General features: G+C 51.7%; 3 protein-coding genes across 3 annotated transcripts in view; 1 reads left to right on the plus strand and 2 right to left on the minus strand.

The window, feature by feature from the left end:
• Positions 1–2837: 2837 nt before the first annotated feature.
• Positions 2838–6710, minus strand: LOC137358893 (zinc finger protein 774-like). Its single transcript, XM_068025098.1, has 2 exons — positions 5856–6710; positions 2838–4111 (listed from the first exon to the last, which is right to left on the minus strand). Exon 2 carries the CDS (start codon positions 4099–4101, stop codon positions 3016–3018), a length of 1086 nt encoding a protein of 361 aa, XP_067881199.1. The 5' UTR covers positions 4102–4111; positions 5856–6710; the 3' UTR covers positions 2838–3015.
• A 25007-nt stretch (positions 6711–31717) lies between these two features.
• uxt (ubiquitously-expressed, prefoldin-like chaperone) lies at positions 31718–60424 on the minus strand. The gene is made up of 6 exons (XM_068025100.1): positions 60289–60424; positions 59370–59451; positions 58733–58800; positions 44970–45077; positions 44535–44598; positions 31718–32004 (listed from the first exon to the last, which is right to left on the minus strand). Exons 1-6 carry the CDS (start codon positions 60360–60362, stop codon positions 31942–31944), a joined length of 459 nt encoding a protein of 152 aa, XP_067881201.1. The 5' UTR covers positions 60363–60424; the 3' UTR covers positions 31718–31941.
• Positions 60425–60998: 574 nt separating this feature from the next.
• The window catches only part of LOC137358894 (ER membrane protein complex subunit 3-like), a 44294-nt gene continuing 33203 nt past the window's right edge, over positions 60999–72089 (plus strand). The window contains exons 1-3 of the mRNA XM_068025099.1: positions 60999–61506; positions 70362–70419; positions 70941–71034. Of these exons, the coding sequence (XP_067881200.1) occupies positions 61349–61506; positions 70362–70419; positions 70941–71034 (310 nt within the window). The 5' untranslated portion in view covers positions 60999–61348. The remainder of the gene's footprint in view (positions 61507–70361; positions 70420–70940; positions 71035–72089) is intronic.

A 72089-nucleotide genomic window follows, 5' to 3' on the forward strand; every position in this document is an offset into this window, starting at 1 on the left:
GATTCACTACTCTGACAACCTGTTTCATGATGGATTACTACTGATCATTTAATATAACTGGATACAGTCTGAAAAATAGTCACGTTCAACTAAAATCTAACTACCCAAGCCTACCTACACAAAGGACCCATGTAGTACCTCAGCAATGCCCTCTGCCTCCATGCATATAATCTTTTATGGCCACTGATTGGCCCTATCCTTCCTTTTGCTACCCTATTGCTATTTATATCCCGAGAGAAGACTTTTGGATTCCTTTTTATGTTAGCTGTCCGTCTCTTCTCATACTCTCTCTTTGCTTCTCTTATTTCCTTTTTCACTTCCCCTCTGAACTTTCTATGTTCAGCCTGGTTCTCACTTGTATTATCAATCTGACATCAGTTCAACGGCCCCTTTTTCTTTCCTCATCTTACTCTCTATTACTCTCGTCATCCTAAAAATACCAGGGAATTAAGGGACTTGTGAAAATGAGGAACTGAAAGAAATTAGCATTTATAAAGAGGTAGTAGGTGAAAAATTAACTGAATTGAAAGTTGATAAATCCCCTGGACCAGATGAGCTACATCCCAGTGTTGAAGGAGGTAGTTATAGAGATAGTGGATGCATTGGTGGTAATCTTTCAAAATTCTATAGATTCTGGAAAGTAGAAAATGTAACCCCGCTATTTAAGAAGGGAGGGAGAGAGAAAACGGGGAATTACAGACCTGTTAGTTTGACATCAGTCGTAGGGAAAATGTTAGAATCTATTATAAAGGATGAGATAACTTGGACATTTGGAAAATGAAATGATTGGGCAGAGTCAACACATATTCATGAAAGGGAAATCATATCTGACAAATCTATTGGAGTTTTTTGAGGATGTTACTTGTAGCAGAAATAAAGGAGAACCAGTGGATGTGGTGTATTTGGATTTTCGAAAGGCTTTTGACAAGGTCCCACAGAGGAAGTTAGCAAATGAAATGAAAGCACATGGGATTGGGGGCTAATATATTGGTAATGGATGGAGAATTGGTTCACAGACAGAAAACAGAGAGTAGGAATAAATGGATCATTCTCAGGATGGCAGGCTGTTACTAGTGGGGTACCGCAAGGATCGGAAGTGGGGCTACAGCTGTTCACAATCTATATCAATGATTTGGATGTGGGAACCAAATGATATATTCCCAAATTTGCTGGTGACACAAAACTAGGTGGGAATGTGAGTTGTGAGGATGCTGGGAGGCTTCAAGGGGACTTGAACAGGCTAGGTGAGTGGGCAAGAACATGGCAGATGGAATATAATGTGAATAAGTGTGAAGTTATTCCACTTTGGTAAAAAAAAAACGGAAAGACAGAGTATTTCTTAAATGGTGAGAGGTCGGGAAATGTTGATACCCAGAGAGACCCAGGTGTCCTTGTTCATGAGTCACTAAAAGCTAGCACGCAGGTGTGGCAAGCAATTAGGAAGGCAAATGGTATGTTGGCCTTCATCACAAGAGGATTTGAGTACAGGATTAAAAAGGTCTTGCTGCAATTGTATAGAGCCTTGGTGAGACCGCACCTGGAGTAGTGTGTACAGTTTTGGTCTCCTTATCTAAGGAAGGATATATTGTCATAGAGAGAGTGCAACGGAGGTTCACCAGACTAATCCCTGGGATGGCAGGATTGTCTTATGAGAGGAAATTGGGCCTGCATTCTCTCGAGTTTCGAAGATCTCATTGAAACTTACAAAATCCTTACAGGGCGTGACAGGGTGGATGTGGATGGGATGTTTCCCCTGGCTGGTGAGTCTAGAACAAGGGGACACAGTCTCAGAATAAGGGGTAGGCCGTTAAGACTGAGATGAGGAGGAATTTCTTCACTCAGTGGGTGGTGAATCAGTGGAATTCTCTACCCCAGAGGGCTGTGGAATGCTGAATCATTGAGCATGTTCAAGACTGAAATCGAGAGATATCTGGATACTAATGACATCACGGGATATGGGGATAGTGGGGGAAAATGGAGTTGAGCTAGATGACCAGATGTGAATAGGATAGTGATAGACTTCAAGAGAACATGGGTTTTACAAACAGAGACCGAATACAAAAGCAAAGAGGTTATGATAAACCTTTATAAAAACACTGGTGCGGCCACAAGTGGAGTTTTGCGCACATTTAGGCAGAGGCTGGATGAGTACACAAGGGAGAACGGAATAGAAAGATATGGCGACAGGGTCGGACGACGAGGAGGGTGGGAGGAGTCTCCTGGGAACAGTTGGGTCAGTTCGGATGAAAGGGTCACAGACCTGAAACGTTAACTCTGCTTCTCTCTCCACAGATGCTGCCAGACCGGCTGAGTGTTTCCAAGCACTTTCTGTTCTTATTTCAGATTGCCAGCATCCGCATTAGGCTCTTATTTTCCTGAATGAACCAGCTTTGACTTTAAGGTTATGTCCCCCCCCCCCCCCCCCCCGCCGTCTAGACCCATCCCAGCAGTGGAAAAAGATTCCCCAATTCTGAAAAACCTCAATCAAATTCCACCCCCCGCCACCCCGAACCTTCCACATTCCAGTGAATACATGCCGAGTTTTTTTAGTAATCGCTCTTCGTAGTGTTTTTACGACAATCGGTAGCTTTACTAGCCAGCTTTTTAACCCCCGATTTTATTAATGAATTGAATTTTTAATTCACCCAGCTACCCTGGTGAGATTTAAACCCATATCAACAACAGCACTATTCTACACCTCTAGGATTTCTAGTCCAGTGACATTCCCGCTCCGTTGCTATCCCCGAGTTTCCCGTCCCAGCAGAAATAGGTCCAGCAGCTCTTAAAGAGCCGCCGCAAGATTACAAAGAGCTCTTAACTGGAGTGGACACATGGAGTGTTTGCAACGTAGCAGCTTTATTTGACATCTACACATATATACACACACGCACAAGGGTTGAACTGCAGTCCAGTTATGGGGGGGGGAGAGGGGGGGTGCGCAATAACACCAGCAGAAATAAGCCGGGCCTGCCTCTTCACTCCGACCCCAGAGCCCTGGCTGGGCGAGCCCGCGAATCAGGAGTGCACATTCTGGTGCTTGAGCAGGTAGGAGGAGCAGGTGAAGCCCTTCCCGCAGTGCGAGCACTTGAAGGGCCTCTCGCCATTGTGCACGCGCTGGTGTATCCGCAGATGGTAGGAGCGGGTGAAAGCGCGCCCGCACTGGGGGCAGGCGAAGGGCCGCTCGCCGGTGTGGACGCGCCGGTGGGTCTCCAGCTGGGAGGGGTAGTTGAACTGCTTGCCGCACTCGGAGCAGGTGAATGGGCGCCCGGCGCCGTGGGTGGGCAGGTGCGCCTGCAGCTTGGACATGTACTTGAATCCCCGGCCACAGTGGGTGCAGATGAAGGGCCCCTCGTTGGTGTGGACTCGTCGGTGGGTCAGCAGGTTGGAGGAGCAGGCGAAGCGCTTGGGGCACTCCGGGCACTGAAAGGGCCGCTGGCCAGTGTGCAACCGCCGGTGGACCTCCAAGTAGGACGGGCAGGCGAAGCGCTTGGGGCACTGCGGGCAGGCGTAGGGCCGCTCGCCGGTGTGGCCCCGCTGGTGCTTGAGCAGGTGCGAGGAGCAGGCGAAGGCCTTCCCGCACTGGGGGCAGGTGTAGGGCCGCTCGCCCGTGTGGCCGCGCTGGTGGGTCTTGAGGTGAGAGCGGCTGGCGAAACGCTTGCCGCACTGGGGGCACGGGAAGGGCCGCCCCGGCGCCGGGGAGCGCCCGGCCTCTCCCCGGCCGCAGCGGGCGCAGTCCGCCCGGGCGTCGGGGGGATGGCCCGGGGGCCCCCCGCACAGGGGGCAAGGGGGTGGCCGGGCGCCGCCGCTGTGGACCCGCTGGTGGGTCTGGAGGTTCGAGGACTGGCTGAACGCCTTGCCGCACACCGGGCAGCTGAACGGGCGCTCGCCCGTGTGGCTGCGCCGGTGGATCTCCAGGTAGGACGGCCGGGCGAAGCCCTTCCCGCAGTCGTCGCACCGGTATGCCCGCTCCCCGCCGCGGGCTGGGCCCCTCCCGCCGCCCAGCACGGCCCCGCGGTCATCAGAGTCCGACGACGCCGCCAGCGTCCCCGCCAAATCTCCTCGCGGCTCCCCCTCCGAGCCTCCCGTCTGCGGATGCTCCATTTATGTTACCCTGAGGGAAGGAGTTGGCAAAAGTCAGGATCAGAGAAATCCAGAACAAATTCCGCACGGTGAGATATTCTGTCTCCCAAGCTCCAAAACCCTCCCTCGTCCGACACATCCCACCTTCTCCTTCTCAAAATTATTCCCAATTATTATCCCACGACCGTTTGCCCGGAATCACTTTCGAAAAGGTGTCAAGAGCCTTGGAGAGAGGGGGCGGAGGGAGATTTACCAGAACAGTCCCAGGGATGAGGGACTTCAGTTAATGTGGAGAGACCGGGAGAAGCTGGGATTGCTCTCCTTAGAGCAGAGAAGGTTAAGGGGAGATTTAATCGGGGCGTTCAACATCAGGAAGGGATTCGATGAAGTAAAGAAGGTGAAACTGTGGCAGGAAGATCGGTAACCAGACGGATTTAAGATAATCGGTAAAAGAACCAGAGTGGGGAGACGTGGAGAATGTTATTCGACGCGGTGTTGTGATGTGGGACGCGCTGCCTGAAAGGGCGGTGGAAGCAGATTCAATAGGAACTTTCAGAAGGGGAATCGGAGAAATACTTTAAAAAGAGTTTTCACGAAACTGCTGAAGAAAGACTTGCATTCGTACAGCGCCTTTCATGAGCAGTTACACAGTTAACGAAGCACTTTTTTTTTACAAAAACGCAGTCGCTGTTGTACCGTGGCCAATTTGTACACAGTAAGATCCCACCAACAGCAGTGCGGCAAATCACCCGTCGGTTGAGGGGTAAATTTTGCAGGACCGCCGCCACCTGAGAAACACAGACAGACAGGACCTCTGCACAGTGCTGCAGGGGAGTGTTTGCCGAGGTTTTTTTTTTTAAATATTTAAGCTCAGGAGTGGGATTCGAACCCAGAACCTTCTGGGTCTCAAAGCCAAGTGCTTACCAACTGAGCCACAAGCACTTGGCAGCTGATCAAAGCGAGACAACACGAATTTGCAAAGGATCGGTCACGCCGAACAAACTTGGTGGAATTTTTTTTTGAAGGGCTATGGATGTTCTGTATATGGACTTCCAAAAGGCAATTGATAAAGTAGGCGGAAGGGTAAAATTCAAAGGCTAACGGAATGCTGGGCTTTATATCTCGAGGATGTTCTAATGTTCTAAATGGGAGATCGATCAATTTTTATTATCCAATGATAGTCAGGGATATGGGGGCACAGGGTGGGGGGGGGGGGGGTACATGGAGTTAGATCGCAGATCAGCCATGATCTTCACTGAAAGGCGTTTCGAGGGGCTGACTAGCCTCCTCCTGTTCCTCAGGCAAAATTTTCAGAGCTTCGGGGAAAGAGCGGTGACTAATTGGACAGCCCTACCAAAGAGCTAGCATCAGTACGATGGGCCAAATGGCCACTTTTTGTCCCGCACCCGTCTGTGGGTTCTCGGGCCAGCCGCCGGTCCCTGCCTTAATGAGCACGGTGGAGCCTAGAGTGAGGGAGGGGGGGGGGAAATGTGGTGAGGCTGCACGACTACCGGGGGCATCGCGATTCCAGTCCCGTCCTCGTCCAAAGCCAACGCGCGCGCCTGCTTATCATCCCCGGGATCACGGAATGAATACGGAGAGAAGGACCCCCCCCCCCCACTTATACCCTCACCCAAACCCGCGCACCCACCCCCGCCCCCCCCCGCCCCCTCGAGCCAACTCCCGCCGCCTCCTCGACGAAGCGGGGTTATCGACAGCAACCTGCCCCCTCACCCCCGAAAAAAGGTCTACCCGCATCCAGTCTGTTAACCCACCTTAGTCAGTATGCGGGGGTCAGTTGACCCACATCGGCAGCGCACCCGCTCCGGTTAGCGATCCTGGGGACACTTTTCAGTCAGTTAATCCACTCCAATCAGTTAATCGGTTCGGGCGGTGACTCACTTTGCATAAGATGTTCGATAAAATAGAAACGAGAAGACGGGGAGTCAAACCGGCTCCTCAAACCGCAGTCCGGAGGCCACTTCACTGAGTACTTAAAGGGACCAGCATCGACAGGAGGAAATTATCTGCAGCCCCGGGAGGGCTGCAGCTGCCCCTTTAAGAGCCCAGCAACCCTGAAACCGTGGGTGAGGGAGGTGTGCGGGTGGTGGGGCCTTGTACAAATCCCACTCCAGCCCAAAGAGAAAGGGGCAGGTTACACTCACAGCTTTGCTGCAAGACTCCAGATCGTCTTGGCTTGCAACTGGGACCTGCAGGTCAAAAATCAGGAGCGAGGGCGGAGGGAAACTGGATTCGAGCTGGAGTGAAGCTGGATTAGGGCTGGAGTGAAGCCCAGTTAGAGCTGGACTGAAGCTAGATTAGAGTGGAGTGAAGCCGAAGTGAAGCTGGATTAGAGCTGGAGTGAAGCCAGAGTGAAGCTGGATTAGAGCTGGAGTGAAGCCAGAGTGAAGCTGGATTTGCGCTGGAGTGAAGCCAGAGTGAAGCTGAATTAGGGTTGCAGTGAAGCTACACTACTGCTGTTTCTGAACTGAATGCTGCTCTCCCGGAGCTCACTCCTGGATTAGAGCTGGATTTGCTGCTCTCCCGGAGCTCACTCCTGGATTAGAGCTGGATCTTGCTGCTCTCCCGGAGCTCACTCCTGGATTAGAGCTGGATCTTGCTGCTCTCCTGGAGCTGACTCCTGGATTAGAGCTGGATCTTGCTGCTCTCCCGGAGCTCACTCCTGGATTAGAGCTGGATCTTGCTGCTCTCCTGGAGCTCACTCCTGGATTAGAGCTGGATTTGCTGCTCTCCCGGAGCTCACTCCTGGATTAGAGCTGGATCTTGCTGCTCTCCCAGACACTCCTGGATTAGAGCTGGATCTTGCTGCTCTCCCGGAGCTCACTCCTGGATTAGAGCTGGATCTTGCTGCTCTCCCGGAGCTCACTCCTGGATTAGAGCTGGATCTTGCTGCTCTCCCGGAACTCACTCCTGGATTAGAGCTGGATCTTGCTACTCTCCTGGATCTGACACCTGGATTAGAGCTGGATCTTGCTGCTCTCCCGGAGCTCACTCCTGGATTAGAGCTGGATCTTGCTGCTCTCCTGGATCTGACACCTGGATTAGAGCTGGATCATGCTGCTTTCCTGGAGCTCACTCCTGGATTAGAGCTGGATCTTGCTGCTCTCCTGGAGCTCACTCCTGGATTAGAGCTGGATCTTGCTGCTCTCCCGGAACTCACTCCTGGATTAGAGCTGGATCTTGCTGCTCTCCCGGAGCTCACTCCTGGATTAGAGCTGGATCTTGCTGCTTTCCTGGAGCTCACTCCTGGATTAGAGCTGGATCTTGCTGCTCTCCCGGAACTCACTCCTGAATTAGAGCTGGATCTTGTTGCTCTCCCGGAACTCACTCCTGGATTAGAGCTGGATCTTGCTGCTCTCCCCGGAGCTCACTCCTGGATTAGAGCTGGATCTTGCTGCTCTCCCCGGAGCTCACTCCTGGATTAGAGCTGGATCTTGCTGCTCTCCCCGGAGCTCACTCCTGGATTAGAGCTGGATCTTGCTGCTCTCCCGGAGCTCACTCCTAGATTAGAGCTGGATCTTGCTGCTCTCCTGAAGCTCACTCCTGGATTAGAGCTGGATCTTGCTGCTCTCCTGGAACTGACTCCTGGATTAGAGCTGGATCTTGCTGCTCTCCTGGAACTCACTCCTGGATTAGAGCTGGATCTTGCTGCTCTCCTGGAGCTCACTCCTGGATTAGAGCTGGTTCTTGCTGCTCTCCCGGAGCTCACTCCTGGATTAGAGCTGGATCTTGCTGCTCTCCCGGAGCTCACTCCTGGATTAGAGCTGGATCTTGCTGCTCTCCCGGAGCTCACTCCTGGATTAGAGCTGGATCTTGCTGCTCTCCCGGAGCTCACTCCTGGATTAGAGCTGGATCTTGCTGCTCTCCCGGAGCTCACTCCTGGATTAGAGCTGGATCTTGCTGCTCTCCCGGAGCTCACTCCTGGATTAGTGCTGGATCTTGCTGCTCTCCCGGAGCTCACTCGTGGATTAGAGCTGGATCTTGCTGCTCTCCCGGAACTCACTCCTGGATTAGAGCTGGATCTTGCTGCTCTCGCGGAGCTCACTCCTGGATTAGAGCTGGATCTTGCTGCTCTCCTGGAGCTCACTCCTGGATTAGAGCTGGATCTTGCTGCTCTCCCGGAACTCACTCCTGGATTAGAGCTGGATCTTGCTGCTCTCCTGGAGCTCACTCCTGGATTAGAGCTGGATCTTGCTGCTCTCCCGGAACTCACTCCTGGATTACAGCTGGATCTTGCTGCTCTCCCGGAGCTCACTCCTGGATTAGAGCTGGATCTTGCTGCTCTCCTTGAGTTCACTCCTGGATTAGAGCTGGATCTTGCTGCTCTCCTGGAGCTCACTCCTGGATTAGAGCTGGATCTTGCTGCTCTCCTGGATCTGACACCTGGATTAGAGCTGGATCTTGCTGCTCTCCTGGAACTGACTCCTGGATTAGAGCTGGATCTTGCTGCTCTCCTGGATCTGACACCTGGATTAGAGCTGGATCTTGCTGCTCTCCTGGATCTGACACCTGGATTAGAGCTGGATCTTGCTGCTCTCCTGGAACTGTCTCCTGGATTAGAGCTGGATCTTGCTGCTCTCCTGGAGCTCACTCCTGGATTAGAGCTGGATCTTGCTGCTCTCCTGGAGCTCACTCCTGGATTAGAGCTGGATCTTGCTGCTCTCCTGGATCTGACACCTGGATTAGAGCTGGATCTTGCTGCTCTCCTGGAGCTCACTCCTGGATTAGAGCTGGATCTTGCTGCTCTCCTGGATCTGACACCTGGATTAGAGCTGGATCTTGCTGCTCTCCTGGAGCTCACTCCTGGATTAGAGCTGGATCTTGCTGCTCTCCTGGATCTGACACCTGGATTAGAGCTGGATCTTGCTGCTCTCCTGGATCTGACACCTGGATTAGAGCTGGATCTTGCTGCTCTCCTGGAGCTCACTCCTGGATTAGAGCTGGATCTTGCTGCTCTCCTGGATCTGACACCTGGATTAGAGCTGGATCTTGCTGCTCTCCTGGATCTGACACCTGGATTAGAGCTGGATCTTGCTGCTCTCCTGGAGCTCACTCCTGGATTAGAGCTGGATCTTGCTGCTCTCCTGGATCTGACACCTGGATTAGAGCTGGATCTTGCTGCTCTCCTGGATCTGACACCTGGATTAGAGCTGGATCTTGCTGCTCTCCTGGAACTGACTCCTGGATTAGAGCTGGATCTTGCTGCTCTCCTGGAGCTGACTCCTGGATTAGAGCTGGATCTTGCTGCTCTCCTGGATCTGACACCTGGATTAGAGCTGGATCTTGCTGCTCTCCTGGATCTGACACCTGGATTAGAGCTGGATCTTGCTGCTCTCCTGGATCTGACACCTGGATTAGAGCTGGATCTTGCTGCTCTCCTGGAGCTCACTCCTGGATTAGAGCTGGATCTTGCTGCTCTCCTGGAGCTCACTCCTGGATTAGAGCTGGATCTTGCTGCTCTCCTGGATCTGACACCTGGATTAGAGCTGGATCTTGCTGCTCTCCTGGAGCTCACTGCATGCTGATCCAGGCTGCTGCAGCCTCTCCCACCCTGACTCCAGGTTTCTTCCCAGACAAAGAGAGGCAGCTGGAGGCCCCGCCCCCTCCCCGGCTGCCGCGCTGCCATTGGCTGGAGGACCGGGTCCGCCGAGGCGGCTCCGGCGCTCCCATTGGGCGGCGCTGCCGTCGATCACCGCCGGCGCTGCCAACCCGGGCGGGGACGTCATTCGCGCCCCGGGTGTCCGGCGGGCGGGGACGGGGGCCGGAGGCGGCAGCTGACCGGCGGCTACTTCAAACACAGGGAGGCAACGCTTCTCCCGATTGGTTAAAGGAACCGGAGTCACGTGTTTGGGGGCGTGGCTGCTGACCAGTTGACCATTCTCCTGTTGTTGGGGTCAAAGGGCATCTAACAGAGTGGCTGCTGACCACTTGACCACTGTCCTGGCTGGAAGGGGGGGTCAAAGGGCATCTGACAGAGGTCCAAGGAGGGAATTCCTGAGGTTGGGAGCAAGAGAGACCGAGGGGTGGGCGGGAGGTCAGAATTGGAGGGACGCCGATCGCTCGGAGGGCAGTGTGTGGGACGGGGGAAGGCTGGAGGAAGTTTTGGGGATGGGCAGGGTGAGGGATGGGGGCCACGGGGGAATTTGAAAACACGTGTGGAGAATTTTAAAAGCTGCAATCGAAGCAGAGCAGAGAGCAAGGCAGAGGGAGTGAGGGGTGAATGGGCCTTGGAGCGAGATAGAATAAAGGGAATGCGGTCACAATCCTCATCTACAGACTCAGGTTCACAATCCCCATGTACAGTCCCAGGGTTACAATCCCCATGTACTGTCTCAGGATTACAATCCCCATGTACAGTCCCAGGGTCACAATCCCCATGTACAGCAGCAGGATTACAATCCCCATGTACAGTCTCAGGGTGACAATTCCCATGTACAGTCCCAGGGTCATAATCCCCATGTACAGCAGCAGGATTACAATCCCCATGTACAGTCTCAGGGTGACAATTCCCATGTACAGTCCCAGGGTCATAAACCCCATATACAGTCTCAAGGTCACAATCCCCATGTACAGTTCCAGGGTTACAATCCCCATGAACAGTCTCAGCGTTACAATGCCTATGTGCAGTCTCAGGGTTACAATCCCCATGTACAGTCCCAGGGTTACAATTCCCATGTACAGTCTCAGAATTACAATCCCCATGTACAGTCCCAGGTTTACAATCCCCATGAACAGTCTCAGCGTTACAATGCCTATGTGCAGTCTCAGGGTTACAATCCCCATGTACAGTCCCAGGTTTACAATCCCCATGAACAGTCTCAGCGTTACAATCCCCATGTACAGTTCCAGGGTTACAATCCCCATGTACAGTTCCAGGGTTACAATCCCCATGTACAGTTCCAGGGTCACAATACTCATGTAAAGCCCAAGGATTACAATCCCCATGTACAGTTCCAGGGTCACAATACTCATCTACAGACTCAGACTTACAATTCCGATGTACAGTCCCAGGGTTACAAACCTCATCTGCAGACTCAGACTTACAATTCCGATGTACAGTCCCAGGGTTACAAACCCCATGTGCAGTCTCAGGATTATAATCCCCATGTACAGTCCCAGGGTCACAATCCTCATCTACAGACTCAGGATTACAATCCCCATGTAGAGTCCCAGGGTCACAATCTCCATGTACAGCCGCAGGATTACAATCCCCATGTGCAGTCCCAGGGTCACAATCCCCATGTACAGTCCCAGGGTCACAATCCTCATCTACAGACTCAGGATTACAATCCCCATGCAGAGTCCCAGGGTCACAATCTCCATGTACAGCCGCAGGATTACAATCCCCATGTGCAGTCCCAGGGTCACAAACCCCATGTACAGTCTCAGGATTATAATCCCCATGTACAGTCCCAGGGTCACAATCCTCATCTACAGACTCAGGATTACAATCCCCATGTAGAGTCCCAGGGTCACAATCTCCATGTACAGCCGCAGGATTACAATCCCCATGTGAAGTCCCAGGGTCACAATCCCCATGTCGAGTCCCAGGGTCACAATCCCCATGTACAGTCCCAGGGTTACAATCCTTTTGTACAGTCTCAGGGTAACAATTTACATGTACAATCCCAGGATCACAATCACCATGTACAGTCCCAGGGTCACAATCACCATGTACAGTCCCAGGGTCACAATCCCCATGTACAGTACCAGGGTCACAATCCCCATGTACAGTACCAGGGTCACAATCCTCATCTACACACTCAGGTTTACAATCCCCATGTGCAGCCCCAGGATTACAATCCCCATGTACAGTCGCAGGGTCACAATCCCCATGTCCAGTCCCAGGGTCACAATCCTCATCTTCAGAGTCGGGATTACAATCCCCATGTACATTCCCATGGTTACAATCTCCATGTACAGTCTCAGGGTTACAATCCCCATGTACAATCCCAGGGTTACAATCTTCATCTACAGTCTCATGGTTACAATCCCCATGTACAGTCTCAGGGTCACAAACCCCATGTACAGCCCCAGGATTACAATCCCCATGTACAGTCTCAGGGTTACAATCCCCATATACAGTCTCAGGATTACAATCGCCATGTACAGCCCCAGGGTTACAATACCCATGTACAGTCTCAGGATTACAATCCCCATGCAGAGTCCCAGGGTCACAATCCCCACGTACAGCCCTAGGATTACATTCCCATGTACAGTCCCAGGGTTACAATCCCCATGTAGAGTCCCAGGGTCACAATCCCCATGTACAGCCCTAGGATTACAATCCCCACGTACAGTCTCAGGATTACAATCCCCATGTACAGTCCCAGGGTCACAATCCTCATCTACAGACGCAGGTTTACAATCCCCATGTACAGTCCCAGGATTACATTCCCCATGTACAGTCCCAGGGTTACATTCCCCATGTACAGCCCCAGGGTTACAATCCCCATGTACAGCCCCAGGATTAAAATCCCCATGTACAGCCCCAGGGTTACAATACCCATGTACAGTCCCAGGGTCACAATCCTCATCTGCAGACTCAGGTTTACAATCCCGATGTCCAGTCCCAGGGTCACAATCCCCATGTACAGTCTCAGGATTACAATCGCCATGTACAGCCCCAGGGTTACAATACCCATGTACAGTCCCAGGGTCACAATCCTCATCTGCAGACTCAGGTTTACAATCCCGATGTCCAGTCCCAGGGTCACAATCCCCATGTACAGCCCCAGGATTACAATCCCCATGTAGAGTCCCAGGGTCACAATCCCCATGTTCAGTCCCAGGGTCACAATCCTCATCTACAGACTCAGGTTCACAATCTCCATGTTCAGTCCTGGGGTCACAATCCCCATGTACCGTCCCAGGGTTATAATTCCCATGTACAGTCTCAGGATTACAATCCCCATGTTCAGTCCCAGGGTCACAATCCTCATCTACGGACTCAGGTTCACAATCTCCATGTTCAGTCCTGGGGTCACAATCCCCATGTACCGTCCCAGGGTTATAATTCCCATGTACAGTCTCAGGATTACAATCCCCATGTACAGTCCCAGGGTCACAATCCCCATGTACAGTCCCAGGGTTACAATTCCCATGTACAGTCTCAGGGTTGCAATACCCATGTCCAGTCACAAGATTACAATCCCCATGTCCGGTCCCAGGGTTACAATCCCCATATACAGTCTCAGGATTACAAACCCCATGTACAGTCCCAGGGATACAATCCCCATGTACAGTCTCAGGGTCACAATCCCAATGTACAGTCTCAGGATTACAAACCCCATGTACAGTCCGCAGGTCTGGCAGCATCTGTGGAAAGAGAAGCAGAGTTAACGTTTCGGGTCAGTGACCCTTCTTCGGAACTGACAAATATTAGAAAAGTCACAGATTATAAACAAGTGAGGTGGGGGTTGGGCAAGAGATAACAAAGGTGCAGATTGGACCAGGCCACATAGCTGACCAAAAGGTCACGGAGCAAAGGCAAACAATATGTTCATGGTGTGTTGAAAGACAAAGCATTAGTACAGATTAGGTGTGAATATACTGAATATTGAACATCAGCAAGTGCAAACCTGAAGAAAAACAACCTGAAAAAAACAGTGGGTAAGCAAACTGAACAAACTCCCCCTCCCCCAACTCTTTTTCCGGTACATTGATGACTGTATCGGTGCCGTTTCCTGCTCCCGCCCCGAACTAGAAAACTTTATCAACTTTGCTTCCAATTTCCACCCCTCTCTCACCTTTACATGGTCCATCTCTGACACTTCCCTTCCCTTCCTCGACTTCTCTGTCTCCATCTCTGGGGATAGGTTGTCTACCAATATCCATTATAAGCCCACTGACTCCCACAGCTACCTCGACTACACTTCTTCACACCCTACCTCCTGTAAGGACTCCATTCCATTCTCCCAGTTTCTCCGTCTCCGACGCATCTGCTCTGATGATGCTACCTTCCATGACGGTGCTTCTGATATGACCTCCTTTTTCCTCAACCGAGGATTTCCCCCCACTGTGGTTGACAGGGCCCTCAACCGTGTCCGACCCATTCCCCGCACCTCTACCCTCAACCCTTCCCCTCCCTCCCAGAACCATGACAGGGTTCCCCTTGTCCTCACTTTTCATCCCACCAGCCTCCATATCCAAAGGATCATCCTCCGCCATTTTCGCCACCTCCAGCGTGATGCCACTACCAGTCGCATCTTCCCCTCCCTTCCCGTCAGCATTCCGAAGGGATCGTTCCCTCCGCGACACCCTGGTCCACTCCTCCATTACCCCCACCACCTCGTCCCCGTCCCAGGGCACCTTCCCTTGCAATCGCAGGAGGTGTAAATACCTGCCCATTTACCTCCTCTCTCCTCACTATCCCAGGCCCCAAACACTCCTTTCAGATGAAGCAGCGATTTACTTGTACTTCTTTCAATGTAGTATACTGTATTCGCTGCTCACAGTGTGGTCTCCTCTACATTGGGGAGACCAAGCGCAGACTGGGTGACCGCTTTGCGGAACATCTCCGCTCAGTCCGCAAGCAGGACCCTGAGCTTCCGGTTGCTTGCCATTTCAACACTCCCCCCTGCTCTCATGCTCACATCTCTGTCCTGGGATTGCTGCAGTGTTCCAGTGAACATCAACGCAAGCTCGAGGAACAGCATCTCATCTACCGATTAGGCACACTACAGCCTGCCGGACTGAACATTGAGTTCAATAATTTCAGAGCATGACAGCCCCCCACTTTACTTTCATTTTTAGTCATTTTTAGTTATTTTTTCTTCCTTTTGTTTGCATTCCTTTTTACATTTTTTACAATCTTTTTTTGCATTTATTTCATTTCATCTTAGTTTGTTCAGTTTGCTTACCCACTGGTTTTTTCAGGTTGTTTTTCTTCAGGTTTGCACTTGCTGCTGTTCAATATTCAGTGTATTCACACCTAATCTGTACTAATGCTTTGTCTTTCAACACACCATTAACATATTGTTTGCCTTTGCTCCGTGACCTTTTGGTCAGCTATGTGGCCTGGTCCAATCTGCACCTTCTCCTTTGTTATCTCTTGCCCAACCCCCACCTCACTTGTTTATAATCTGTGACTTTTCTAATATTTGTCAGTTCCGAAGAAGGGTCACTGACCCGAAACGTTAACTCTGCTTCTCTTTCCACAGATGCTGCCAGACCTGCTGAGTGAATCCAGCATTTCTTGTTTTTGTTTCAGTTTTCCAGCATCCGCAGTATTTTGCTTTTATTTTACCCATGTACAGTCCCATGGTTACAATCCCCATGTACAGTCTCAGGTTCACAATTCCCATGTACAGTCTCAGGGTTACAATCCCCATGTACAGTCGCGGGATTACAATCCCCATGTACTGTCTCAGGGTCACAATCCTCATCTACAGAGTCAGAATTACAATACCCATGTACAATCCCAGGGTCACAATCCCCATGTACAGTCTCAGGATTACAATCCCCATGTACAGTCCCAGGGTTACAATCCCGATGTACAGTCTCAGGGTTACAATCCCGATGTACAGTCTCAGGGTTACAATCTCCATGTACAGTCCCAGGGTTATTATTCCCATGTGTAGTCGCAGGGTTACAATCCCCATGTACAGTCTCAGGATTATAATCCACATGTACAAACCCAGGGCGACAATCCCCATATACAGTCTCAGGGTCATACTCCCCATGTACAGACTCAGTGTCACAATCTCCATGTACAGTCTCAGGGTCACAATCCCCCTGCACAATCCCAGGGTCACAATCCCCATGTACAGTCTTAGGGTTACAATCCCCATCTACAGTCGCGGGATTACAATCTCCATGTACAGTCTCAGGGTTACAAACCCCATGTACAGTCCCAGGATTACAATCCCCGTGCGCAGTCTCGGGGTCACAATCCCTATGTATAGTCTCAGGATTACAATCCCCATGCACAATCCCAGGGCGACAATCCCCATATACAGTCTCAGGGTCATACTCCCCATGTACAGACTCAGTGTCACAATCTCCATGTACAGTCTCAGGGTCACAATCTACATGTACAGTCTCAGGGTTACAATCCCCATGTACAGTCCCAGGATTACAATCCACATGTACAGTCTCGGGGTCACAATCCCCATGTACGGTCTCAGGGTCACAATCCCCATGTACAGAGTCAGGATTACAATCCCCATGTACAGTCCCAGGGTTACAGTCCCCATGTACAGAGTCAGGATTACAATCCCCATTTACAGTCCCAGGGTCACAATCCACATGTACAGTCCCAGGATTACAATCCCCATGTACAGTCCCAGGGTCACAATCCACATGTACAGTCCCAGGATTACAATCCCCATGTACAAACCCAGGGTCACAATCCCCATGTACAGTCTCAGGATTACAATCCCCATGTACAGAGTCAGGATTACAATCCCCATTTACAGTCCCAGGGTCACAATCCACATGTACAGTCCCAGGGTCACAATCCCCATGTACAAACCCAGGGTCACAATCCACATGTACAGTCTCAGTGTCACAATCTCCATGTACAGTCTCAGGGTCACAATCTACATGTACAGTCTCAGGGTTACAATCCCCATCTACAGTCACGGGATTACAATCTCCATGTCCAGTTTCAGGGTTACAAACCCCATGTACAGTCCCAGGATTACAATCCACATGTCCAGTCTCGGGGTCACAATCCCCATGTACAGTCCCAGGATTACAATCCCCATGTACAGTCTCGGGGTCACAATCCCCATGTACAGTCCCAGGATTACAATCCCCATGTACAGTCTCGGGGTCACAATCCCCATGTACAGTCACAGGATTACAATCTCCATGTACAATCCCAGGGTCACAATCCTCATCTACAGACTCAGGTTTACAATCCCCATGTACAATGTCAGGGTCACAATCCCCATCTACAGACTCAGGTTTACAATCCCCATGTACAGTCTCGGGGTCACAATCCCCATGTACAGTCGCGGGATTACAGTCCCCATGTACAATCCCAGGGTCACAATCTCCATGTACGGTCTCAGGGTCACAATCCCCATGTACAGAGTCAGGATTACAATCCCCATTTACAGTCCCAGGGTCACAATCCACATGTACAGTCCCAGGATTACAATCCCCATGTACAGTCCCAGGGTCACAATCCACATGTACAGTCCCAGGATTACAATCCCCATGTACAAACCCAGGGTCACAATCCCCATGTACAGTCTCAGGATTACAATCCCCATGTACAGAGTCAGGATTACAATCCCCATTTACAGTCCCAGGGTCACAATCCACATGTACAGTCCCAGGGTCACAATCCCCATGTACAAACCCAGGGTCACAATCCACATGTACAGTCTCAGGATTACAATCCCCATGTACAGTCCCAGGGTTACAGTCCCCATGTACAGTCTCAGGATTACAATCCCCATTTGCAGTCCCAGGGTCACAATCCTCATCAACAGACTCAGGTTTACAATCCCCATGTACAATCCCAGGGTTACAATCCCCATGTACAGTCTCTGGGTCACAATCCCCATGTACAAACCCAGGGCGACAATCCCCATGTACAGACTCAGTGTGACAATCTCCATGTGCAGTCTCAGGGTCACAATCCCCATGTACAGTCTCAGGATTATAATCCCCATGTACAAACCCAGGGTCACAATCCCCATGTACAGTCTCAGGATTACAATCCCCACGTACAGTCCCAGGGTTACAGTCCCCATGTACAGTCCCAGGATTACAATCCCCATGTACAGTCCCAGGGTCACAATCCTCATCTGCAGACTCAGGTTTACAATCCCCATGTACATTCCCAGGGTTACAGTCCCCATGTACAGTCACAGGATTACAATCCCCATGTACAGTCCCAGGGTCACAATCCCCATGTACAGTCTCAGGATTACAATCCCCGTTTGCAGTCCCAGGGTCACAATCCTCATCTACAGACTCAGGTTTACAATCCCCATTTGCAGTCCCGGGATTACAATCCCCATGTACAGTCTCCGGTTCACAATCTTCATGTACAGTCACAGGATTAAAATCTCCATGTACAATCCCAGGGTCACAATCCTCATCTACAGACTCAGGTTTACAATCCCCATGTGCAATGTCAGGGTCACAATCCCCATGTACAGTCGCGGGATTACAGTCCCCATGTACAATCCCAGGGTCACAATCTCCATGTACGGTCTCAGGGTCACAATCCCCATGTACAGAGTCAGGATTACAATCCCCATGTACAGTCCCAGGGTTACAGTCCCCATGTACAGAGTCAGGATTACAATCCCCATTTACAGTCCCAGGGTCACAATCCACATGTACAGTCCCAGGATTACAATCCCCATGTACAGTCCCAGGGTCACAATCCACATGTACAGTCCCAGGATTACAATCCCCATGTACAAACCCAGGGTCACAATCCCCATGTACAGTCTCAGGATTACTATCCACATGTACAGTCCCAGGGTCACAATCCCCATGTACAAACCCAGGGTCACAATCCACATGTACAGTCTCAGGATTACAATCCCCATGTACAGTCCCAGGGTTACAGTCCCCATGTACAGTCTCAGGATTACAATCCCCATTTGCAGTCCCAGGGTCACAATCCTCATCTGCAGACTCAGGTTTACAATCCCCATGTACAATCCCAGGGTTACAATCCCCATGTACAGTCTCTGGGTCACAATCCCCATGTACAAACCCAGGGCGACAATCCCCATGTGCAGTCTCAGGGTCAGACTCCCCATGTACAGACTCAGTGTGACAATCTCCATGTGCAGTCTCAGGGTCACAATCTAAATGTACAGTCTCAGGATTATAATCCCCATGTACAAACCCAGGGTCACAATCCCCATGTACAGTCTCAGGATTACAATCCCCATGTACAGTCCCAGGGTTACAGTCCCCATGTACAGTCCCAGGATTACAATCCCCATGTACAGTCCCAGGGTCACAATCCTCATCTACAGACTCAGGATTACAATCCCCATGTACAGTCCCAGGGTTACAGTCCCCATGTACAGTCCCAGGATTACAATCCCCATGTACAGTCCCAGGGTCACAATCCCCATGTACAGTCTCAGGATTACAATCCCCGTTTGCAGTCCCAGGGTCACAATCCTCATCTACAGACTCAGGTTTACAATCCCCATTTGCAGTCCCAGGATTACAATCCCTATGTCCAGTCCCAGGGTCACAATCCCCATTGCACAGTCCCAGTGTCACAATCCTCATCTACAGACTCAGGATTACAATCCCCATGTACAGTCCCAGGGTCACAATCCCCATGTACAGCCCCAGGATTACAATCCCCATGTACAGTCCCAGGGTTATAATCCCCATGTACCGTTCCAGGGTTCCAATCCCCATGTACAGTTCCAGGGTTCCAATCCCCATGACAGACCCAGGGTCACAATCCTCATCTACAGTCTCAGGGTCCCAATCTCCATGTACACTCCGAGGTTTACAATCTCGTTGTGCACTCCCAGGGTTACAATCTCCACCTACACTCCCATGGTCACAATCCCCATGTACACTCCCATGGTCACAATGCCCATGTACACTCCCAGGGTCAGAATCTAAATTTACGTTCATGGGGTTAGTATCTGCCTGTTTTAGAGACCTTTAAAAGTAACGGGATCTGAGAGTGGGGTTGGAAATCACTGTGTGATGTGATCGGAAAGCATGTGATTGATTGGTGAGTTTTTCTCTTTTTCCATCTCTAAACTTGCCAGGAAACATTTTAATCGGGGTAAGTAAAACAGGAAGGGAATTAATGAGTCTGAACACAAAGCAGGTCTCGAGGCAATCATTAAAATTTATAGTTTAAACAAGGTACTCAGTAGATTCTAAAAGAGGGAATAGATATATTTTATTTCACTGACAGGCAGCTAGGAACTGTCGCTTGCAATTCCTGCACCATCTGGGAACCTCCCGACACTTCATGTGTCACGGGGGACCACTTGTGCAGGAAGTGACTCCAGCTACTTCCGCTCGAGCTCAGGATGCCCGAGCTTGAGGGGCAGCTGGAGTCACTGCGGAGCATCAGGGAGCAGGAGAGTTTCCTGGATCGTGCGTTCCAGGAGGTGTTCACCCCACAGGCAGTAGGAGTTCAGGATAGTAGTTGGGGCCGTCATCTGGAAGAGCAGAATGAGGCAGGAAGTGCAGGAGTCTTGGGGTTGCGTGCCGCTCTCAAAACAGTACTCAGCTTTGGAGACTGGGAATGATGACTCCTTGAAGGAGTGTCACCCAGAACACGGCACCCATGGGCAACAGACTGCACAACAGGGAACAGCAAAGAGGAGAAATGCAGCCGGGATAGGAGATTCCACAGTTAGGGGGACAGACATGCATTTCTGTAACTGACATTGCAAATCCCGCATGGTATGTTGTCTCCCCGGTACCAGGGTAAAGGACATCACAGAGAGGGTGCAGAATATTCTGCAGGGGGAAGGGAGTGAGCCAGAAGTTGTGGCACACGTTGGTACCAACGACATAGAGATAGCAGGTATTGAGGTCCTAGGGTCAGATTTTCATGAGCGAGGGAGTAAGTTAAAAAGTAGGACCTCAAAGGTAATAATCTCTGGATTACTCCCAGTGCCGAGCGCTAGCGAGAGTAGAAATGGGAAGATAGGGAGGATCAATGTGTGGTTTGAGGCATGGAGCAGGAGGCAGACCTTCAGGTTCCTGGGACATTGGGACCAGTTCTGGGGCGGGAGGCACCTATTCAAAAGTGGCGGGTTGCACCTCAACAGGACTGGGAGCAATGTCCTCGCAGGGAGGTTCACTGGTGTGGCCGGGGAGGGTTTAAACTAAATTGGCAGAGGGGATGGGAACCAGCAGATAGAAGTAGAAAAGAGGAATAAGGTACCTAAAGGAGTGAGTGTGTTGGATGGTACGAGAGAAGGGAGTAACACCGTATTAGATAGGAGCAGACCGAGAAGGACTAGGAGGAATACAAAGTCAGGTTTGCAATGCATGTATGTAAACACAGAAAGAGCAGTGAATGAGACTGGTCAGCGACAAACACAGTGTACGGGAATACGATGTGGTAGCAATAAGGGAAATGTGTCTTAAAAATGGTGAGGACTGGACACTTAATATTCAAGGATACAAAGTGTTCAGAAAAGATAGAGAAGGGAATAAAGGGAGGTGGGGTGGCAGTACTGATTAGAGAAGACATTGTCGTGTTGGAAAGAGGAAATGTCCTTGAGGGGGCAAAGACAGAATCCATTTGATTAGAGTTGAGAAGTGAAAAGGGGATGATCACACTAGGGGTATTCTCTAGACTTCCAGAGAGACGGAGGAGCAAATCTGCAGGGAAATCACAGAGATGTGCAAGAAATATGGAGTGGTGATATTGGGGAACTTTAATTACCCGAATATCGGTTGGAATGAAGTCTGAGTAAAGGGAAAGGAGGGGGAGGAATTTCCGGATTGTGTTCAGGAGAACTTCCTTAACCAGCATGTTCTCAGTCCAACTGGGCAGGAGGCATTACTGGATCTGGTGCTGGGGAATGAGGTGGACCAAGAGTCTGTGGGGGGTGCATTTGGGTAAGAGTGATCATAACGTTTAGATTAGTGATGGAGAAGAGCAAGGAACAATCTAAAGTAGAACTTCTAAATTGGAAGAGGGTTAACCTCAATGGGATGAGAAGGGATCCAGCCAGGGTAAAATGGAACCAAAGACTGACAGGAAAAATTGTCATGGAGCAATGGGTTACCTTTAAGGAAGAGAGGCTTCAGGCGCAGGCTAGGTATATTCCAACAAGGGTGAAAGATAGGGGAATCAAAAACAGGGCTCCTTGGATAGCGAGGGAGATGGAGATTATGATGAAACAAGAAAAAGAGGATGTGTGATGCATGTCAGGTGAATTCTTCAAGTGAGAACCAGGTCAAATATAGTAAGTTGAGAGGGGAAATAGTAGGCGAGTAGTAAGAGGTGGAGTGGAGCAGATTAGGGACAAGGAGGGCGATATATGCTTAGAGGCACAGGGCAAGGCTAGAATACTTAATTAGTACTTTGTATCAGTGTTCAATAAGGAAGAGGATGCTGACAAAATATCGGTAGAAGCAGAGATGGTAGAGGTAATGGATGGGGTAAAAATTGATAGTCAGGATGTACTGGAAAGGCGGGCTCTGCTTAGAGTAGATAATTCACCTGGTCCAGATGGCTTGCATCCCAGATTAAGAAAGGAAGTGGGGATGGAGATAGTGCATAATCTTCCAATCTTCCCTGGATACGGGGGAGGTGCCAGAGGATTGGAGAATGACAAATGTGACCCCCTTATTCAAGAAAGGATGTAAGGACAGTCCGAGCAAGGACAGGCCAGTTAGTTTATCAGTGGTGGGTAAGGTTTTAGAAACAATAATCAGGGGAAATATTCAACAGGCACTTGGAGAAGTTAGAGTTAATTAAGGAGAGCCAGCATGGATTTGTAAAAGGCTGATCATGCTCGACTTATCCAATGCAATTTTTTGATGAAGTAACAGAGAAGGTGGATGAAGGAAATGCGGTGGATGTTGTCTATCTGGATCTTAAGAAAGCATTTGACAAAGTACCACAAGGTTGTGGTTGTTGGAGGTCAATCATCACTCAACTCCAGGACATCACTGCAGGAGTTCCTCAGGATAGTGTCCTCGGCCCGACCATCTTCAGCTGCTTCATCAATGACCTCCCTTCAGTCATAAGGTCAGAAGTGGGGATGTTCGCTGATGATTGCACAATGTTCAGCACCATTCCCCTTGACATTCAATGGCATTACGATCGCTGAATCCCTCACTGTCAACATCCATTGACCAGAAACTGAACTGGAGTAGCCATATAAATACTGTGGCTACAAGAGCAGGTCAGAGACTGGGAATCCTGCGGCGAGTAACTCACCTCCTGACTCCACAAAGCCTGTCCACCATCTACAAGGCACAAGTCAGGAGTGTGATGGAATACTCTCCACTTGCCTGGATGGGTGCAGCTCCAACAACACTCAAGAAGCTCGACACCATCCAGGACAAAGCAGCCTGCTTGATTGGCACCCCATCCACAATCACTCCCTCCGCCACCGACGCACAGTGGCGGCAGTGTGTACCATCTACAAGATGCACTGCAGGAACGCACCAAGGCTCCTTGGACAGCACCTTCCAAACCAACTAGAAGGACAAGGGCAGCAGATGCATGGGAGAACCACCACCTGCAAGCTCCCCTCCAAACCACACACCATCCTGACTTGGAACTATATCGGCCGTTCCTTCACTGTCACTGGGTCAAAATCCTGGAACTCCCTTCCAAACAGCACGGTGGGTGTACCTACCCCACATGGACTGCAGCGGTTCAAGTGGGCAGCTCACCACCACCTCAGATTGGAGGGTAGTAGACAGTGGTGGTCTCCACGGGTTAGTGCTGGGAACACTGCTATATATATATATATATATATATATATATATATATATAGAATAACTGGATATTGGAATACAGTGTAAATTTTTAAAAATTTAACAATGATACCAAACTTGGAGATGTGGCAAACAGTGAGGATGATACAATGCCTGCAACAGGAAATAGATAGGCGAGCTGAATGGGCAGACAGGAGGCAGATTCCATTTAATACAGACAAGTATGAATGATGCATCTCGGCAGAAAGGCTAGGGAGAGGAAATATAGAGTTAATGACGCAGTTCTAAAGAGTGTGCAAGGAGTAGAGGGACCTGGGGGTGCATGTGCATCGATCTTTGAAGGTGGCGGGACATATTGAGAGAGTGGTTAGTAAAGCATATGGGATCTTGGGCTTCATAAATAGAGGCATTGAGTACAAAAGCAGGGAAGTTATGCTGAACATTTATAAAGCTCTGGTTAGGCTCCAGCTGGAGTATTGTGTCCAGTTCTGGTCACCACAGTTTAGGAAGGATGTGAGGGTCCTTGAGAGGGAGCAGAGGAGATTTACCGGAATGGTTCCTGGAATGAGGGATTTTAGTTACAAGGTTAGGTTGGAGAAGCTGGGGTTGTTCTCCTCAAAACAAAGAAGATTGAGGGGAGATTTAATAGAGATGTACAAGATTATGAAAAGGTAGACGAGGAAAAAGTGCTCCCATTAGCTGATGGTACAAGGACTAGGGGACACAGACTGAAGGTTTCGAGCAAGAGATGCTGGGGGAAATGAGGAAGAATTTTTTTACGCAGCAAGTGGTAATGACCTGGAACTCACTGCCCACGAAGGTGGTGGAAACAGAGATGATCAATGATTTCAAAAGGAAATTGGATGGACACTTGATGGAAATGTACTTGCAGGGCTACGGGGATAGAGCAGGGGAGTGGCACTGACTACAGAGAGCTGGCATGGACTCAATGGGCTGAATGGTGCCTTCTGTGCCATAAATGACTCTATGATTCAGCAGAAGTGGACTGGAAACAGCTACTTGAAGGCAAACCAGTGGGAGGCATTCAAGGGGGAGATAGAGAGGGTTCAGAACAAATATGTTCCCACGTAGAAATAAATGTGGGGATTCCCAAATCTAGACCACTTGGATGTCAAAGAGTGTTGCTACGAGAAAGGTGTCTAAGGGTCTGTTGCTGTCTTCACCTGCTCTTGTTGTAACAGGGTTTAATTTTTAAACACACTGTGTTTTGAGCTCCCCATTTGTGAATCCCTGTTCACAGCTTTCCAATTATAAGGAAATGAGCACAAACAGGCTTTCTTCGGTTTATAGGAGAAAAGTGAAATTAATGAAACCTTAAACTCTAATACCGTTAACACCTACGGAGATACGAGGCACCCACACTAGCATGCACACATGATACACACGTGCAAATAGGGACTGAAAAGGGAAGAAAAATAAAACAGAGAGGTTTGAGGCAATCTCTAAAAAGGGGAAGGGGGGGGGTCCTTGTTACTGTTTGTGTTTCTAGCTCGTCGTAGAGTCCTTGATTGTCGACAGCTCTTACTTTTCACTGGGGCCCAGTATTCTTCTTAAACCTTGTTCACTGTCAGAGACTTTTCCCTCTTGGGGTTCATGTGTCTTCAATGGTTTCCGAAGCTGGTGAGAACGAGATGAGAGCAGACAGGGGAGAGGTGTTCTCAGTCCAGGAGAAGTGCGCTTTCTGAGTTCTTTCCCTGTTGGAAGTTCAACTTTCAAAAAACTCCGTCAGTCAGCCAGTCATGTGACTAAAACTGGTCTGACCACTTCTTCTGTGTATTGGGGAAGCAACGACTGGCTCCCCATTGTTCCAACACTGTCTGTTACTATGCAAATGTTTTTCTAGTCAGGGGCTTGCAATTTTATGTGGCAAAATAATGTATGCCTCAGCCTGGTAGCATACAGAGTAGGATAAGGCAACAAAAAAAAAACAGCTTATGTCAGATACCAGATGCTCGATGCTGTAGAAAGCCGACCGGAGTATAGAAAGAGCAGGGCTGAAATTAGGAAAGCAAAGAGAGGGCATGAAAAAATATTGGCAAGTAAAATCAAGGAAAAGGCAAAGATGTTTTTCTAAATTTATAAAGAGCAAGAGTAAGGCAAGACTAGGACCTATTAGAAACTAAAAAGATAACGTGTGTGTGGAGGTGGAATTCGTGAACATGGCTCAGAATGAATACTTTGCAAATGCCTTCACAAAAGGCGAGGGGCAGTGCAGATGTTGCAGTTAAGGAGGACGAGTGTGAAATATTACAGGAATTAGTATCATGGGAGAGGAAGTATTAAAGGGTTTAGCATCTTTGGAAGTGGATAAATCGCCAGGCCTGCAGGGAATGTATTCCAGGCTGCTGAGAAGGGAAGAAACAGCAGAGGCTCTGACTATCATTTTCCAATCCTCTCTGGCGAACACTGTACCGTTATTTAAAAAGAGAGGAGGGGGATAGCCCACAGTCTTAACTTCAGGGGCGGGCAAATTATTGGAAAAAAGTTCTACAAGAACAGTTGAAATCATTATTTAGGAAGGCACGGATTAATCAACGAGAGTCAGTTGAGGGATGGCCCTGTCTAACTAACTTGATAGAATTTTTCGAGGAGGTAACAGGAAGGGCCGTTGACGGTAGCGCATTTGATGTCATCAACGTGGATTTTTCGCAAGGTTTTTGATAAGGTCCCACGAGGCAGGCTGGTCAGAAAAGTAAATGCCCATAGGATCCAGAATTGGCGCAGAGGCAGGAAGCAAAGCTTAATGGTCGACGGCTGTTTATGTGACTGGAAGGTTGTTTCCGGTGCGGGGGGGGGGGGGGGGGGGGGGGGGGGGCGGGGGGTGGTTCCGCAGGGCTCGGTAATGGATCCCTTGCTGTTTGTGGTAAACGTCAATGTTGTAGACTGCAGGACTCATTGGACTGGTCAAGTGGGCAGACCTGTGGCAAATGCAGTTCAGTCTGGAGAAGTAATGTATTTGGGGAGGGCAAACAAGGCACAATAAACGGTAGGATACTGAGAAGTGTAGAGGAACAGAGGGGCCCTAGAGTGCATGTCCACAGGTCCCCGAAGGTGGCAGGGCAGGTCAATACAGTGGTTAAGAGGGCTTAATTGCCAAAGCCTAGAGTATGACAGCAGAGAGTTAGGCTGCTTTGAACTCTAGTTAGTCCATTGTTAGGGTACTGCATCACCACCTTACAACCTATTGCCACCTATTTCCCTTTGTAGAGTGGTCAATAACCAAGGGGCATAGATTAAAGTAATTGGTGGAAGGAGTAGAGGTGAGTTGAGGAGAAACTTTTGCACATAGAGTAGTAGTAGGGGTCCAGAATTCACTGCCTGAAAGCCAGTATATTGTGGTGTGAATATTTATGGAAGAGCGAGTTCAACAGATCCAGGCAAATGGGAAAGTTGTGAAGAGAAGCAAACAGAAAGTAAGAGCTACAAAAGGGGATATGAAAAGTAACTGGCAAGGGATATCAAAAATCAACACAAAACATTTGACAAGTACATTAGGACAAAGAAGCAACGTGGGTCCTTTGGAAACTGATAATGGTGATGCTGTTAATGAAGATAAGGAATTAGCAAACACGCTGAGTAATTTGTGTCAGTATTTAGAGCAGAGGAAGAGGTCAGGGTGTCAGATATGTCAAAGAAACAGATATCGGATCAGGAACAGGGACTCAACAAAATTAATGCGAGCAAGTGAAAAGCGAAGGAGGAATTAATGGCGCTAAAGAGGGCCAGATGTTTTCCATTGCAGGGTTTTAAAGGAAGTAGAAAGCAATGAGGTTGCCCAAACTATAATCTTCCAAGGTTCACTCAATTCAGGAGCTGTTCCTTTAGGTTGGAAAATTGCGCAGGTCACAACTCTATTTAAGACAGGCGAGGGAAACCAGGAAATTATAGACCAGTTAGCCCCTCACATCTGTCGTCAGGAAAATGACTAGAGTCTAAGCAAAAGGTGAGAGTAAACCTTGAGAATTTCCAGCTGATTGGAGAGAGCCAGCATGCATTTGTAAAGGGTAGGCCATGCCGTTTTTTTTTAAATCATGGAGTGTTTGCAGCTGAGGAACATTTAGCTATCATGTCCATGCTGGTCCTCTGCAACAGCAATTTAGCCAACTCCACGACCCTTGCCCTGCAATTTCCCCCCCCCCGCCCCCCACCGTTTTGAAAGCCTATATGAATCTGCCTCCAACACAATCTCGGGCAGTGTTTTCTAGCTCCTAACTACTTGCGGTGCAAAAAAGTTTTTCCCTGCGTTGCTGGTTCTTTATCACCCCCCCCCCCCCCACCCCCCTCCGCCAATCACCTTAAATTGGTGTCCTCTGGTTCTCGATCCTTACACCAATGGGAACAGTTTCTCTCCATCTACTCTGTCCGGACACCTCGTGGTTTCGAACACCGCTATCAAATCTCCTCTCGGCACTTCTTTTCCCCCAGGCGAACAGCCCTGGCTTCTCCAACCTAATGGCGTAACTGAAGTCCCTCATCCCGGGAACCAATTCTCCTTTGGTCATTAAGACGGGTCAAGGAAAGCAGGGGTCCCGACACCGACCCCCTGCGGGGAATCCCACCACATACCTTCCTCCAGTCCGAAAAAAAAACAACGGTTCACCACTACTATCTGTTTCCTGTCACTCAGCCAACTTCGTACCCATGCTGCAACCGTCCCTTTTATCCCATGGGCTCCAACTTTGCTGACAAGCCTGTCATGTGGCACTTTATGCAACACCTTTTGGAAGTCCATGTTAAGTCCAAGAAATTTGAAGTCCTCCTTCTGAAGCTTTGATTTTCTTGCATGAAGTACTTATTACACAGGGATAAAACCTTTTCTCTCATGTACCACTGATTTCATGAAAGTCCAAAAAACGTTTTCAGCCATTGCAGATAAATTTCAACTTTCTCCCGTAAAATAATTGTCTCACTGCTTTAAAATATTTGGGACTGTGTACTGCTAAGTTTATGGAAGTCCAAAATACGTTGTCGTTCTTGAAGTTTTGATGTCTCTCTCTCTCTTTCACCGATTTCCCGGGCACCTACGTTTCCTTTCGTAGTCTTGTTTTTTTCCCTTCCTGTCAACAGTGCAAAGAATATTCCAACACACCCTCCTGCCCCTGTTCCTAGATCACGTACCTCAGGTAACAGCTGCTCCTCACTGTGACGGGGATTCCACGGGGGTGGAGTGCAAGCATGTCTTGGCCGAGGGTGATCCCAGTCTCTATTGGACTGTGTGGGGTGTAACAGATGACTCCTTGATTATCCACGTTGCACGTGTACACATATTAGACAGATTTCTGCTGTAAACCACGGGCTGCCTTTTTCTAAAAATCAGTTTCTGATAGGTGTGAAACATTCATTTGTAACTAAAGAAATTCAAACCTGCTCAGGTTCTCTGCCACTTATTCAGCGGAATCTGCAATTCTGAAGATCTCAATATCCCCAGCGATTCCAAATCGATCTTCACCTTTCACCATCTCGATGACTAAACGGTATGTCACTAGATCAAACAGGCCCCCATTTACACTGCACTCAAACAGCCCCACTTCCAGCACATGTGGGAGTCATTGTGCGCTCAACAAGATTCCACACCCAACAGGAGAAGGTCGACTAGTTATCCTGCTGGTCGAGGAATAAATATTGTCCCCAGGACACGGGGGAGAGCCACAGCCACCTCAGCACTCCTTCCCATAGAGGCTGTGGGATCCTTTACACCCAGTCGAGGGGAGAGATGACAGTCATCTGATAGATGGAACCTCTGACAGTGCGGCCCTCCCTCAGTACTGACCATCCCACAGTGCGGCCCTCCCTCAGGACTGACCCTCCGACAGTGCAGTGCTCCCTCAGTACTGACCATCCCACAGTGCGGCCCTCCCTCAGGACTGACCCTCCGACAGTGCAGTGCTCCCTCAGTACTGACACTCCGACAGTGCAGAGCTCCCTCAGTACTGACCCTCCGACTGTGCGGCGCTCCCTCAGTACTGACCCTCCGACAGTGCAGCGCTCCCTCAGTACTGACCCTCCGACTGTGCAGCGCTCCCTCAGTACTGACCCTCCGACAGTGCAGCGCTCCCTCAGTACTGACCCTCCGACTGTGCGGCGCTCCCTCAGTACTGACCCTCCGACAGTGCAGCGCTCCCTCAGTACTGACCCTCCGACTGTGCAGCGCTCCCTCAGTACTGACACTCCGACAGTGAGGCGCTCCCTCAGGACTGACCCTCCGACAGTGCAGTGCTCCCTCAGTACTGACCCTCCAACAGTGCAGTGCTCCCTCAGTACTGACCCTCCGACAGTGCAGCGCTCCCTCAGTACTGACCCTCCGACTGTGCGGCGCTCCCTCAGTACTGACCCTCCGATTGTGCGGCGCTCCATCAGTACTGATCCTCCGACTGTGCGGCACTCTCTCAGTACTGACCCTCCGACATTGCGGCGCTCCCTCAGTACTGACCCTCTGACAGTGCGGAACTCCCTCAGTATTGACCCTCCGACAGTGCAGCACTCACTCAGTACTGACCCTCAGACAGTGCGGCACTCCCTCAGTACTGACCCTCCGACAGTGCGGCACTCCCTCAGTACTGACTCTCCGACATCGCGGCGCTCCCTCAGTACTGACCCTCCGACATCGCGGCACTCCCTCAGTACTGACCCTCCGACAGTGCGGCGCTCCCTCAGTACTGACCCTCTGACAATGCAGCACTCCCTCAGTACTGACCCTCTGACAGTGCGGCACTCCCTGAGTACTGACCCTCCCACATCGCAGCACTCCCTCAGTACTGACCCTCTGACAGTGCGGCGCTCCCTCAGTACTGACCCTCTGACAATGCGGCACTCCCCCAGTACTGACCCTCTGACAGTGCGGCACTCCCTCAGTACTGACCCTCCCACAGTGCAGCACTCACTCAGTACTGACCCTCCCACAGTGCGGCGCTCTCTCAGTATTGACCCACTGACAGTGCGGTGCTTTATTAGACCCGTACCCCAGTGACAGTCGGGACGTGTCGGACATAGAAAACAGGAACAGAAGTAGGCCATTCGGCCCTTCAAGCCCGCATCACCATTCAATCTGATCATAGTAGATCGTCCGAACACAAGAACCTATTCCCGCTTTCTTCCCATATCCCTTGACTCCTTTAGCCCGAAAACTATATCCAACTCTTTCTTGAATATATTTAATGATTTGGCCTCGTACTCAATGATTTATGAACCGTACCCCAGTGAGAGTCAGTGTGTGTGTGAGATCCCCGAACCCCAGTGAGAGTCAGTGTGTGTGTGAGATCCCCAAACCCCAGTGAGAGTCAGTGTGTGTGGGATCCCCGAACCCCAGTGAGAGTCAGTGTGTGTGTGAGATCCCCATACCCCAGTGAGAGTCAGTGTGTGTGTGAGATCCCCGAACCCCAGTGAGAGTCAGTGTGTGTGTGAGATCCCCGAACCCCAGTGAGAGTCAGTGTGTGTGGGATCCCCGAACCCCAATGAGAGTCAGTGTGTGTGTGGGATCCCCGAACCCCAGTGAGAGTCAGTGTGTGTGGGATCCCCGTACCCCAGTGAGAGTCAGTGTGTGTGGGATCCCCGTACCCCAGTGAGAATCAGTGTGTGTGTGGGACCCCCGTACCCCAGTGAGAGTCAATGTGTGTGTGAGATCCCCGAACCCCAGTGAGAGTCAGTGTGTGTGTGGGACCCCCGTACCCCAGTGAGAGTCAATGTGTGTGTGGGACCCCCGTACCCCAGTGAGAGTCAATGTGTGTGTGGGACCCGTACCCCAGTGAGAGTCAGTGTGTGTGTGGGACCCCCGTACCCCAGTGAGAGTCAGTGTGTGTGTGGGACCCCCGAACCCCAGTGAGAGTCAGTGTGTGTGTGGGACCCCCGTACCCCAGTGAGAGTCAATGTGTGTGTGGGACCCCCGTACCCCAGTGAGAGTCAGTGTGTGTGTGGGACCCCCGTACCCCAGTGAGAGTCAGTGTGTGTGTGGGACCCCCGTACCCCAGTGAGAGTCAGTGTGTGTGGGACCCCCGTACCCCAGTGAGAGTCAGTGTGTGTGTGGGACCCCCGTACCCCAGTGAGAGTCAGTGTGTGTGTGGGACCCCCGTACCCCAGTGAGAGTCAGTGTGTGTGGGATCCCCGAACCCCAGTGAGAGTCAGTGTGTGTGGGACCCCCGTACCCCAGCGAGAGTCAGTGTGTGTGTGGGGTGGGGTGAAATGGAAATGTGAAAATGTTGGAACAGAATGACACTTGGGAATATTAGTTTTACAAATATTTAAACAGTAGAGATGTGCAGTATTTAGAAAGCCTCCTCGCATCCTGTATATTTCAGCTCAATTACTTAAATAAATGATTTGGATGTCGATATGTACATTGATACTCCTGCTTGCTCAACTCCATCATCCCCCCGCAGTGCCCCTCCCTTCCACTCCACGCTCCACCTCTTCTCACTCCCCAGGTCAAACACCATCCGCCGGCAGGGCTCAGAAGATATCCCTCCTGGTCTCCATCGGTAAGTCCTTGAATCCCTGGAGCTCACAGAGGGCCTGCAAGTGGATGGATTCAGAAGGCCCACAATTAGTACAGGGATTAACTCAATCCCCCCGGCTCCAGACTCCATCACCGTCCCACACCAGCTCAGCAAAGAAAAGTGCAGGAGGAGGACAGACCAGTCAGTCTAACTCTCAAACAGAGACCCCACCATCGAGAACCCCGACTCTCAAACAGAGACCCCACCATCGAGAACCCCGACTCTCAAACAGAGACCCCACCATCGAGAACCCCGACTCTCAAACCGAGATCCCACCATCGAGAACCCCGACTCTCAAACTGAGACCCCACCATCAAGAACCCTGACTCTCAAACTGAGACGCCACCATCGAGAACCCTGACTCTCAAACTGAGACGACACCATCGAGAACCCTGACTCTCAAACTGAGACCCCACCATCGAGAACCCTGACTCTCAAACTGAGACCCCACCATCGAGAACCCTGACTCTCAAACTGAGACCTCACCCTCGAGAACCCCGACTCTCAAACCGAGACCCCACCATCGAGAACCCCGACTCTCAAACACAGACCCCACCATCGAGAACCCTGACTCTCAAACTGAGACCCCACCCTCGAGAATCCCCACTCTCAAACTGAGACCCCACCCTCGAGAACCCCGACTCTCAAACCGAGACCCCACCATCGAGAACCCCGACTCTCAAACAGAGACCCCACCATCGAGAACCCCGACTCTCAAACTGAGACCCCACCATCGAGAACCCTGACTCTCAAACCGAAATCCCACCATCGAGAACCCCGCCTCTCAAACTGAGACCCCATCATCGAGAACCCTGACTCTCAAACTGAGACCCCATCATCGAGAACCCTGCCTCTCAAACCGAGACCCCATCATCGAGAACCCTGACTCTCAAACAGAGACCCCACCATCGAGAACCCTGCCTCTCAAACCGAGACCCCATCATCGAGAACCCTGACTCTCAAACAGAGACCCCACCATCGAGAACCCTGACTCTCAAACCGAGACCCCACCATCGAGAACCCCGACTCTCAAACCGAGACCCCATCATCGAGAACCCTGACTCTCAAAGAGACCCCACCATCGAGAACCCCGACTCTCAAACAGAGACCCCACCATCGAGAACCCTGACTCTCAAACAGAGACCCCACCATCGAGAACCCTGCCTCTCAAACCGAGATCACACCATCGAGAACCCTGACTCTCAAACAGAGACCCCACCATCGAGAACCCTGCCTCTCAAACCGAGATCCCACCATCGAGAACCCTGACTCTCAAACAGAGACCCCACCATCGAGAACCCTGCCTCTCAAACCGAGATCCCACCATCGAGAACCCTCACTCTCAAACTGAGATCCCACCGTCGAGAACCCCGCCTCTCAAACCGAGACCCCATCATCGAGAACCCTGACTCTCAAACTGAGACCCCACCATCGAGAACACTGACTCTCAAACCGAAATCCCACCATCGAGAACCCCGACTCTCAAACTGAGACACCACCATCGAGAACCCTGACTCTCAAACCGAGATCCCACCCTCAAGAACCCCGACTCTCAAACTGAGATCCCACCATCGAGAACCCTGACTCTCAAACAGAGACCCCACCATCGAGAACCCCGACTCTCAAACAGAGACCCCCACCATCGAGAACCCCGACTCTCAAACCGAGATCCCACCATCAAGAACCCTGACTCTCAAACCGAGATCCCACCATCGAGAACACTGACTCTCAAACAGAGACCCCACCCTCGAGAACCCCGACCCTCAAACAGAGACCCAACCCTCGAGAACCCCGACTCTCAAACCGAGATCCCACCATCGAGAACCCCGACTCTCAAACTGAGACCCCACCATCAAGAACCCTGACTCTCAAACTGAGACCCCACCATCGAGAACCCTGACTCTCAAACTGAGACCCCACCATCGAGAACCCTGACTCTCAAACTGAGACCCCACCATCGAGAACCCTGACTCTCAAACTGAGACCCCACCATCGAGAACCCTGACTCTCAATCTGAGACCTCACCCTCGAGAACCCCGACTCTCAAACCGAGACCCCACCATCGAGAACCCCGACTCTCAAACACAGACCCCACCATCGAGAACCCTGACTCTCAAACTGAGACCCCACCCTCGAGAATCGTGACTCTCAAACTGAGACCCCACCCTCGAGAACCCCGACTCTCAAACCGAGACCCCACCATCGAGAACCCCGACTCTCAAACAGAGACCCCACCATCGAGAACCCCGACTCTCAAACTGAGACCCCACCATCGAGAACCCTGACTCTCAAACCGAAATCCCACCATCGAGAACCCTGCCTCTCAAACTGAGACCCCATCATCGAGAACCCTGACTCTCAAACTGAGACCCCATCATCGAGAACCCTGCCTCTCAAACCGAGACCCCATCATCGAGAACCCTGACTCTCAAACAGAGACCCCACCATCGAGAACCCTGCCTCTCAAACCGAGACCCCATCATCGAGAACCCTGACTCTCAAACAGAGACCCCACCATCGAGAACCCTGACTCTCAAACTGAGACCCCACCATCGAGAACCCCGACTCTCAAACCGAGACCCCATCATCGAGAACCCTGACTCTCAAACAGAGACCCCACCATCGAGAAGCCCGACTCTCAAACAGAGACCCCACCATCGAGAACCCTGACTCTCAAACAGAGACCCCACCATCGAGAACCCTGCCTCTCAAACCGAGATCACACCATCGAGAACCCTGACTCTCAAACAGAGACCCCACCATCGAGAACCCTGCCTCTCAAACCGAGATCCCACCATCGAGAACCCTGACTCTCAAACAGAGACCCTACCATCGAGAACCCTGCCTCTCAAACCGAGATCCCACCATCGAGAACCCTCACTCTCAAACTGAGATCCCACCGTCGAGAACCCCGCCTCTCAAACCGAGACCCCATCATCGAGAACCCTGACTCTCAAACAGAGACCCCACCATCGAGAACCCCGCCTCTCAAACCGAGACCCCATCATCGAGAACCCTGACTCTCAAACAGAGACCCCACCATCGAGAACCCCGACTCTCAAACAGAGACCCCACCATCGAGAACCCCGACTCTCAAACCGAGATCCCACCATCGAGAACCCTGATTCTCAAACCGAGATCCCACCATCGAGAACCCTGACTCTCAAACTGAGACCCCACCATCGAGAACCCTGACTCTCAAACCGAAATCACACCATCGAGAACCCTGACTATCAAACAGAAATCCCACCATCGAGAACCCCGACTCTCAAACTGAGATCCCACCATCAAGAACCCCGACTCTCAAACCGAGATCCCACCATCAAGAACCCTGACTCTCAAACTGAAACCCCACCCTCGAGAACCCTGACTCTCAAACAGAGACCCCACCATCGAGAACCCCGACTCTCAAACTGAGACCCCACCATCGAGAACACTGACTCTCAAACCGAGATCCCACCATCGAGAACCCTGACTCTCAAACAGAGACCCCACCATCGAGAACCCCGACTCTCAAACTGAGACACCACCGAGAACCCTGACTCTCAAACCGAGATCCCACCCTCAAGAACCCCGACTCTCAAACTGAGATCCCACCATCGAGAACCCTGACTCTCAAACAGAGACCCCACCATCGAGAACCCCGACTCTCAAACAGAGACCCCCACCATCGAGAACTCCGACTCTCAAACCGAGATCCCACCATCGAGAACCCTGACTCTCAAACCGAGATCCCACCATCGAGAACCCTGACTCTCAAACAGAGACCCCACCCTCGAGAACCCCGACCCTCAAACAGAGACCCAACCCTCGAGAACCCCGACTCTCAAACCGAGATCCCACCATCGAGAACCCCGACTCTCAAACCGAGACCCCACCATTGAGAACCCCGACTCTCAAACAGAGACCCCACCATCGAGAACCCCGATTCTCAAACAGAGATCCCACCATCGAGAATCCTGACTCTCAAACCGAGCTCCCACCATCGAGAACCCCGACTCTCAAACCGAGACCCCATCATCGAGAACCCTGACTCTCAAACTGAGACCCCACCATCGAGAACCCCGACTCTCAAACCGAGATCCCACCATCGAGAACCCTGACTCTCAAACCGAGCTCCCACCATCGAGAACCCTGACTCTCAAACTGAGACACCACCATCGAGAACCCCGACTCTCAAACTGAGACCCCACCATCGAGAACCCCGACTCTCAAACTGAGACCCCACCATCGAGAACCCCGACTCTCAATCAGAGACCCCACCATCGAGAACCCCGACTCTCAAACTGAGACCCCACCATCGAGAACCCCGACTCTCAAACTGAGACCCCACCATCGAGAACCCCGACTCTCAAACTGAGACCCCACCATCGAGAACCCCGACTCTCAAACAGAGACCCCACCATCGAGAACCCCGACTCTCAAACTGAGACCCCACCATCGAGAACCCTGACTCTCAAACCGAAATCCCACCATCGAGAACCCCGCCTCTCAAACTGAGACCCCATCATCGAGAACCCTGACTCTCAAACTGAGACCCCATCATAGAGAACCCTGCCTCTCAAACCGAGACCCCATCATCGAGAACCCTGACTCTCAAACAGAGACCCCACCATCGAGAACCCTGCCTCTCAAACCGAGACCCCATCATCGAGAACCCTGACTCTCAAACAGAGACCCCACCATCGAGAACCCTGACTCTCAAACTGAGACCCCACCATCGAGAACCCCGACTCTCAAACCGAGACCCCATCATCGAGAACCCTGACTCTCAAACAGAGACCCCACCATCGAGAACCCCGACTCTCAAACAGAGACCCCACCATCGAGAACACGGACTCTCAAACAGAGACCCCACCATCGAGAACCCTGCCTCTCAAACCGAGATCACACCATCGAGAACCCTGACTCTCAGAGACCCCACCATCGAGAACCCTGCCTCTCAAACCAAGATCCCACCATCGAGAACCCTGACTCTCAAACAGAGACCCCACCATCGAGAACCCTGCCTCTCAAACCGAGATCCCACCATCGAGAACCCTCACTCTCAAACTGAGATCCCACCGTCGAGAACCCCGCCTCTCAAACCGAGACCCCATCATCGAGAACCCTGACTCTCAAACAGAGACCCCACCATCGAGAACCCCGCCTCTCAAACCGAGACCCCATCATCGAGAACCCTGACTCTCAAACAGAGACCCCACCATCGAGAACCCCGACTCTCAAACAGAGACCCCACCATCGAGAACCCCGACTCACAAACCGAGATCCCACCATCGAGAACCCTGATTCTCAAACCGAGATCCCACCATCGAGAACCCTGACTCTCAAACTGAGACCCCACCATCGAGAACCCTGACTCTCAAACCGAAATCACACCATCGAGAACCCTATCAAACAGAAATCCCACCATCGAGAACCCCGACTCTCAAACTGAGATCCCACCATCGAAAACCCCGACTCTCAAACCGAGATCCCACCATCAAGAACCCTGACTCTCAAACTGAAACCCCACCCTCGAGAACCCTGACTCTCAAACAGAGACCCCACCATCGAGAACCCCGACTCTCAAACTGAGACCCCACCATCGAGAACACTGACTCTCAAACCGAGATCCCACCATCGAGAACCCTGACTCTCAAACAGAGACCCCACCATCGAGAACCCCGACTCTCAAACTGAGACACCACCATCGAGAACCCTGACTCTCAAACCGAGATCCCACCCTCAAGAACCCCGACTCTCAAACTGAGATCCCACCATCGAGAACCCTGACTCTCAAACAGAGACCCCACCATCGAGAACCCCGACTCTCAAACAGAGACCCCCACCATCGAGAACCCCGACTCTCAAACCGAGATCCCACCATCGAGAACCCTGACTCTCAAACCGAGATCCCACCATCGAGAACCCTGACTCTCAAACAGAGACCCCACCCTCGAGAACCCCGACCCTCAAACAGAGACCCAACCCTCAAGAACCCCGACTCTCAAACAGAGACCCCACCATCGAGAACCCCGACTCTCAAACAGAGACCCCACCATCGAGAACCCCGACTCTCAAACAGGGACCCCACCATCGAGAACCCCGACTCTCAAACCGAGATCCCACCATCGAGAACCCCGACTCTCAAACCGAGATCCCACCATCGAGAACCCTGACTCTCAAACCGAGACCCCACCATCGAGAACCCTGACTCTCAAACCGAGACCCCACCATCGAGAACCCTGACTCTCAAACAGAGACCCCACCATCGAGAACCCTGACTCTCAAACTGAGACCCCACCATCGAGAACCCTGACTCTCAAACAGAGACCCCACCATCGAGAACCCTGACTCTCAAACAGAGATCCCACCATCTAGAACCCCGACTCTCAAACAGAGACCCCACCATCGAGAACCCCGACTCTCAAACAGAGACCCCACCATCGAGAACCCCGACTCTCAAACCAAGATCCCATCGAGAACCCCGACTCTCAAACAGAGATCCCACCATCGAGAACCCCGATTCTCAAACTGAGACCGCACCATCGAGAACCCCGACTCTCAAACTGAGATCCCACCATCGAGAACCCCGACTCTCAAACCGAGATCCCACCATCGAGAACCCTGACTCTCAAACTGAGACCCCACCCTCGAGAACCCTGACTCTCAAACAGAGACCCCACCATCGAGAACCCCGACTCTCAAACTGAGACCCCACCATCGAGAACCCTGACTCTCAAACCGAGATCCCACCATCGAGAACCCTGACTCTCAAACTGAGACCCCACCATCGAGAACCCTGACTCTCAAACAGAGACCCCACCATCGAGAAACCCGACTCTCAAACTGAGACCCCACCATCGAGAACCCCGACTCTCAAACCGAGATCCCACCATCGAGAACCCTGACTCTCAAACCGAGCTCCCACCATCGAGAACCCTGACTCTCAAACTGAGACACCACCATCGAGAACCCCGACTCTCAAACTGAGACCCCACCATCGAGAACCCCGACTCTCAAACTGAGACCCCACCATCGAGAACCCCGACTCTCAATCAGAGACCCCACCATCGAGAACCCCGACTCTCAAACTGAGACCCCACCATCGAGAACCCCGACTCTCAAACTGAGACCCCACCATCGAGAACCCTGACTCTCAAACTGAGACCCCACCATCGAGAACCCCGACTCTCAAACAGAGACCCCACCATCGAGAACCCTGACTCTCAAACCGAAATCCCACCATCGAGAACCCCGACTCTCAAACCGAGATTCCACCATCGAGAACCCCGACTCTCAAACAGAGACCCCACCATCGAGAACCCCGACTCTTAAACAGAGACCCCACATTGAGAACCCTGACTCTCAAACCGAGACCCCACCATCGAGAACACCGACTCTCAAACAGAGACCCCACCATCGAGAACCCCGACTCTCAAACAGAGACCCCACCATCGAGAACCCTGACTCTCAAACCGAGATCCCACCATCGAGAACCCCGACTCTCAAACCGAGACCCCACCATCGAGAACCCTGACTCTCAAACAGAGACCCCACCATCGAGAACCCTGACTCTCAAACTGAGACCCCACCATCGAGAACCCTGACTCTCAAACAGAGACCCCACCATCGAGAACCCTGACTCTCAAACAGAGATCCCACCATCGAGAACCCCGACTCTCAAACAGAGACCCCACCATCGAGAACCCCGACTCTCAAACAGAGACCCCACCATCGAGAACCCCGACTCTCAAACCGAGATCCCACCATCGAGAACCCCGACTCTCAAACAGAGATCCCACCATCGAGAACGCCGATTCTCAAACTGAGACCCCACCATCGAGAACCCTGACTCTCAAACCAAAATCCCACCATCGAGAACCCTGACTAACAAACCGAAATCCCACCATCGAGAACCCCGACTCTCAAACCGAGATCCCACACTCGAGAACCCTGACTCTCAAACTGAGATCCCACCATCGAGAACCCCGACTCTCAAACCGAGATCCCACCATCGAGAACCCTGACTCTCAAACTGAGACCCCACCCTTGAGAACCCTGACTCTCAAACAGAGACCCCATCATCGAGAACCCCGACTCTCAAAGAGAGACCCCACCATCGAGAACCCCGACTCTCAAACCGAGATCCCACCATCGAGAACTCTGACTCTCAAACTGAGATCCCACCTTCGATAACCCCGACTCTCAAACTGAGATCCCACCATCGAGAACCCCGACTCTCAAACAGAGACCCCCACCATCGAGAACCCCGACTCTCAAACCGAGATCCCACCATCGAGAACCCTGACTCTCAACCGAGATCCCACCATCGAGAACCCTGACTCTCAAACAGAGACCCCACCCTTGAGAACCCCGACCCTCAAACAGAGACCCAACCCTCGAGAACCCCGACTCTCAAACCGAGACCCCACCATCGAGAACCCTGACTCTCAAACAGAGACCCCACCATCGAGAACCCCAACTCTCAAACTGAGACCCCAGCATCGAGAACCCTGACTCTCAAACCGAGATCCCACCATCGAGAACCCTGACTCTCAAACTGAGACCCCACCATCGAGAACCCTGACTCTCAAACAGAGACCCCACCATCGAGAACCCCGACTCTCAAACAGAGACCCCACCATCGAGAACCCTGACTCTCAAACTGAGATCCCACCCTCGAGAACCCCGACTCTCAAACCGAGATCCCACCATCGAGAACCCCGACTCTCAAACTGAGACCCCACCATCGAGAACCCCGACTCTCAATCAGGGACCCCACCATCGAGAACCCCGACTCTCAAACTGAGACCCCACCATCGAGAACCCTGACTCTCAAACTGAGACCCCACCATCGAGAACCCTGACTCTCAAACTGAGACCCCACCATCGAGAACCCCGACTCTCAAACAGAGACCCCACCATCGAGAACCCTGACTCTCAAACCGAAATCCCACCATCGAGAACCCCGACTCTCAAACCGAGATCCCACCATCGAGAACCCCGACTCTCAAACAGAGACCCCACCATCGAGAACCCTGACTCTCAAACAGAGACCCTACCATCGAGAACCCCGACTCTCAAACCGAGACCCCACCATCGAGAACCCTGACTCTCAAACCGAGACCCCACCATCGAGAACACCGACTCTCAAACAGAGACCCCACCATCGAGAACCCCGACTCTCAAACCGAGATCCCACCATCGAGAACCCTGACTCTCAAACCGAGATCCCACCATCGAGAACCCTGACTCTCAAACAGAGACCCCACCCTTGAGAACCCCGACCCTCAAACAGAGACCCAACCCTCGAGAACCCCGACTCTCAAACCGAGCTCCCACCATCGAGAACCCTGACTCTCAAACAGAGACCCCACCATCGAGAACCCCAACTCTCAAACTGAGACCCCACCATCGAGAACCCTGACTCTCAAACCGAGATCCCACCATCGAGAACCCTGACTCTCAAACTGAGACCCCACCATCGAGAACCCTGACTCTCAAACAGAGACCCCACCATCGAGAACCCCGACTCTCAAACAGAGACCCCACCATCGAGAACCCTGACTCTCAAACTGAGATCCCACCCTCGAGAACCCCGACTCTCAAACCGAGATCCCACCATCGAGAACCCCGACTCTCAAACCGAGACCCCACCCTCGAGAACCCCGACTCTCAATCAGAGACCCCACCATCGAGAACCCCGACTCTCAAACCGAGATCCCACCATCGAGAACCCCGACTCTCAAACCGAGACCCCACCATCGAGAACCCCGACTCTCAAACAGAGACCCCACCATCGAGAACCCCGACTCTCAAACCGAGATCCCACCATCGAGAACCCTGACTCTCAAACCGAGACCCCACCATCGAGCACCCCGACTCTCAAACTGAGACCCCACCATCGAGAACCCCGACTCTCAATCAGAGATCCCACCATCGAGAACCCTGACTCTCAAACCGAGACCCCACCATCGAGCACCCCGACTCTCAAACTGAGACCCCACCATCGAGAACCCCGACTCTCAATCAGAGACCCCACCATCGAGAACCCTGACTCTCAAACTGAGACCCCACCATCGAGAGCCCGACTCTCAATCAGAGACCCCACCATCGAGAACCCCGACTCTCAAACTGAGACCCCACCATCGAGAACCCCGACTCTCAAACTGAGACCCCACCATCGAGAACCCCGACTCTCAAACAGAGACCCCACCATCGAGAACCCCGACTCTCAAACTGAGACCCCACCATCGAGAACCTCGACTCTCAAACAGAGACCCCACCATCGAGAACCCCGACTCTCAAACAGAGACCCCACCATCGAGAACCCCGACTCTCAAACTGAGACCCCACCATCGAGAACCCCGACTCTCAAACTGAGATCCCACCATCGAGAACCCCGACTCTCAAACAGAGACCCCACCATCAAGAACACTGACTCTCAAACAGAGACCCCACCATCGAGAACCCCGACTCTCAAACTGAGACCCCACCATCGAAAACCCCGACTCTCAAACAGAGACCCCACCATCGAGAACCCTGACTCTCAAACTGAGACCCGACCATCGAGAACCCCGACTCTCAAACCGAGATCCCACCATCAAGAACCCTGACTCTCAAACCGAGACCCCACCCTCGAGAACCCCGACTCTCAAAGAGAGACCCCACCATCGAGAACCCTGACTCTCAAACCGAGATCCCACCCTCGAGAACCCCGACTCTCAAACCGAGATCCCACCATTGAGAACCCTGACTCTCAAACAGAGACCCCACCATCGAGAACCCCGACTCTCAAACAGAGACCCCACCATCGAGAACCCCGACTCTCAAACTGAGACCCCACCCTCGAGAACCCTGACTCTCCACCCGAGATCCCACCCTCGAGAACCCCGACTCTCAAACCGTGACCCCGTCCTCGAGAACCCCGACTCTCAAACCGAGACCCCACCCTCGAGAACCCCGACCCTCAAACCGAGATCCCACCCTCGAGAACCTCGACTCTCAAACAGAGACCCCACCATCGAGAACCCCGACTCTCAAACTGAGACCCCACCATCGGGAACCCTGACTCTCAAACCGAGATCCCACCCTCGAGAACCCCGACTCTCAAACCGAGATCGCACCATCGAGAACCCCGAGTCTCAAACCGAGATCCCACCATCGAGAACCCTGACTCTCAAACCGAGACCCCACCCTCGAGAACCCCAACTCTCAAAGAGAGACCCCACCATCGAGAACCCCGACTCTCAAACTGAGACCCCATCGAGAACCCTGACTCTCAATCAGAGACCCCACATCGAGAACCCCGACTCTCAAACCGAGATCCCACCATCGAGAACCCCGAGTCTCAAACCGAGATCCCACCATCGAGAACCCTGACTCTCAAACCGAGACCCCACCCTCGAGAACCCCAACTCTCAAAGAGAGACCCCACCATCGAGAACCCCGACTCTCAAACTGAGACCCCATCGAGAACCCTGACTCTCAAACCGAGACCCCACCCTCGAGAACCCCAACTCTCAAAGAGAGACCCCACCATCGAGAACCCCGACTCTCAAACTGAGACCCCATCGAGAACCCCGACTCTCAAACCGAGATCCCACCATCGAGAACCCTGACTCTCAAACAGAGACCCCACCATCGAGAACCCCGACTCTCAAACAGAGACCCCACCATCGAGAACCCCGACTCTCAAACTGAGACTCCGTCCTCGAAAACTCCGACTCTCCACCCGAGACCCCGTCCTCGAGAACCTCGACTCTCATACCGAGACCCCACCCTCGAGAACCCCGGCTCTCAAACCAAGACCCCATCCTCGAGAACCCCGACTCTCAAACCGAGATCCCACCCTCGAGAACCCGACTCTCAAACTGAGACCCCCGTCCTCGAGAACCCCGACTCTCAAACCGAGACCCCGTCCTCGAGAGCCCCGACTCTCAAACCGAGATCCCACCCTCGAGAACCCAACTCTCAAACCGAGACCCCCGTCCTCGAGAACCCCGACTCTCAAACCGAGACCCCCGTCCTCGAGAACCCCGACTCTCAAACTGAAACCCCACCCTCGAGAACCCCGACTCTCAAACCGAGACCCCAACCTCGAGATACCCGACTCTCAAACCGAGACCCCACCCTCGAGAACCCCGACTCTCAAACCGAGACCCCACCCTCGAGAACCCCGACTCTCAAACCGAGACCCCACCCTCGAGAACCCCGACTCTCAAACCGAGACCCCACCCTCGAGAACCCCGACTCTCAAGCCGAGACCCCCGTCCTCGAGAACCCCGACTCTCAAACCGAGATCCCACCCTCGAGAACCCCGAATCTCAAACCGAGATCCCACACTCGAGAACCCCGACTCTCAGACACAGACCCCGTCCTCGAGGACTCCGACTCTCAAACCGAGACCCCACCCTTGAGAACCCCAAGTCCCTCCTCCAGCCCTGACTTTCTGGTAACTCACACATCCCGCAGCCCCACCCCCGATCCTTCGCTCCCCCCTCCTGAGCCATCGTGCCCCCATGCCGTCCACCCGCCCCCCGCCCCTCCATTGCTGCTCACCTCCAGCACCATCCGGATGTTGCCTTTAATCTTGGCCGCGTCTTTGCTCAGCCTCTCTGACAGCCTAGACACAAAGGACAAGAGCCACGCGTTACCTGTGTGCAGCAGTGCCGTCGGCCCTGGTGCTGTGCTCATGAACTATCTGCCATCCTGCACATGCAACGCCCTCACCCACCCACACCCGGTGACCCAGTAAGCAAGTGAACCCGCCGGTCGGAGTCGTACCGAGCTCCACATTCATTCCCTCCACCACCGACGCACAAAGTGGCAGTGGTGTGCAGTGCAGGGCCAGCCTTGGCTCAGTGGGTTAACACTCTCACCGTAAGGTCAGTCGGTTCTGGGTTTGGGACCCCACTCCAGACACCCGAGCCCCATGATCTGACTGGCGCCTCCAGGGCCGGGACGAAAGGCAAAGCAGTCAGGGGTTAAACTCACTCAGTCAGCTGAAGGGATTTCTTCTCTATAAACCTCAGGGCCTCGGAAAACGTGAGCTCTACGAAGAATCCATAACCCACCGAGATGAAAATCATCGACGCGTCTGGCCTGCAAACACACAGTTCGCACAGTTTCACTCCTGCGGTTAAACCTCCTTACCAGAAATACACGCAGTCACGGAGGGGGGACTTGGAAAGGGAATCACTCACTGTGTAAGTGCATCAGGAGGAGGCTCATTCAGCCCCTCCTCGAGCCTGCTACACAGGAACAGGAGGAGGCCCATTCTGCCCCTCCTCGAGCCGTTACACAGTAACAGGAGGAGGCCCATTCAGCCCCTCCTCGAGCCTGTTACACAGGAACAGGAGGAGGCCCATTCAGCCCCTCTCGGGCCTGTTACACAGGAACAGGAGGAGGCCCATTCTGCCCCTCCTCGAGCCTGTTACACAGGAGCAGGAGGGAGGCCCATTCAGCCCCTCCTCGAGCCTGTTACAGAGGAGCAGGAGGGAGGCCCATTCTGCCCCTCCTCGAGCCTGTTACACAGTAACAGGAGGGGGCCCATTCTGCCCCTCCTCGAGCCTGTTACACAGGAGCAGGAGGAGGCCCATTCTGCCCCTCCTCGAGCCTGTTACACAGTAACAGGAGGGAGGCCCATTCTGCCCCTCCTCGAGCCTGCTACACAGGAGCAGGAGGAGGCCCATTCTGCCCCTCCTCGAGCCTGTTACAAAGGAACAGGAGGAGGCCCATTCAGCCCCTCCTCGAGCCTGTTACACAGGAACAGGAGGGAGGCCCATTCTGCCCCTCCTCGAGCCTGTTACAAAGGAACAGGAGGAGGCCCATTCAGCCCCTCCTCAAGCCTGTTACACAGTAACAGGAGGGAGGCCCATTCTGCCCCTCCTCGAGCCTGTTACACAGGAGCAGGAGGGAGGCCCATTCTGCCCCTCCACGAGCCTGTTACACAGTAACAGGAGGGAGGCCCATTCTGCCCCTCCTCGAGCCTGTTACACAGGAGCAGGAGGGAGGCCCATTCTGCCCCTCATCGAGCCTGCTACACAGGAACAGGAGAGAGGCCCATTCTGCCCCTCCTCGAGCCTGTTACACAAGAACAAGAGCAGGCTCATTCAGCCCCTCCTCGAGCTTGTTACATAGGAGCAGGAGGGAGGCCCATTCTGCCCCTCCTCGAGCCTGTTACGCAGGAACAGGAGGGAGGCCCATTCTGCCCCTCCTCGAGCCTGTTACACAGTAACAGGAGGGAGGCCCATTCAGCCCCTCCTCGAGCCTGTTACACAGGAACAGGAGGAGGCCCATTCAGCCCCTCCTCGAGCCTGTTACACAGGAACAGGAGGGAGGCCCATTCTGCCCCTCCTCGAGCCTGTTACACAGGAGCAGGAGGGAGGCCCATTCTGCCCCTCCTCGAGCCTGTTACACAGTAACAGGAGGGAGGCCCATTCTGCCCCTCCTCGAGCCTGTTACACAGGAGCAGGAGGGAGGCCCATTCTGCCCCTCCTCGAGCCTGTTACACAGTAACAGGAGGGAGGCCCATTCTGCCCCTCCTCGAGCCTGTTACACAGGAGCAGGAGGGAGGCCCATTCTGCCCTTCCTCGAGCCTGCTACACAGGAACAGGAGAGAGGCCCATTCTGCCCCTCCTCGAGCCTGTTACACAAGAACAAGAGCAGGCTCATTCAGCCCCCTCTCGGGCCTGTTACACAGGAACAGGAGGAGGCCCATTCTGCCCCTCCTCGAGCCTGTTACACAGTAACAGGAGGAGGCCCATTCTGCCCCTCCTCGAGCCTGTTACACAGTAACAGGAGGAGGCCCATTCTGCCCCTCCTCGAGCTTGTTACACAGGAGCAGGAGGGAGGCCCATTCTGCCCCTCCTCGAGCCTGTTACAAAGGAACAGGAGGAGGCCCATTCTACCCCTCCTCGAGCCTGTTACGCAGGAACAGGAGGAGGCCCATTCTGCCCCTCCTCGAGCCTGTTACACAAGAACAAGAGCAGGCTCATTCTGCCCCTCCTCGAGGCTGTTACACAGGAACAGGAGGAGGCCCATTCTGCCCCTCCTCGAGCCTGTTACACAAGAACAAGAGCAGGCTCATTCTGCCCCTCCTCGAGGCTGTTACACAGGAACAGGAGGAGGCCCATTCTGCCCCTCCTCGAGCCTGTTACACAAGAACAAGAGCAGGCTCATTCTGCCCCTCCTCAAGCCTGTTACACAGGAACAGGAGGAGGCCCATTCTGCCCCTCCTCGAGCCTGTTACACAGGAGCAGGAGGGAGGCCCATTCTGCCCCTCCTCGAGCCAGTTACACAGGAGCAGGAGGGAGGCCCATTCTGCCCCTCCTCGAGCCAGTTACACAGGAGCAGGAGGGAGGCCCATTCTGCCCCTCCTCGAGCCAGTTACACAGGAGCAGGAGGGAGGCCCATTCTGCCCCTCCTCGAGCCAGTTACACAGGAGCAGGAGGGAGGCCCATTCTGCCCCTCCTCGAGCCTGTTACACAGGAACAGGAGGGAGGCTCATTCAGCCCCTCCTCGAGCCTGTTATACAGGAGCAGGAGGGAGGCCCATTCTGCCCCTCCTCGAGCCTGTTACACAGGAGCAGGAGGGAGGCTCATTCAGCCCCTCCTCGAGCCTGTTACACAGGAGCAGGAGGGAGGCCCATTCTGCCCCTCCTCGAGCCTGTTACACAGGAGCAGGAGGGAGGCTCATTCAGCCCCTCCTCGAGCCTGTTACACAGGAGCAGGAGGGAGGCTCATTCAGCCCCTCCTCGAGCCTGTTACACAGGAGCAGGAGGAGGCCCATTCTGCCCCTCCTCGAGCCTGTTACACAAGAACAAGAGCAGGCTCATTCTGCCCCTCCTCGAGCCTGTTACACAGGAGCAGGAGGAGGCTCATTCTGCCCATCCTCGAGCCTGTTACACAGTAACAGGAGGAGGCCCATTCTGCCCCTCCTCGAGGCTGTTACACATGAGCAGGAGGGAGGCTCATTCTGTCCCTCCTCGAGCCTGTTACACAGGAACAGGAGGAGGCCCATTCTGCCCCTCCTCGAGCCTGTTACACAGGAGCAGGAGGGAGGCCCATTCAGCCCCCTCTCGAGCCTGTTACACAGGAACAGGAGGAGGCCCATTCAGCCCCCTCTCGAGCCTGTTACACAGGAACAGGAGGAGGCCCATTCTGCCCCTCCTCGAGCCTGTTACGCAGGAGCAGGAGGGAGGCCCATTCTGCCCCTCCTCGAGCCTGTTACACAGGAGCAGGAGGGAGGCCCATTCTGCCCCTCCTCGAGCCTGTTACACAGGAGCAGGAGGGAGGCCCATTCTGCCCCTCCTCGAGCCTGTTACACATGAGCAGGAGGGAGGCTCATTCTGCCCCTCCTCGAGCCTGTTACACATGAGCAGGAGGGAGGCTCATTCTGCCCCTCCTCGAGCCTGTTACACATGAGCAGGAGGGAGGCCCATTCTGCCCCTCCTCGAGCCTGTTACACAGGAACAGGAGGGAGGCCCATTCTGCCCCTCCTCGAGCCTGTTACACAGGAACAGGAGGAGGCCCATTCAGCCCCTCCTCGAGCCTGTTACACAGGAACAGGAGGGAGGCCCATTCTGCCCCTCCTCGAGCCTGTTACACAGGAGCAGGAGGGAGGCCCATTCTGTCCCTCCTCGAGCCTGTTACACAGCAACAGGAGGAGGCCCATTCAGCCCCTCTCAAGCCTGTTACACAGGAGCAGGAGGGAGGCCCATTCTGCCCCTCCTCGAGCCTGTTACACAGGAGCAGGAGGGAGGCCCATTCTGCCCCTCCTCGAGCCTGCAACACAGGAACAGGAGGAGGCCCATTCAGCCCCCTCTCGGGCCTGTTACACAGGAACAGGAGGAGGCCAATTCTGCCCCTCCTCGAGCCTGTTACACAGCAACAGGAGGAGGCCCATTCTGCCCCTCCTCGAGCCTGTTACACAGGAACAGGAGGAGGCCCATTCTGCCCCTCCTCGAGCCTGCAACACAGGAACAGGAGGAGGCCCATTCAGCCCCCTCTCGAGCCTGTTACACAGGAACAGGAGGAGGCCCATTCTGCCCCTCCTCGAGCCTGTTACACAGCAACAGGAGGAGGCCCATTCTGCCCCTCCTCGAGCCTGTTACACAGTAACAGGAGGAGGCCCATTCTGCCCCTCCTCGAGGCTGTTACACAGGAACAGGAGGAGGCCCATTCTGCCCCTCCTCGAGGCTGTTACACAGGAACAGGAGGAGGCCCATTCTGCCCCTCCTCGAGCCTGTTACACAGGAGCAGGAGGAGGCCCATTCTGCCCCTCCTCGAGCCTGTTACACAGGAGCAGGAGGAGGCCCATTCTGCCCCTCCTCGAGCCTGTTACACAGGAACAGGAGGGAGGCCCATTCTGCCCCTCCTCGAGCCTGCAACACAGGAACAGGAGGAGGCCCATTCAGCCCCCTCTCGGGCCTGTTACACAGGAACAGGAGGAGGCCAATTCTGCCCCTCCTCGAGCCTGTTACACAGCAACAGGAGGAGGCCCATTCTGCCCCTCCTCGAGCCTGTTACACAGGAACAGGAGGAGGCCCATTCTGCCCCTCCTCGAGCCTGCAACACAGGAACAGGAGGAGGCCCATTCAGCCCCCTCTCGAGCCTGTTACACAGGAACAGGAGGAGGCCCATTCTGCCCCTCCTCGAGCCTGTTACACAGCAACAGGAGGAGGCCCATTCTGCCCCTCCTCGAGCCTGTTACACAGTAACAGGAGGAGGCCCATTCTGCCCCTCCTCGAGGCTGTTACACAGGAACAGGAGGAGGCCCATTCTGCCCCTCCTCGAGGCTGTTACACAGGAACAGGAGGAGGCCCATTCTGCCCCTCCTCGAGCCTGTTACACAGGAGCAGGAGGAGGCCCATTCTGCCCCTCCTCGAGCCTGTTACACAGGAGCAGGAGGAGGCCCATTCTGCCCCTCCTCGAGCCTGTTACACAGGAACAGGAGGGAGGCCCATTCTGCCCCTCCTCGAGCCTGTTACACAGGAACAGGAGGGAGGCCCATTCTGCCCCTCCTCGAGCCTGCTACACAGGAGCAGGAGGAGGCCCATTCTGCCCCTCCTCGAGCCTGTTACAAAGGAACAGGAGGAGGCCCATTCAGCCCCTCCTCGAGCCTGTTACACAGGAACAGGAGGAGGCCCATTCAGCCCCCTCTCGAGCCTGTTACACAGGAACAGGAGGAGGCCCATTCTGCCCCTCCTCGAGCCTGTTACACAGCAACAGGAGGAGGCCCATTCTGCCCCTCCTCGAGGCTGTTACACAGGAACAGGAGGAGGCCCATTCTGCCCCTCCTCGAGGCTGTTACACAGGAACAGGAGGAGGCCCATTCTGCCCCTCCTCGAGCCTGTTACACAGGAGCAGGAGGAGGCCCATTCTGCCCCTCCTCGAGCCTGTTACACAGTAACAGGAGGGAGGCCCATTCTGCCCCTCCTCGAGCCTGCTACACAGGAGCAGGAGGAGGCCCATTCTGCCCCTCCTCGAGCCTGTTACAAAGGAACAGGAGGAGGCCCATTCAGCCCCTCCTCGAGCCTGTTACACAGGAACAGGAGGGAGGCCCATTCTGCCCCTCCTCGAGCCTGTTACAAAGGAACAGGAGGAGGCCCATTCAGCCCCTCCTCGAGCCTGTTACACAGGAACAGGAGGGAGGCCCATTCTGCCCCTCCTCGAGCCTGTTACACAGGAGCAGGAGGGAGGCCCATTCTGCCCCTCCTCGAGCCTGTTACACAGTAACAGGAGGGAGGCCCATTCTGCCCCTCCTCGAGCCTGTTACACAGGAGCAGGAGGGAGGCCCATTCTGCCCCTCCTCGAGCCTGTTACACAGTAACAGGAGGGAGGCCCATTCTGCCCCTCCTCGAGCCTGTTACACAGGAGCAGGAGGGAGGCCCATTCTGCCCTTCCTCGAGCCTGCTACACAGGAACAGGAGAGAGGCCCATTCTGCCCCTCCTCGAGCCTGTTACACAAGAACAAGAGCAGGCTCATTCAGCCCCCTCTCGGGCCTGTTACACAGGAACAGGAGGAGGCCCATTCTGCCCCTCCTCGAGCCTGTTACACAGTAACAGGAGGAGGCCCATTCTGCCCCTCCTCGAGCCTGTTACACAGTAACAGGAGGAGGCCCATTCTGCCCCTCCTCGAGCTTGTTACACAGGAGCAGGAGGGAGGCTCATTCTGCCCCTCCTCGAGCCTGTTACAAAGGAACAGGAGGAGGCCCATTCTACCCCTCCTCGAGCCTGTTACGCAGGAACAGGAGGAGGCCCATTCTGCCCCTCCTCGAGCCTGTTACACAAGAACAAGAGCAGGCTCATTCTGCCCCTCCTCGAGGCTGTTACACAGGAACAGGAGGAGGCCCATTCAGCCCCTCCTCAAGCCTGTTACACAGGAACAGGAGGAGGCCCATTCTGCCCCTCCTCGAGCCTGTTACACAGGAGCAGGAGGGAGGCCCATTCTGCCCCTCCTCGAGCCAGTTACACAGGAGCAGGAGGGAGGCCCATTCTGCCCCTCCTCGAGCCAGTTACACAGGAGCAGGAGGGAGGCCCATTCTGCCCCTCCTCGAGCCAGTTACACAGGAGCAGGAGGGAGGCCCATTCTGCCCCTCCTCGAGCCAGTTACACAGGAGCAGGAGGGAGGCCCATTCTGCCCCTCCTCGAGCCTGTTACACAGGAACAGGAGGGAGGCTCATTCAGCCCCTCCTCGAGCCTGTTATACAGGAGCAGGAGGGAGGCCCATTCTGCCCCTCCTCGAGCCTGTTACACAGGAGCAGGAGGGAGGCTCATTCAGCCCCTCCTCGAGCCTGTTACACAGGAGCAGGAGGGAGGCCCATTCTGCCCCTCCTCGAGCCTGTTACACAGGAGCAGGAGGGAGGCTCATTCAGCCCCTCCTCGAGCCTGTTACACAGGAGCAGGAGGAGGCCCATTCTGCCCCTCCTCGAGCCTGTTACACAAGAACAAGAGCAGGCTCATTCTGCCCCTCCTCGAGCCTGTTACACAGGAGCAGGAGGAGGCTCATTCTGCCCATCCTCGAGCCTGTTACACAGTAACAGGAGGAGGCCCATTCTGCCCCTCCTCGAGGCTGTTACACATGAGCAGGAGGGAGGCTCATTCTGTCCCTCCTCGAGCCTGTTACACAGGAACAGGAGGAGGCCCATTCTGCCCCTCCTCGAGCCTGTTACACAGGAGCAGGAGGGAGGCCCATTCAGCCCCCTCTCGAGCCTGTTACACAGGAACAGGAGGAGGCCCATTCAGCCCCCTCTCGAGCCTGTTACACAGGAACAGGAGGAGGCCCATTCTGCCCCTCCTCGAGCCTGTTACGCAGGAGCAGGAGGGAGGCCCATTCTGCCCCTCCTCGAGCCTGTTACACAGGAGCAGGAGGGAGGCTCATTCTGCCCCTCCTCGAGCCTGTTACGCAGGAGCAGGAGGGAGGCCCATTCTGCCCCTCCTCGAGCCTGTTACACAGGAACAGGAGGAGGCCCATTCAGCCCCTCCTCGAGCCTGTTACACAGGAACAGGAGGGAGGCCCATTCTGCTCCTCCTCGAGCCTGTTACACAGGAGCAGGAGGGAGGCCCATTCTGTCCCTCCTCGAGCCTGTTACACAGCAACAGGAGGAGGCCCATTCAGCCCCTCTCAAGCCTGTTACACAGGAGCAGGAGGGAGGCCCATTCTGCCCCTCCTCGAGCCTGTTACACAGGAGCAGGAGGGAGGCCCATTCTGCCCCTCCTCGAGCCTGCAACACAGGAACAGGAGGAGGCCCATTCAGCCCCCTCTCGGGCCTGTTACACAGGAACAGGAGGAGGCCAATTCTGCCCCTCCTCGAGCCTGTTACACAGGAACAGGAGGAGGCCCATTCTGCCCCTCCTCGAGCCTGCAACACAGGAACAGGAGGAGGCCCGTTCTGCCCCTCCTCGAGCCTGTTACACAGGAACAGGAGGAGGCCCATTCAGCCCCCTCTCGAGCCTGTTACACAGGAACAGGAGGAGGCCCATTCTGCCCCTCCTCGAGGCTGTTACACAGGAACAGGAGGAGGCCCATTCAGCCCCTCCTCGAGGCTGTTACACAGGAACAGGAGGAGGCCCATTCTGCCCCTCCTCGAGGCTGTTACACAGGAACAGGAGGAGGCCCATTCAGCCCCTCCTCGAGGCTGTTACACAGGAACAGGAGGAGGCCCATTCAGCCCCTCTCAAGCCTATTACACAGTAACAGGAGGAGGCCATTCAGCCCCTCCTCGAGGCTGTTACACAGGAACAGGAGGAGGCCCATTCTGCCCCTCCTCGAGCCTGTTACACAGGAACAGGAGGAGACCCATTCAGCCCCTCTCAAGCCTATTACACAGGAACAGGAGGAGGCCCATTCTGCCCCTCCTCGAGCCTGCAACACAGGAACAGGAGGAGGCCCATTCAGCCCCCTCTCGGGCCTGTTACACAGGAACAGGAGGAGGCCAATTCTGCCCCTCCTCGAGCCTGTTACACAGGAACAGGAGGAGGCCCATTCAGCCCCCTCTCGAGCCTGTTACACAGGAACAGGAGGAGGCCCATTCTGCCCCTCCTCGAGCCTGTTACACAGGAGCAGGAGGAGGCCCATTCTGCCCCTCCTCGAGCCTGTTACACAGGAACAGGAGGGAGGCCCATTCTGCCCCTCCTCGAGCCTGCAACACAGGAACAGGAGGAGGCCCATTCAGCCCCCTCTCGGGCCTGTTACACAGGAACAGGAGGAGGCCAATTCTGCCCCTCCTCGAGCCTGTTACACAGCAACAGGAGGAGGCCCATTCTGCCCCTCCTCGAGCCTGTTACACAGGAACAGGAGGAGGCCCATTCTGCCCCTCCTCGAGCCTGCAACACAGGAACAGGAGGAGGCCCATTCAGCCCCCTCTCGAGCCTGTTACACAGGAACAGGAGGAGGCCCATTCTGCCCCTCCTCGAGCCTGTTACACAGCAACAGGAGGAGGCCCATTCTGCCCCTCCTCGAGCCTGTTACACAGTAACAGGAGGAGGCCCATTCTGCCCCTCCTCGAGGCTGTTACACAGGAACAGGAGGAGGCCCATTCTGCCCCTCCTCGAGGCTGTTACACAGGAACAGGAGGAGGCCCATTCTGCCCCTCCTCGAGCCTGTTACACAGGAGCAGGAGGAGGCCCATTCTGCCCCTCCTCGAGCCTGTTACACAGGAGCAGGAGGAGGCCCATTCTGCCCCTCCTCGAGCCTGTTACACAGGAACAGGAGGGAGGCCCATTCTGCCCCTCCTCGAGCCTGTTACACAGGAACAGGAGGGAGGCCCATTCTGCCCCTCCTCGAGCCTGCTACACAGGAGCAGGAGGAGGCCCATTCTGCCCCTCCTCGAGCCTGTTACAAAGGAACAGGAGGAGGCCCATTCAGCCCCTCCTCGAGCCTGTTACACAGGAACAGGAGGAGGCCCATTCAGCCCCCTCTCGAGCCTGTTACACAGGAACAGGAGGAGGCCCATTCTGCCCCTCCTCGAGCCTGTTACACAGCAACAGGAGGAGGCCCATTCTGCCCCTCCTCGAGGCTGTTACACAGGAACAGGAGGAGGCCCATTCTGCCCCTCCTCGAGGCTGTTACACAGGAACAGGAGGAGGCCCATTCTGCCCCTCCTCGAGCCTGTTACACAGGAGCAGGAGGAGGCCCATTCTGCCCCTCCTCGAGCCTGTTACACAGTAACAGGAGGGAGGCCCATTCTGCCCCTCCTCGAGCCTGCTACACAGGAGCAGGAGGAGGCCCATTCTGCCCCTCCTCGAGCCTGTTACAAAGGAACAGGAGGAGGCCCATTCAGCCCCTCCTCGAGCCTGTTACACAGGAACAGGAGGGAGGCCCATTCTGCCCCTCCTCGAGCCTGTTACAAAGGAACAGGAGGAGGCCCATTCAGCCCCTCCTCGAGCCTGTTACACAGGAACAGGAGGGAGGCCCATTCTGCCCCTCCTCGAGCCTGTTACACAGGAGCAGGAGGGAGGCCCATTCTGCCCCTCCTCGAGCCTGTTACACAGTAACAGGAGGGAGGCCCATTCTGCCCCTCCTCGAGCCTGTTACACAGGAGCAGGAGGGAGGCCCATTCTGCCCCTCCTCGAGCCTGTTACACAGTAACAGGAGGGAGGCCCATTCTGCCCCTCCTCGAGCCTGTTACACAGGAGCAGGAGGGAGGCCCATTCTGCCCTTCCTCGAGCCTGCTACACAGGAACAGGAGAGAGGCCCATTCTGCCCCTCCTCGAGCCTGTTACACAAGAACAAGAGCAGGCTCATTCAGCCCCCTCTCGGGCCTGTTACACAGGAACAGGAGGAGGCCCATTCTGCCCCTCCTCGAGCCTGTTACACAGTAACAGGAGGAGGCCCATTCTGCCCCTCCTCGAGCCTGTTACACAGTAACAGGAGGAGGCCCATTCTGCCCCTCCTCGAGCTTGTTACACAGGAGCAGGAGGGAGGCTCATTCTGCCCCTCCTCGAGCCTGTTACAAAGGAACAGGAGGAGGCCCATTCTACCCCTCCTCGAGCCTGTTACGCAGGAACAGGAGGAGGCCCATTCTGCCCCTCCTCGAGCCTGTTACACAAGAACAAGAGCAGGCTCATTCTGCCCCTCCTCGAGGCTGTTACACAGGAACAGGAGGAGGCCCATTCAGCCCCTCCTCAAGCCTGTTACACAGGAACAGGAGGAGGCCCATTCTGCCCCTCCTCGAGCCTGTTACACAGGAGCAGGAGGGAGGCCCATTCTGCCCCTCCTCGAGCCAGTTACACAGGAGCAGGAGGGAGGCCCATTCTGCCCCTCCTCGAGCCAGTTACACAGGAGCAGGAGGGAGGCCCATTCTGCCCCTCCTCGAGCCAGTTACACAGGAGCAGGAGGGAGGCCCATTCTGCCCCTCCTCGAGCCAGTTACACAGGAGCAGGAGGGAGGCCCATTCTGCCCCTCCTCGAGCCTGTTACACAGGAACAGGAGGGAGGCTCATTCAGCCCCTCCTCGAGCCTGTTATACAGGAGCAGGAGGGAGGCCCATTCTGCCCCTCCTCGAGCCTGTTACACAGGAGCAGGAGGGAGGCTCATTCAGCCCCTCCTCGAGCCTGTTACACAGGAGCAGGAGGGAGGCCCATTCTGCCCCTCCTCGAGCCTGTTACACAGGAGCAGGAGGGAGGCTCATTCAGCCCCTCCTCGAGCCTGTTACACAGGAGCAGGAGGAGGCCCATTCTGCCCCTCCTCGAGCCTGTTACACAAGAACAAGAGCAGGCTCATTCTGCCCCTCCTCGAGCCTGTTACACAGGAGCAGGAGGAGGCTCATTCTGCCCATCCTCGAGCCTGTTACACAGTAACAGGAGGAGGCCCATTCTGCCCCTCCTCGAGGCTGTTACACATGAGCAGGAGGGAGGCTCATTCTGTCCCTCCTCGAGCCTGTTACACAGGAACAGGAGGAGGCCCATTCTGCCCCTCCTCGAGCCTGTTACACAGGAGCAGGAGGGAGGCCCATTCAGCCCCCTCTCGAGCCTGTTACACAGGAACAGGAGGAGGCCCATTCAGCCCCCTCTCGAGCCTGTTACACAGGAACAGGAGGAGGCCCATTCTGCCCCTCCTCGAGCCTGTTACGCAGGAGCAGGAGGGAGGCCCATTCTGCCCCTCCTCGAGCCTGTTACACAGGAGCAGGAGGGAGGCTCATTCTGCCCCTCCTCGAGCCTGTTACGCAGGAGCAGGAGGGAGGCCCATTCTGCCCCTCCTCGAGCCTGTTACACAGGAACAGGAGGAGGCCCATTCAGCCCCTCCTCGAGCCTGTTACACAGGAACAGGAGGGAGGCCCATTCTGCTCCTCCTCGAGCCTGTTACACAGGAGCAGGAGGGAGGCCCATTCTGTCCCTCCTCGAGCCTGTTACACAGCAACAGGAGGAGGCCCATTCAGCCCCTCTCAAGCCTGTTACACAGGAGCAGGAGGGAGGCCCATTCTGCCCCTCCTCGAGCCTGTTACACAGGAGCAGGAGGGAGGCCCATTCTGCCCCTCCTCGAGCCTGCAACACAGGAACAGGAGGAGGCCCATTCAGCCCCCTCTCGGGCCTGTTACACAGGAACAGGAGGAGGCCAATTCTGCCCCTCCTCGAGCCTGTTACACAGGAACAGGAGGAGGCCCATTCTGCCCCTCCTCGAGCCTGCAACACAGGAACAGGAGGAGGCCCGTTCTGCCCCTCCTCGAGCCTGTTACACAGGAACAGGAGGAGGCCCATTCAGCCCCCTCTCGAGCCTGTTACACAGGAACAGGAGGAGGCCCATTCTGCCCCTCCTCGAGGCTGTTACACAGGAACAGGAGGAGGCCCATTCAGCCCCTCCTCGAGGCTGTTACACAGGAACAGGAGGAGGCCCATTCTGCCCCTCCTCGAGGCTGTTACACAGGAACAGGAGGAGGCCCATTCAGCCCCTCCTCGAGGCTGTTACACAGGAACAGGAGGAGGCCCATTCAGCCCCTCTCAAGCCTATTACACAGTAACAGGAGGAGGCCATTCAGCCCCTCCTCGAGGCTGTTACACAGGAACAGGAGGAGGCCCATTCTGCCCCTCCTCGAGCCTGTTACACAGGAACAGGAGGAGACCCATTCAGCCCCTCTCAAGCCTATTACACAGGAACAGGAGGAGGCCCATTCTGCCCCTCCTCGAGCCTGCAACACAGGAACAGGAGGAGGCCCATTCAGCCCCCTCTCGGGCCTGTTACACAGGAACAGGAGGAGGCCAATTCTGCCCCTCCTCGAGCCTGTTACACAGGAACAGGAGGAGGCCCATTCTGCCCCTCCTCGAGCCTGCAACACAGGAACAGGAGGAGGCCCGTTCTGCCCCTCCTCGAGCCTGTTACACAGGAACAGGAGGAGGCCCATTCAGCCCCCTCTCGAGCCTGTTACACAGGAACAGGAGGAGGCCCATTCTGCCCCTCCTCGAGGCTGTTACACAGGAACAGGAGGAGGCCCATTCAGCCCCTCCTCGAGGCTGTTACACAGGAACAGGAGGAGGCCCATTCTGCCCCTCCTCGAGGCTGTTACACAGGAACAGGAGGAGGCCCATTCAGCCCCTCCTCGAGGCTGTTACACAGGAACAGGAGGAGGCCCATTCAGCCCCTCTCAAGCCTATTACACAGTAACAGGAGGAGGCCATTCAGCCCCTCCTCGAGGCTGTTACACAGGAACAGGAGGAGGCCCATTCTGCCCCTCCTCGAGCCTGTTACACAGGAACAGGAGGAGACCCATTCAGCCCCTCTCAAGCCTATTACACAGGAACAGGAGGAGGCCATTCAGCCCCTTTCGAGCCTGCTACACAGGAACAGGAGGCCATTCAGCCCCTCTCCGGTCTATCACGTTAATTTCCGAGCTTCTGGACCAGGCAGTTGAAGGTACGGGCGCCAATGATGGAGTGATGGGAATCAGGGACTGCTGCAAGGGGGCATAAATGGAGCAGCGCCGATATCTTGGAGGGTTGTATTGCAGGAGGAGGTTACAGAGATTGGCGGTGGGGAGGGGGAGTGGGTGGCGAGTCCACGGAGGGATTTGAAAACAATGAGGAGAATTGTGAAATCGAGGCGTTTGCCGGACCGGGTGCAGGAGGGTGATGGATGTACGGGACTCGGAGCGAGTCAGGGTACGCTGTCCCATCTCACTCTCAACAGTGTCACCCTCAAGGGACTGACCTGGGACTGGAGCCCGTACATCGGTTCAAGGGGGGGTGGGCAGAGGGGCAAATCGAGAACTGGCATTTTATTCCCAATCGAGAGCGAAGGCTTGGTTCCTTCGTCGGCACTTACACTTTGGCCTGGACGTAGAAGTTACAGCCCAGATCGACCTCCGTCTTCAGCTCGCGAGTCGGCGACTCCTGTAAAACACAAGGAAGTCCTGCATTTCTCCAGCGGCTGTCACACCTCAGGACGTCCCAAAGCCCCCCTCAGAGCCAGCGGAGTACTTTTGAAAGCGTCGCCCGTGCTGTAACGCAGGGAACGCGGCAGCCAATCTGTGCACAGCAAGATCCCACACGCCGCAATGCGATAATGACCCAGGTCATCTCAGTTTTATTTTTTACGTGATACCGGTTGAGGGAGAAATATTGAGCCCCAGGGCACAGGGGAGATCTGCCTCCCCCTCACCGGCTCGTCCTCCAATAGTGGGATCTTTTACATCCACCTGCGAGGGCATACGGGGGGGGGTTTAATGTCTCACCCTGAAAGACAGCCCCTCCGACAGTGGAACAGGAGGAGGCCCCTTCAGCCCCTCGAGTCTATTCCTCCAGTCAATTAGATCATGGCTCCCTTTGTTTCCGTACCCCAGCACGTCAGTGCCTGCCGGGGAGAGGAGAGACCTGGCGGAATGTTAACGCTTGGGAGCCGGACAAGGGGAGAGGCCTCTTGACGCCTGGATGACGAGTTCCAGGGAGACTCTTCGACCCACCTGCAGCCGCTCGATGATGTTCTTGAGCTGGAGGTACTGGGCGATCTTTTCGTACACTTCATCGCGCTGTTCCAGAACTTTCCTGAAAGGGGAGAGAGAGAGAGAGACGAGAGGGAAAGGATTATTGACCTGCCGGTTAATTCGGGATGGAACGTGCGGTCCAGTCAGCTGGGCATTGTCCTCCCGTCACTTTTAGCCAATGCCCGAACCAGCCCGGGAATAAAAGTGTCCCCCTGCTCGGGATAAATTGTTCACTTACATCCAGTCTACAGACAGCCTTGGCTGGCAGGGCTCAACAGCCCTATGACCTGCCCCAGACAGACAGGGGGGGCAGGGCCTCAGGCGGCTGTGTGACTGGTGCCCAGACGCTCATGACACGCCCAGACAGCCACGTGACCTGGCCCAGATGGCCAGGTGAGTCATGTGCTGGGCCTCAGACCGCCATGTGACCAACCCCACCGGCCACGTGACTGGGTCCCAGACAGGTCATGTGACTGGTGTCCAGACAGACTGGCCATGTGACCGATGCCCAGACAGATGGGCCATGTGACTGATGCCCAGACAGACAGGCCATGTGACTGGGTCCCAGACAGACGGGCCATGTGACTGCTGTCCGGACTGCCATGTGACCGGTGCCCAGCCAGATGGGCCATGTGACTGATGCCCAGACAGATGGGCCATGTGACCGATGCCCAGACAGATGGGCCATGTGACTGATGCCCAGACAGACGGGCCATGTGACTGCTGTCCAGACTGCCATGTGACCGATGCCCAGACAGATGGGCCATGTGACTGATGCCCAGACAGACAGGCCATGTGACTGGGTCCCAGATGCCATGTGACCGGTGTCCAGACTGCCATGTGACCGGTGCCCAGACTGATGGGCCATGTGACCGATTCCCAGGCCTCTGCCACTCACTGCAGGTCTCTCTTTAAAACCTCACTGACAAAGGCCTCATATTCCAGAACCTTCCTCCCCACTCCCGCATCCATCACTGCGCATTGGCGAAGGACGGAGAGCTGATTGGCCAAACCAGCCAACACCTCGCCTCCACTTGGAAGAGATCAGATTCATCCCATTGGCACGGCGGAGGTCCCCGCCGCTGATTGGCTACTGGTGGTCGAATGGGCGGTGCCCACCGGAGTCTGAATGCCGATTGGACAGTAGCCGAGAGGGCCCCGCCCTTGATTGGGTGGTTCCGGGAGAATGGGCGGGCGGCTTCCAGACAGCTGATTGGATATCATCGTCCGCCTGTTTCTGATTTGGTAAGCTGGGCAGCTGCTCGTCTCTGAATGGCTGAGGTAGTGAGCTAACCACACGATTGGTCGGAGGCGTCGAGGCCGACATCTCATTGGACGAGAGGGCGGGAAGGAGGCACGTGGGCTCCTTTAGAAAGGCCAGGTTCGGTTGGACAATGAAAACAGGCCAACGGAAAAAATGGGAGACGAGCGCCGATTGGCTGTAGACGGCATGGCAACAGCAACTGATTGGCTCGCTAACAAATGGAAGAAACGAAAAATTAAAGAAAATAAAACCAGCCGACGAATTCTTTTTACATAAAAATATTAAAAATCAATCAATAAATAAATATTTTTCTGAGGATAAAAAGCTTGTTAATTGAAGCGTCAGAAAAGCATCCACTTCCGGGGACAGTGGTCGCGAGAGTGACAGGATTCAATTTTTTTTTTAAATTTAACGGATTTTAACGGTCGCTGGGCTTCGGTTACTCGAGCCCCAGGCTGTGCGGCCTAGACCCGGTGCTCGATCCCCAGGCTGTGCGGCCTAGACCCGGTGCTCGATCCCCAGGCTGTGCGGCCTAGTCCCGGAACTCGAGCCCCAGGCTGTGCGGCCTAGTCCCGGAACTCGAGCCCCAGGCTGTGCGGCCTAGCCCTGGAACTTGAGCCCCAGGCTGGGCGGCCGAGTCCTGGAACTCGAGCTCCAGGCTGTGTGGCCTAGACCCCGACCCCCCACGAGGCTGATGGCCGACGCCGAGCTGCTGCTGCTGGACTCCAGCATCCGCCTCTGGGTGGTTCTGCCCATCGTCCTCATCACCTTCTCGGTGGGGCTGATCCGCCATTACCTGAGCCGGTTGCTGCAGGGGGAGAGGAGAGTGGAGCTGGAGCAGCTTTCCGACAGGTAGCGGCTAGAGGGCAGGGCTAGGGCAGGCCGGGGTCCCCTCGGAGGGAGAATAGTCCCCTCATCAATACAATGATAACTGTAAAATATAACCTGGTCAATATAACCATAATAACCGTTAAATATAACTCGGTCAATACAATGATAACTGTAAAATATAACCTGGTCAATATAACCATAACCGGTCAATACAATGATAACCGTTAAATATAACTCGGTCAATACAATGATAACTGTAAAATATAACCTGGTCAATATAACCATAATAACCGTTAAATATAACTCGGTCAATACAATGATAACTGTAAAATATTCTTTTTTTTGGGCCTCCTTGTCTCGAGAGACAATGGTTACGCGCCTGGAGGTGGTCAGTGGTTTGTGAAGCAGCGCCTGGAGTGGCTATAAAGGCCAATTCTGGAGTAACAGGCTCTTCCACAGGTGCTGCAGAGAAATTTGTTTGTTGGGGCTGTTGCACAGTTGGCTCTCCCCTTGCACCTCTGTCTTTTTTCCTGCCAACTACTAAGTCTCTTCGACTCGCCACAATTTAGCCCTGTCTTTATGGCTGCCCGCCAGCTCTGGCGAATGCTGGCAACTGACTCCCACGACTTGTGATCAATGTCACACGATTTCATGTCGCGTTTGCAGACGTCTTTATAACGGAGACATGGACGGCCGGTGGGTCTGATACCAGTGGCGAGCTCGCTGTACAATGTGTCTTTGGGGATCCTGCCATCTTCCATGCGGCTCACATGGCCAAGCCATCTCAAGCGCCGCTGACTCAGTAGTGTGTATAAGCTGGGGATGTTGGCCACTTCAAGGACTTCTGTGTTGGAGATATAGTCCTGCCACCTGATGCCAAGTATTCTCCGAAGGCAGCGAAGATGGAATGAATTGAGACGTCGCTCTTGGCTGGCATACGTTGTCCAGGCCTCGCTGCCGTAGAGCAAGGTACTGAGGACACAGGCCTGATACACTCGGACTTTTGTGTTCCGTGTCAGTGCGCCATTTTCCCACACTCTCTTGGCCAGTCTGAACATAGCAGTGGAAGCCTTACCCATGCGCTTGTTGATTTCTGCATCTAGAGACAGGTTACTGGTGATAGTTGAGCCTAGGTAGGTGAACTCTTGAACCACTTCCAGAGCGTGGTCGCCAATATTGATGGATGGAGCATTTCTGACATCCTGCCCCATGATGTTCGTTTTCTTGAGGCTGATGGTTAGGCCAAATTCATTGCAAGCAGACGCAAACCTGTCGATGAGACTCTGCAGGCATTCTTCAGTGTGAGATGTTAAAGCAGCATCGTCAGCAAAGAGGAGTTCTCTGATGAGGACTTTCCGTACTTTGGACTTCGCTCTTAGACGGGCAAGGTTGAACAACCTGCCCCCTGATCTTGTGTGGAGGAAAATTCCTTCTTCAGAGGATTTGAACGCATGTGAAAGCAGCAGGGAGAAGAAAATCCCAAAAAGTGTGGGTGCGAGAACACAGCCCTGTTTCACACCACTCAGGATAGGAAAGGGCTCTGATGAGGAGCCACCATGTTGAATTGTGCCTTTCATATTGTCATGGAATGAGGTGATGATACTTAGTAGCTTTGGTGGACATCCGATCTTTTCTAGTAGTCTGAAGAGACCTCGTCTGCTGACGAGGTCAAAGGCTTTGGTGAGATCAATGAAAGCAATGTAGAGGGGCATCTGTTGTTCACGGCATTTCTCCTGTATCTGACGAAGGGAGAACAGCATGTCAATAGTCGATCTCTCTGCACGAAAGCCACACTGTGCCTCAGGGTAGACGCGCTCGGCCAGCTTCTGGAGCCTGTTCAGAGCGACTCGAGCAAAGACTTTCCCCACTATGCTGAGCAGGGAGATTCCACGGTAGTTGTTGCAGTCACCGCGGTCACCTTTGTTTTTATAGAGGGTGATGATGTTGGCATCGCGCATGTCCTGGGGTACTGCTCCCTCGTCCCAGCACAGGCATAGCAGTTCATGTAGTGCTGAGAGTATAGCAGGCTTGGCACTCTTGATTATTTCAGGGGTAATGCTGTCCTTCCCAGGGGCTTTTCCGCTGGCTATAACCTGGTCAATATAACCATAATAACCGTTAAATATAACTCGGTCAATACAATGATAACTGTAAAATATAACCTGGTCAATATAACCATAATAACCGTTAAATATAACTCGGTCAATACAACGATAACTGTAAAATATAACCTGGTCAATATAACCATAATAACCGTTCAATATAACTCGGTCAATACAATGATAACTGTAAAATATAACCTGGTCAATATAACCATAATAACCGTTAAATATAACTCGGTCAATACAATGATAACTGTAAAATATAACCTGGTCAATATAACCATAACCGGTCAATACAATGATAACCGTTAAATATAACTCAGTCAATACAATGATAACTGTAAAATATAACCTGGTCAATATAACCATAACCGGTCAATACAATGATAACCGTTAAATATAACCTGGTCAATATAACCATAATAACCGTTAAATATAACTCAGTCAATACAATGATAACTGTAAAATATAACCTGGTCAATATAACCATAATAACCGTTAAATATAACTCGGTCAATACAATGATAACTGTAAAATATAACCTGGTCAATATAACCATAACCGGTCAATACAATGATAACCGTTAAATATAACTCAGTCAATACAATGATAACTGTAAAATATAACCTGGTCAATATAACCATAACCGGTCAATACAATGATAACCGTTAAATATAACCTGGTCAATATAACCATAATAACCGTTAAATATAACTCAGTCAATACAATGATAACTGTAAAATATAACCTGGTCAATATAACCATAATAACCGTTAAATATAACTCGGTCAATACAATGATAACTGTAAAATATAACCTGGTCAATATAACCATAACCGGTCAATACAATGATAACCGTTAAATATAACTCAGTCAATACAATGATAACTGTAAAATATAACCTGGTCAAATTAACCATAATAACCGTTAAATATAACTTGGTCAATACAATGATAACTGTAAAATATAACCTGGTCAATATAACCATAACCGGTCGATACAACGATAACCGTTAAATATAACTCAGTCAATACAATGATAACTGTAAAATATAACCTGGTCAAAATAACCATAACCGGTCAACACAATGATAACCGTTAAATATAACTCAGTCAATACAATGATAACTGTAAAATATAACCTGGTCAATATAACCATAATAACCGTTAAATATAACTCGGTCAATACAATAATAACTGTAAAATATAACCTGGTCAATATAACCATAATAACCGTTAAATATAACTCGGTCAATACAATGATAACTGTAAAATATAACCTGGTCAATATAACCATAACCGGTCAATACAATGATAACTGTAAAATATAACCTGGTCAATATAACCATAATAACCGTTAAATATAACTTGGTCAATACAATGATAACTGTAAAATATAACCTGGTCAATATAACCATAAACGGTCAATACAATGATAACTGTAAAATATAACATGGTCAATATAACCATAACCGGTCAATACAATGATAACTGTAAAATATAACCTGGTCAATATAACCATAATAACCGTTAAATATAACTTGGTCAATACAATGATAACTGTAAAATATAACCTGGTCAATATAACCATAATAACCGTTAAATATAACTCGGTCAATACAATGATAACTGTAAAATATAACCTGGTCAATATAACCATAACCGGTCAATACAATGATAACCGTTAAATATAACTCAGTCAATACAATGATAACTGTAAAATATAACCTGGTCAATATAACCATAACCGGTCAATACAATGATAACCGTTAAATATAACCTGGTCAATATAACCATAATAACCGTTAAATATAACTCAGTCAATACAATGATAACTGTAAAATATAACCTGGTCAATATAACCATAATAACCGTTAAATATAACTTGGTCAATACAATGATAACTGTAAAATATAACCTGGTCAATATAACCATAATAACCGTTAAATATAACTCAGTCAATACAATGATAACTGTAAAATATAACCTGGTCAAATTAACCATAATAACCGTTAAATATAACTTGGTCAATACAATGATAACTGTAAAATATAACCTGGTCAATATAACCATAACCGGTCGATACAACGATAACCGTTAAATATAACTCAGTCAATACAATGATAACTGTAAAATATAACCTGGTCAAAATAACCATAACCGGTCAACACAATGATAACCGTTAAATATAACTCAGTCAATACAATGATAACTGTAAAATATAACCTGGTCAATATAACCATAATAACCGTTAAATATAACTCGGTCAATACAATGATAACTGTAAAATATAACCTGGTCAATATAACCATAACCGGTCAATACAATGATAACCGTTAAATATAACTCAGTCAATACAATGATAACTGTAAAATATAACCTGGTCAAAATAACCATAACCGGTCAACACAATGATAACCGTTAAATATAACTCAGTCAATACAATGATAACTGTAAAATATAACCTGGTCAATATAACCATAATAACCGTTAAATATAACTTGGTCAATACAATGATAACTGTAAAATATAACCTGGTCAATATAACCATAACCGGTCAATACAATGATAACCGTTAAATATAACTCAGTCAATACAATGATAACTGTAAAATATAACCTGGTCAATATAACCATAATAACCGTTAAATATAACTCGGTCAATACAACGATAACTGTAAAATATAACCTGGTCAATATAACCATAATAACCGTTAAATATAACTCGGTCAATACAATGATAACTGTAAAATATAACCTGGTCAATATAACCATAACCGGTCAATACAACGATAACCGTTCAATATAACTCAGTCAATACAATGATAACTGTAAAATATAACCTGATCAATATAACCATAATAACCGTTAAATATAACTTGGTCAATACAATGATAACTGTAAAATATAACCTGGTCAATATAACCATAAACGGTCAATACAATGATAACTGTAAAATATAACCTGGTCAATATAACCATAATAACCGTTAAATATAACTTGGTCAATACAATGATAACTGTAAAATATAACCTGGTCAATATAACCATAATAACCGTTAAATATAACTTGGTCAATACAATGATAACTGTAAAATATAACCTGGTCAATATAACCATAACCGGTCAATACAATGATAACTGTAAAATATAACCTGGTCAATATAACCATAACCGGTCAATACAATGATAACTGTAAAATATAACCTGGTCAATATAACCATAATAACCGTTAAATATAACTCGGTCAATACAATGATAACTGTAAAATATAACCTGGTCAATATAACCATAACCGGTCAATACAATGATAACCGTTAAATATAACTCAGTCAATACAATGATAACTGTAAAATATAACCTGGTCAATATAACCATAATAACCGTTAAATATAACTCGGTCAATACAATGAGAACTGTAAAATATAACCTGGTCAATATAACCATAATAACCGTTAAATATAACTTGGTCAATACAATGATAACTGTAAAATATAACCCCGTCAATATAACCATAACCGGTCGATACAACGATAACCGTTCAATATAACTCAGTCAATACAATGATAACTGTAAAATATAACCTGGTCAATATAACCATAATAACCGTTAAATATAACTCGGTCAATACAATGAGAACTGTAAAATATAACCTGGTCAATATAACCATAATAACCGTTAAATATAACTTGGTCAATACAATGATAACTGTAAAATATAACCCCGTCAATATAACCATAACCGGTCGATACAACGATAACCGTTCAATATAACTCAGTCAATACAATGATAACTGTAAAATATAACCTGGTCAATATAACCATAACCGGTCAATACAACGATAACCGTTAAATATAACTCAGTCAATACAATGATAACTGTAAAATATAACCTGGTCAATATAACCATAACCGGTCGATACAACGATAACTGTAAAATATAATCTGGTCAATATAACCATAACCGGTCAACAAAACAATAACCGTTAAATATAACTCGGTCAATACAATGATAACTGTAAAATATAACCCCGTCAATATAACCATAAACGGTCGATACAACGATAACCGTAAAATATAATCTGGTCAATATAACCATAACCGGTCAACAAAACAATAACCGTTAAATATAACTCGGTCAATACAATGATAACTGTAAAATATAACCCCGTCAATATAACCATAAACGGTCGATACAACGATAACCGTAAAATATAACCTGGTCAATATAACCATAACTGGTCGATACAACGATAACCGTAAAATATAACCTGGTCAATATAACCATAACCGGTCGCTACAACGATAACCATAAAATATAACCCGGTCAATATAACCATAACCGGTCAATAAAACAATAACAATTAAATATAACCTGGTCAATATAACCATAACCAGTCAATAAAACAATAACAATTAAATATAACCTGGTCAATATAACCATAACCGGTCAATGAAACAATAACCATTAAATATAACCTGGTCAATATAACCATAACCTGTCAATGAAACAATAACCATTAAATATAACCTGGTCAATATAACCATAACCGGTCAATAAAACAATAACAATTAAATATAACCTGGTCAATATAACCATAACCGGTCAATGAAACAATAACCATTAAATATAACCTGGTCAATATAACCATAACCGGTCAATAAAACAATAACCGTTAAATATAACCTGGTCAATATAACCATAACCGGTCAATAAAACAATAACCGTTAAATATAACCTGGTCAATATAACCATAACCGGTCAATGAAACAATAACCGTTAAATATAACCTGGTCAATATAACCATAGCTGGTCAATAAAACAATAACAATTAAACATAACCTGGTCAATATAACCATAACCGGTCAATAAAACAATAACAATTAAATATAACCTGGTCAATATAACCATAACCAGTCAATAAAACAATAACAATTAAATATAACCTGGTCAATATAACCATAACCGGTCAATGAAACAATAACCATTAAATATAACCTGGTCAATATAACCATAACCTGTCAATGAAACAATAACCATTAAATATAACCTGGTCAATATAACCATAACCGGTCAATAAAACAATAACAATTAAATATAACCTGGTCAATATAACCATAACCGGTCAATGAAACAATAACCATTAAATATAACCTGGTCAATATAACCATAACCGGTCAATAAAACAATAACCGTTAAATATAACCTGGTCAATATAACCATAACCGGTCAATAAAACAATAACCGTTAAATATAACCTGGTCAATATAACCATAACCGGTCAATGAAACAATAACCGTTAAATATAACCTGGTCAATATAACCATAGCTGGTCAATAAAACAATAACAATTAAACATAACCTGGTCAATATAACCATAACCGGTCAATAAAACAATAACCATTAAATATAACCTGGTCAATATAACCATAACCGGTCAATGAAACAATAACCATTAAATATAACCTGGTCAATATAACCATAACCGGTCAATAAAACAATAACAATTAAATATAACCTGGTCAATATAACCATAACCGGTCAATACAATGATAACTGTAAAATATAACCTGGTCAATATAACCATAACCGGTCGATACAACGATAACCGTAAAATATAACCTGGTCAATATAACCATAACCGGTCAATAAAACGATAACCGTAAAATATAACCCCGTCAATATAACCATAACTGGTCAATAAAACAATAACCGTTAAATATAACCCCGTCAATATAACCATAACCGGTCAATAAAACAATAACCGTTAAATATAACTCGGTCAATATAACCATAACCGGTCAATAAAACGATAACCATTAAATATAACCCCGTCAATATAACCATAACCAGTCAATAAAACAATAACCGTTAAATATAACTCGGTCAATATAACCATAACCGGTCAATAAAACGATAACCGTTAAATATAACCCCGTCAATATAACCATAACCGGTCAATAAAACAATAACCTTTAAATATAACCCCGTCAATATAACCATAACCGGTCAATAAAACAATAACCGTTAAATATAACTCGGTCAATATAACCATAACCGGTCAATAAAACAATAACCGTTAAATATAACCCCGTCAATATAACCATAACCGGTCAATAAAACAATAACCGTTAAATATAACCCCGTCAATATAACCATAACCGGTCAATGAAACAATAACCGTTAAATATAACTCGGTCAATATAACCATAACCGGTCAATAAAACAATAACCGTTAAATATAACCCCGTCAATATAGCCATAACCAGTCAATAAAACGATAACCGTTAAATATAACCCCATCAATATAACCATAACCAGTCAATAAAACAATAACCATAAAATATAACCCGGTCAATATAAACATAACCATAAAATTTAACCTGCTCATTAATAATAACTGGTTAATACAACCAAAACCACTGGTCAATACACTGACAACTGTAAAATATAACCCAGTCAATACAACCAAACTGTAAAATATAACCAAGTCAATATTACAATAACCATAAAAATAGCCCAGTCAATATAATGATAACCAGTCAGTACAATGATAACCGGTCAGTATGGCAATAACCTGGTCAACACAACACAGTCAATATAATATAGCCCGGTCAATGTCATGTAACTTGGCCAATAACCGAGTCTCTAACTTTCCCCGCGCGTAGAGACTCTCTAACCCCCCCTGCGTGGGTCAACACACCCTAAACCATGTGGGTTTAAAGTAAAACATTCTCAGCAGCCAAACTAACCATCTCGTTCTCTATCTGATTTCAGTCAGGTGCTGAATCGAAGCCGGTTTTTACGTGAACATGGGAAATACATCCCAAGACAGGTGAGGGGAGAGGCTGAACTGGCCGGGGCCCTTTCCTCGAGAAAAGAGAAGGCTGAGGGGTGACCTGATAGAAGGGGGTTTCGATGGGGTAGACGTAGAGAAGATGATTCCACTTGTGGGGGGTGGGGGGAGGGAGACCAGAACTCGGGGGCCATCAATATCAGACAGTCACTAATAAATCCAATGGGGAATTCAGGAGAAACTCCTTTCCCCCAGAGAGTGGTGAGAATGTGGAACTCGCTCCCACAGGGAGTGGTCGAGGTGAATAGTATCGATGCATTTAAGGGGAAGCTGGATAGACACGTGAGGGAGAGAGGGATAGAAGGTGATAGGGTGAGATGGAGAGGGGTTCAGAGTCTCAGGGGTGGGGATTAAAGCTACCACCCGCTGCCTCCAAGATGAGAGTGTCACCGACAGTGCTCCGAAGATTGGGGCAGGGTTCTGTGGTGTTGTCCTGCAGGGGGTTTTGTTCACCAGCTCCAGCCCCTTGTATAAGCTCTTATTGTTGTCTCTCCTGACAGTCATTCATCATGCGGAAGCATTTTTTCAATGACGCAGAGTCTGGCTTCTTTAAGAAGACGAAGAGGAAGGTCGTACCCAAGAACCCAATGACAGGTAAATGCTCCCCCGACAAACTGTAGGACCTGGGATAGGGTGAGGCACCGGGTAACACACTCCCCCACAGCTCCCGAACAGGGTACAGGTCTGCCACTGTACCACTGGGGTACAGTACTGGTGGGGACAGGTCTGTCAGTGTATAACACTGGGGTACAGTACTGGTGGGGTCGGGTCTGTCACTGTATAACACTGGGGTACAGTACTGGTGGGGACAGGTCTGTCACTGTATAACACTGGTGTACAGTACTGGTGGGGACGGGTCTGTCAGTGTATAACACTGGGGTACAGTACTGGTGGGGACGGGTCTGTCAGTGTATAACACTGGGGTACAGTACTGGTGGGGACAGGTCTGTCACTGTATAACACTGGGATACAGTACTGGTGGGGACAGGTCTGTCACTGTATAACACTGGGGTACAGTACTGGTGGGGACAGGTCTGTCACTGTATAACACTGGGGTACAGTACTGGTGGGGACAGGTCTGTCTCTATATAACACTGGGATACAGTACTGGTGGGGACGGGTCTGTCACTGTATAACACTGAGGTACAGTACTGGTGGGGACTGGTCTGTCACTGTATAACACTGGGGTACAGCACTGGTGGGGACAGGTCTGTCAGTGTATAACACTGGGATACAGTACTGGTGGGGACAGGTCTGTCCGTGTATAACACTGGGGTACAGTACTGGTGGGGACAGGTCTGTCAGTGAATAACACTGGGATACAGTACTGGTGGGGACAGGTCTGTCACTGTATAACACTGGGGTACAGTACTGGTGGGGACAGGTCTGTCACTGTATAACACTGAGGTACAGTACTGGTGGGGACAGGTCTGTCACTGAATAACACTGGGGGACAGTACTGGTGGGGACAGGTCTGTCACTGTATAACACTGGGGTACAGTACTGGTGGGGACAGGTCTGTCAGTGTATAACACTGAGGTACAGTACTGGTGGGGACAGGTCTGTCACTGAATAACACTGGGGGACAGTACTGGTGGGGACAGGTCTGTCACTGTATAACACTGGGGTACAGTACTGGTGGGGACAGG

The sequence above is a fragment of the Heterodontus francisci genome, unplaced genomic scaffold (genome assembly GCF_036365525.1).
Source record: "Heterodontus francisci isolate sHetFra1 unplaced genomic scaffold, sHetFra1.hap1 HAP1_SCAFFOLD_822, whole genome shotgun sequence".
NCBI lineage: Eukaryota > Metazoa > Chordata > Chondrichthyes > Heterodontiformes > Heterodontidae > Heterodontus > Heterodontus francisci.

Coding starts and splice junctions, on each gene's coding strand:
- LOC137358893 (XM_068025098.1), bottom strand. CDS start 4,101: ATGGAGCATCCGCAGACGGGAGGCTCGGAGGGGGAGCCGCGAGGAGAT.
- uxt (XM_068025100.1), bottom strand. CDS start 60,362: ATGGATGCGGGAGTGGGGAGGAAGGTTCTGGAATATGAGGCCTTTGTC. Junction 59,452..60,288: donor GTTTTAAAGAGAGACCTGCA/GTGAGTGGCAGA, acceptor CTCCCCTTTCAG/GAAAGTTCTGGAACAGCGCG. Junction 32,005..44,534: donor ACATCCGGATGGTGCTGGAG/GTGAGCAGCAAT, acceptor ATCCACTTGCAG/GCCCTCTGTGAGCTCCAGGG.